A 60616-nucleotide genomic window follows, 5' to 3' on the forward strand; every position below is an offset into this window, starting at 1 on the left:
ATTTTACCCTATTTTGTTTTGTTTAATTGCTCCCTTAAATTAACGCATTTGATTAGACAGGATCTAATTATGTTTCTGTTTGCTGCTATTCACATTGCTTGTTGTTTTAAAAGGACGGAGTATAAACATGAAGTCTGCTGGCATCGTTGGAAGGAATGGGCCACAATCCAAACAGCCATTCCTAGTGTCATTCTTCAAGGCCAGTGAAGTGTTGTTGCGCTCTGTCAGGGCTGCTGGTGGAAAGAGAAAGAACCACAACCGCAACAAATCAGGTGGTCAACAGGAATCACCACGGGCACCCAAAAGTGGAGGTGGGCTTATTAAACTACACTCTCAGAAAAAAAGGTACCGACTTGTACTTAAAGGGGTACAAACGCTTGTCACTGTAGTGGTACCCTGTAAGGTATGTCCATTGTAACATTAGTTATAGGTAAATAATTGTACCCTTGCAGTTTGTACCTTAAAAGAGACAAAATGTAGCATTTGCCTTTTTAGGGTACCACCACATTCTTTTTAAGCTGCAAAAATGTACTTATTTTTTATAACAAGTCCCTCAAGTGTACATGTCTCTCCACCATCCCACTTCTGACACAATTCAGGGGGTATCCTGACCAGGACTCAAACCTGAATCCAGCGACTGTCAAGCCAACACCTTAACCATTACACCACCTTTTGACAAGGTTACTCAGTTGTGGTTAATATAAATTACAGCTCCTTTCTTGTCACATAAGTAAGCCTTTATAAAGACTTCAGAACAGGCAAAGGATATGCTCAAACTTGAATTAACATAACCATAGACCACTTAAACTGGCACATCACTTCCACTCACATGTGGCCCAAAATAACTAACTGAAAGCCACGTCCCCACTAAGCCACGCCTCCATTGATTATACTTTCATGTTCAAAATAAATAGATTATTTGCACATGTACCCTAAAAAGTACCAAATAGTACAATGTGAGGTCATATATGTACCTCTGAAGGTACATTATGCATATTTTTATATTTTGTACCCCAAGAAACAATACTGTACCCTAACTGTACCCTTTTTGTCTGAGAGTGAACCATCATTGAAATTGTTTTGGGGTTGGGTTGGCAAATTTACTTCAGATAATGAAACACCTTTTGAGGTTGATGGCAAACCTTACAGTCCCATTTGTTATTCCCTGTCAGTGCATTAAAACAGTCTGTTACACACTCCAGGATGTTATGTCTACTCAAGCAGCCTCTTGTTGCCAAGGAGCCTTGTTTTGACTGCATGCTGCTCCAATTAATGGATCAAAAGTCTAAATAATCTACTGCAGGAAAGATGGAGCTCCGGGATCGGCAACTCCAGTCCTCATGGGCCCAATTGGTGTCACACTTTTGCCACAGCCAACACACCTGACTCCAATATTCAACTTATTTAGAATACAATTAGTTTTATCAGCTGTGTTTGATAGGCATTGGGGGAATGTGTGACACCCCTTCAGCCCCTTTTTTTTAACCTTTATTTAACCAGGCAAGTCAGTTAAGAACATATTCTTATTTTCAATGACAGCCTGGGAACAGTGGGTTAACTGCCTGTTCAGGGGCAGAACAACAGATTTGTACCTTGTCAAGCTCGGGGGTTCGAACTCGCAACCTTCCGGTTACTAGTCCAACGCTCTAACCACTAGGCTACGCTGCCGCCCCAGGACTGGAGTTGCCCATCTCTGATGTAGATCAATATAAAACAGATACATGGATATGAATATGTACTAATCACCTCACAAAACTACTCTAGCTAAGCTACACAGAACGTCCACAATGACCATCTCAGTTAGTTCTTTTAATTTGGCTGTAATTCTTTGACAGCTGTTTTTAACTGATGTGGTTCAGTGCATTAGGGATACCCAGTCAACACCCCTTCAGTGGCCACATTAATGTAATAGCCATACATGAGTTGGTGCTGCCATTTGCTGTTAACAGTTTGGTAATATTTCATGAATAATTGATTTGGTGTTCATTTCCTATTGTCAAAAAATAATTGTACTGTGGGTAAACAATACACCACAGTGCTCACAGGTGCTGTATGAAAGAAAAAACTCATGTCTAGAACTACTGTATATAATAGCCTAATGATAAACTTGCAGACTTGAGGGATTAATTCATTGTTTGTTGTTTTCAGATCATAACACCAGTGAGCAAAAACAAGCCTGCAAGAAGCATGAACTTTACGTCAGCTTCCGAGACTTAGGATGGCAGGTAGGAAAGATGGAACACTATTTGAACCATACCATATCTACTCTACATAAGCATGGCCGAGCTTAATGTCACAAGTGGTCATAGCATGTGTGTTACAAATATGTGTGTGTAAAAAGCACCTCTTTTAGTTTCAACTATTGTATTAAATGCAGTAGACCAGAAACAGACACACTTAAGAAAAGACATCAAGTGTCAATAAAGTGTCTTCAATATTAAAGAGGAGGACTTTGATGCTTATTTTGTATTTTCTTTATTCTATTTGAAGGACTGGATTATTGCACCGGAAGGTTATGCTGCTTTTTACTGCGATGGGGAATGTTCCTTTCCACTCAATGCACATATGAATGCGACAAATCACGCCATTGTGCAAACCCTGGTATGTAAAAAAAAACTCAAAAGATGCTTATTTCCCATGAATTCATATTGAATTGCTTTACCAATATGGTAATAATTCATTCCACACCATATTGATTTTCTAAGCTGCTCAAACTGCAGCTTTGGGTTGTTCCACCAATTATCTGGGTCGTTCCACCAATTCAGTACAACTTTGATTTCACCTGATTGTAATATTCTGTCATAAACAGCACATGTTCAACTTAATAAAAAAAAAGTTTAACATGTTTTCTCACGAGGTAAAAAAGAAAGTAACAGGGTTGACTTTGTCAAAGCAACAAAATAGCGAAGTGTTTACAATGATGATGAAAACATGGAGATATTTGGGGGTCAAGTGGGTTAAAATCCTAGAAGTCACAGAGGGACATGTCAAAATGCAGAATGTTGTCACTTATGCAAGTCTTCATTCATGTAAAAAAAAGAAAGATTTATAGAAATATGCTATTCATTTAATATACCAGGCTTTTAAAAATCAATATTGGTGCACAATTCCTACTTAAAATATCAAACGGGATGCAAAAGGCACAATTTTCGCGGGAATGACCAATCTACTTTGTATACTCAGTCCTTTCTATTTGCTTCCACAGGTCCATCTGATGTTCCCTGACAATGTGCCAAAGCCATGCTGTGCACCGACCAAGCTGAACGCTATATCGGTGCTTTACTTTGATGACAGCTCAAATGTCATCCTCAAGAAATACAGAAACATGGTTGTTAGGTCATGTGGTTGCCATTAATGGGCAAGCAGGATTGTATTTCAGATATGTGGTATTGCTGGAAAAGTTCATATCAATATAGATAGATCTGAATGTGTGTTGTGCTGTACAGTATTATGTATATATTAGTTTTATTAACTTATTTATTTCCCCCTATTTTTGTGATAACACTCAATATTGTACAATGAGTATTAGTCCATGTATATTTGACATCTCTTAGCACCCTCTCCTATAGGCCATAGCGAACATATACAATTACATTGTAATAGTTATAGCATTTCGTTGTACATCTTAGTAAATGGAAACTTCTCTATAATATCAATATTTTGGATCTTATTGTTTATTGGATACGGTTCAACAAAGTATACCAGTCTTTCCAAAATATTGCTTTATTCAAGCACACCGATATCACTGTTTTTCAAACTGTTACATTGGATTTCATTTTCAAACCATTGTTTAAACTATTATAACCACTCAAAAAAAGGTTTACATATTGCTGCTACAGTTAAATGAGGTCATATTTTAGGACATACCAGTTGAAAATGTTTTGTGTAGCTATCTTATTTCAAATATGGTGTCAATTATTGCATCAACATTGTATTATTATGGTTTTATAAGCACATTGTAGCCTATACTAGCTTACATGTATGCAACTTGGAACACTCTCTTTGATTTCTCCTTCAGATGTGTTAAAAGCAGAATCTGTATTCATGTCATTTGAGTAACAGCCGGGCACAACATGAATCACATTAAAGGTATGATGTAAAATAGTACATTAAGTATTTCAAATAGGACTCCTTGACTAACACTCTAGGGTATTTCAAATAGGACTCCTTGACTAACACTCTAGGGTTTTTCAAATAGGACTCCTTGACTAACACTCTAGGGTTTTTCAAATAGGACTCCTTGACTAACACTCTAGGGTTTTTCCTCTGGCCTTGACGTTACTCATGTTTACACTGTACACAGGCATCAACTAGTCTATCATAAAATATATAGTTGGACTTCTGGCTATAATATATATGTATATATCATGCTTTCTATCAAATAAGTTATGCTGAAAGGTACTTCCTCTACGTCAAATATGTCATGCATTCTGTTGAATATATCTTTCCATAGCATTCACTGAAAAAACATGAGGACTGGCCTGCTATATTCTCAGACCCAGGAAATGTCATAGTTCAGTAACAGTCCATTGTAGGAATATATGAGAACTAGACAAAAGTTGTGGAGTAGCTCCCTAAAAACGTACTTTACGGCCAGTATATATTTTCATTTTACATACGCAATACATAATGAATGAAACTACTCTAAGAAAATACATTGTTTGCCCAATTGTGGTAATATCACTGTTATTTTTGTATTATTATGGATATTATATTATTGTTGTCATGTTGTTATGCTTCATAATAATTTGAGTAATATATGTTTGGGAAAAGTACACGTTATTGTATTATTAGAGTGTGGCTTATATATTATTAAATGATCTTTTTGAAAATATTGCTTTCAAATACTTTCAATGTTTTATAAACTAAACCAAAACACTTGAAAAAGTTAACAGAAAACTTACATTCCTTAAATTATTTTCCATTTTAACTTGAGAATAACTGTCTTTTTTCCACCCTCAAGGGCCCTAAAACACCAAGCCCACCTTATAGAAACTCAATTGACAAACATATCTTTATTCTATAGACTTCAATGCCTCTTTTATCATCCAGCTGCCAGCCTCCAGGTTGTCTTCGTGTATTAGTGTTTGGAATTCTATGGATGTTTTATGTTGCCGGACTACCGTCTGAGATTTATAAATGTTTGACAAGTATGATATAAACATAGGGGTCCACCCAGGGAGCCTGTAAATCTGCTGTGTTGTGAGAGAGTGCTAGTATTTAGTGGTGCTGGGAGCTCTGCTCTCTCCTGACAGGGAGGATTACAACATCCTATTTGTTGCTGTGTGTGGTGATCTACAGTCACTAGGCACGAAAGAGGCATCCCTCCTATTTTGGAGAATGTAGAATAAATATATAGTTTAGACCATACAGTGCCCAACTGTTGTACCACTACATTATTGTTTGATGCATAGTATATGTCAGTAACATCAGGGTTTGCGTTACAGTGGTGGGATATAGCAGTGCTTGTTGTTGTGCTGTGCTCATCTTTGCTAGCACTAAATCATGAAAGGTACTTGAGCCCTGCCAAGCAGCTGTTGGTAAGCCCCGTTGTGCATGGGGTTGCCATAGAGAAGTGACCGTTTTAAATCAACTAGCTAGGACATCCAAGCTATTAGGAAGATAACTGCCAAGAGGGAGAATATCTAAATGTATTCTGTTTAATCTGTTACACACAAACACTTTGGAGACACAATTCAGTTCAAGACAGTTCTGATTTTCTAACTACTGACAGTGCCCTCCTGTCTTCCGAGATCAAAAGAGAAACACCTCTTATATGAGGGCTATGATTTTTGACATAGTTGCCATTCCAGCTCCCACTTAGCTGAAATGGAAAAAAAATAACAAATAGTTAACCATTGAGGAAATAGCCCCTAATAACCACGAACACAACAAGAGCTGGATTGATTGAAACGTAGACATGTTTATGCAGTATACATAAAGTATATTTGTTCATGTATTATTTATGCAGTAGCCTAGCGGCAGGTAGCCTAGCAGTTAGAGAGGCGAGCCAGCAACCAGAGGGCTGACAGTTTGAATCCCAGGTCTGACGGGAAAAATCAGACGCAAACAACCAGAGAGTTGTTGGTATGAAATCCTAGATGGCGTTGCAGGCGGTTGTGCCCTTGAGCAAGGCACTTAAAACCCCACAACATCTGCTCCACTGGCACCATAGTAGGCTTTGGCAGCCCACTGCTGCAACCTCTCCAACATGTGTGTATGTGTGGCTTTCGGAGGGGTCGGGATAAAGCGGAAGCGAAATATCCTTTGGACCTTCTGTACAATTGGACGAATAAAGTCAGCTTAATCTACTTCTCACACACACCAATTGTATTCTGGAAGCTGGAAGCTTGCACCTGTAAAGTGAGCAGACCAGGGACAAATCAAAGAACGTTATATCAACAGGTGCATACACTCCCCTGACTAATGACAAGCTCTCACGATAGTGGCTCACTTATGAAATGAGAGCAGAGACCTGGGATGACTAGGTCTTGCATTCACCCCTGGTCTGACAAATCAGTCCAAGCAGGGCTTCCTGAAGAGTGTGAGAGAACGTGTCACTTTCAGAGAAGTCCTTTGGTTGCCCAGGGATGTTCAGTACACTTGGAAATGTAGGTAACCAAAGGGATTAGGTTAAAGATTAATATGTATTTACACAACTGTATTGACATTCACCGAACACAGGAAATGTACTTTTTCTTCCCTCACCCTCCCCTTTTTATAGCATTTTTTCTCACGTGGCAGAACATTGAGTGACTGTGTTTCACTTAATTAAAAACAGTGACCTGCCTTCCCAGATGTTATGCGCGCTCCATCGAAAAAGAGTGTTGACATTCAATGAATATAAGAGGCCACCTGCTAACTTAACTAAGGATGATTTGCATTCCTGTGGCCTGTTGTCTGGCATGATTACTTCTAGCACTTTACAATCCCATCTACTGTTTAATATCACGGATTCTTTCCAATCCAGCTACACTTCTCCCTCTCTATAACGTATGGGGCTAGGATGAATGAGCTCCTATTTTAAGGAACTCTCAGCAAGTATACAGGCTTCTTAGTGTAAACCCCCCGACCACATGAAAGGAAAGGGAAACAGTTGCCACACTGAGGGCAGATTGATACACTGCCCCCTTCCCCTTGGGAGGGCCCCAAGCTGAATCACAGCCTGCAGTGAGTCAGAGGTGCCCTGCCACCCATCACATCAACAACCCTCTACTCTGAGACACACCACAAAACGGCTGCTCTGAAAACAGACATAAAACAACCCATGACAATCCTCTAAAGTTTGTGTAGGGTGTTTTTGCCAAAGAATGTTACAATTACGAATCAACCTTCATATTCCTATGGTTTCATGGTCATGTTTAACTTAGATCGTCCTCATTTAGCATGTTATGCATTTTGAAATAACTCAGACAATGGATAACAGAATATATTGCTGTTTAATATTCTAAGTGATTCTATAATCTTATTCTGGTTTTGGGAGATGTCAATCAGTTCCTTTATATCTAATGCTTTGTAAGCCAGTAAACAGTAGCAACCCTGCACTGCACACAGTGCTGATGAAATGTCAGTTTTGTGTTTCAGCGCTCTCAGTACGGTCACTCTGTTGATTTAATATATAAAACAGACCCACCAGTACCAGCAGTTGTTCACGAACATAGTTTCATCTTGTTCAGCAAATGTGTTATACTGAGCAGAGGAAGCTGCTCCTGAGATGGCCCATCCATCACATGGGGATGGTCTGAATTGCTACGTGTTGATTGGGTGGTTCTCTCTGTAATGTTCAAAACATAAGTCACAGAAAGCATGTGGTTCTACGTCAGAACAGTATTAGAACACAGAAAACAAACACTATACAGGGGTTTTTGTAACCTTGTAAGGCGCAAGTAGGGTAGGGACATTTGATTTAATGTTTCAATTCCCATCCCTCAGTTTCAATGTTGGAATTGAAGACCATTAGGGAGAAGGTAGACTTTTTCCTGTGCATTGTGTATCGTGGAACAGCACAACACCATTACATTGTACTTGTTGAACCCGGTGAAGTGCAGTAGTAACATGACAGGTAATCTCTTGTTTGTGCAATCAGTTCTCATCATCATTTATTATTTTTGCAGATATACAGTATTTAATAACAACACAAGTGTCACCAAATGCCTCAATATGGCTGGCTGAAACATTTCTGAGGTTGCGTAATATCCCCGCTATAGACGGTTATGAAGAATAATATGTGGGAAAGGGGAAAACAACACTGTGTGAAGTTCTGATTCAAATAAAATATCCTTAACCCTAAAAACAGCAACATATTTCGACCCCTAAAAGTGCCAACAGGGGTCTTTTTTTGACCCCAAATTGGAAATTATGTAGTAATGGTTTTTATTGTTTTGTAACGTAAATAAATAGTTTACGTTCCCCAAAATAATCATATGAGACTGACAGGCTGAATTCTGTTTTATGTATCAAACTTTTTTTACATTGGATAAACGTAAAGACTCAGAGCTAAAAAAAAAAGGTATATCATACCCTACATTTGAAGAACAATGGAAAGTAATTCTGCTTTGAAAGTTAATAAACTAACCCCACTTTTGAAAAAAATGACCCTTTAATGTTTTGGTACACCTACTGGAGAGCTCTTCTGTGTCTACACCCCGCTTAGCATCTTTCCCACCCTCTTAAGCTTTAGCCCCACCCATCTCTTTAAGGATTCACATGTGATGCCATGTACTAAACAACCAAAGATTTCAAGACGAAACGCTGAATTATACTACGTCTATTGACCGTTGTTGCAGTGACATCATTAAACATATTGTTGTCCGAAATCAAACTTGTCATTATCGTTATTAAAAAGTATGAACACAAAAACTACAGGCTGCATAACATCAGCAGCCTGGTGGTCCAAATTACCATAACTGGTGTATTTTAACACCAATAACCCCACCTGTTTAAAAATGTATTAAATATATGTCAATCTAGCAAACCAGGAAACTAAAAGCAACTTTCAAAACAATGTTTTGGTTTCTTTCTAGCTTGTCAGCTAGCTAGCTAACGTTAAGTTATCTTCTTGCGGCGAGCCATCCCGGATCCGGGATCGTGAATACAGCCTCAAGCTCATTACCATAACGGAACGTTAACTATTCATGAAAATCGCAAATGAAATGAAATCAATATGCTAGCTCTCAAGCTTAGCCTTTTGTTAACAACACTGTCATCTTAGATTTAAAAAAATATGCTCCTCAACCATAGCAAAACTAGCATTTGTGTAACAGTATTGATAGCTATTGATTGCTAACATTAGCATTTAGCGTTAGCGTTCAGCAGGCAACATTTTCACAAAAACCAGAAAACCATTAAAATAAAATAATTTACCTTTGAAGAACTTTGGATGTTTTCAATGAGGAGACTCTCAGTTAGATAGCAAAAGTTCCGTTTTCCTGAAAGATTATTTGTGCAGGAGAAATCACTCCATTTTGTGCATCACGTTTAGCTACTAAAAAAACTGTATCCAGGATTGTGTAAATCTATACCCGCAAGCTCATTAGCATAACACAACGTTAACTATTCATGAAAATCGCAAATGAAATGAAATCAATATGCTAGCTCTCAAGCTTAGCCTTTTGTTAACAACACTGTCATCTCAGATTTTCAAAAATATGCTTCTCAAATATAGCAAAACTAGCATTTAGCATTTAGCATTAGCATTTAGCGTTAGCATCAGCAGGCAACATTTTCACAAAAACCAGAAAAACATTTACCTTTGAAGAACTTCGGATGTTTTCAATGAGGAGACTCTCAGTTAGATAGCAAATGTTCAGTTCTCCTGAAAGATTATTTGTGCAGGTGAAATCGGTCCGTTTGGTGCGTCACGTTTGGCTACCAAAAAACCCCGAAAATTCAGTTACCCAAACGCCAAACTTGTTTCCAAATTAACTCCATAATATCGACTGAAACATGGCAAATGTTGTTTAGAACCAATCCTCAAAGTGTTTTTCACATATCTCTTCGATGATATATGGTTCGTGGAAGTGTCCTTTCCCCTCAAAATGCATGCAGCTGAAGATTCCCCGCAAAATGCATGCAGCTGAAGATTACGCAACAATTTAGACAAAGGACACCGGGCGGACCCCTGGCAAATGTAGTCTCTTATGGCCAATCTTCCAATGATATGCCTACAAATACGTCACAATGCTGCAGACATCTTGGACGAACAGCAGAGAGCTTAGGTTCATTCATCACACATTCACAGCCATATAAGGAGACGATGGGAAACAGAGCCTCAAAAATTCTGTTCATTTCCTGTTTGAGGTTTCATCTTGGTTTTGCCTGTAGCATGAGTTCTGTGGCACTCACAGATAATATCTTTGCAGTTTTGAAAACGTCAGAGTGTTTTCTTTCCAAAGCTGCCAATTATATGCATAGTCGAGCATATTTTCGTGACAAAATATTGCGCTTAAAACGGGCACGTTTTTTAATCCAATAATGACATAGCGCCCCCATAGGTTGAAGAGGTTATAAAATAATCAAATAAAAGCAGGGCATTCTACAGGGTGAATTTTAGAACTTGGACACTGTCTCGTTGGCCTAACGTTATATTATCATTTGAGTTGGTCATGTTGTTCTTCACATTACTGTTGCTGGTAAACACATACTATATCAAATAAAATCAATGTTAATTTGTCAAATGCACAGGATACAGAAGGTGTAAACAGTACAGGGAAGTAGTTACTTGCATAGTCACTTTTTTTGTTTAGACATGTAGCTACAGTAGCTAGCTAAACAATGAACCATACTCCCAACTCATAAAGTTACTACCCTGCATTAATCTGCCTCCTGAGGTCGAGGAGGTGCTGTTGCACCTTCTTCACCACACTGTCTGTGTGTGACCATTTCAGTTTGTCCATGATGTGTACACAGAGGAACTTAAAACTTTCCACCTTCTCCGCTGCTGTCCCATCAATGTGGATAGGGGTGGTGGGGGGGGGGGGTGCTCCCTCTACTGTTTTCTGAAGTCCATGATCATATCCTTTGTTTTGTTGACGTTGAGTGAGAGGTTGTTTTCCTGACACCACCCTCCGAGTTCCCTTACCTCCTCCCTGTAGGATGTTTCATCGTTGGTAATCAAGCCCACTACTGTTGTGTCGTCTGCAAATTTGATAATTGAGTTGGAGGCATGCAAGGTCACGCAGTCATGGGTGAACAGGGAGTACAGGAGGGGGCTAAGCACACACCCTTGTGGGGCCCCAGTGTTGAGGATCAGCGAAGTGGAAATTAGGTTTTCCTACCTTCACCACCTGGGGGGCGGCCCGTCAGGAATTCCAAAACCCAAATGCACAGGGTGGGCTAGAGACCAAGGGCCTCAAGCTTAATGATGAGCTTGGAGGGTACTATGGTGTTGAATGCTGAGCTGTAGTCAATGAACAGCATTCTTACATAGGTTTTCCTCTTGTCCAGATGGGATAGGGCAGTGTGCAGTATGATGGCAATTCCATCGTCTATGGACCTGTTGGGGAGGTATGCATATTTAAGTGGGTCTAGGGTGGCAGGTAAGGTGGAGGTGATATGATCCTTGACTAGTCTCTCAAAACACTTCTTCAGTTACCTTTGCCTTCTTGGGTACAGAAACTATGGTGGCCATCTTGAAGCATGTGGGTATAGGGAGAGATTGAATATGACCGTAAACACACCAGCCAGCTGGTCTGCGGATGCTCTGAGTAAGCCGTCTGTGCTGGCAGTCTTGTGAGGATTAACACGTTTGAACGTCTTACTCAGGTCAGCCACAGAGAAGGAGAGCCCACAGTCCTTGGTAGCAGGCCACGTCAGTGGCACTGTATTATCCTCAAAGCAGGCAAAGAAGGTGTATAGTTTGTCTGGAAGCAAGACATCGGTGTCCGTGACGTGGCTGGTTTTCTTTTTGTAGTCCGTGATTGCCTGTAGACCCTGCCACATACGTCTCGTGTCTGAGCCATTGAACTGCGACTCCACTTTGTCCCTATACCAACATTTCGCTTGTTTGATTGCCTTTGGAGGGAATTACTACAATGTTTGTATTTAGTCATATTCCCAGTCATCTTTCCATGGTTAAATGCAATGGTTCGCGCTTTCAGTTTTGCATGGATGCCGCTATCTATCCACGGTTTCTGGTTAGGGTAGGTTTTAATAGTCACAGTGGGTACAACATCTTCAATGCATTTCCTTATAAAGTCACTCACCGAATGAGCGTGTAAATCGATATTATTCTCTGAGGCTGCCCGGAAAATTTCCCAGTATGCGTGATCAAAACAATATGGAAGCGTGGATTCCGATTGGTTAGACCAGCCATGAATAGTTCTCGTCACGGGCACATCCTGTTTGATTTTCTGCCTATAGGACGGGAGGAGCAAAATGGAGTCGTGGTCAGATTTGCCGAAGGGAGGGCGGGGGAGGGCCTTGTAGGCATCGGGGAAGTTAGAGTAGCTGTGATCCAGTGTATTGACTGCACAAGTGATACAATCAGTATGCTGATAGAATTTAGGTAGGCATGTTCTCAAATTTGCTTAGTTAAATCCCCAACTACAACAAATACAGCCTCAGGATATATGGTTTCCAGTTTGCATAGAGTCCAGTGAAGTTTCTTGAGGGCCGTCATGGCTTAAGGGGGGATATACACGGCTGTGACAATAATGGACGAGAATTCTCTTGGTAGGTAATATGGTTGGCATTTGATTGTGAGGAATTATAGGTCAGGTGAACAAAAGGACTTGAGTTCCTGTATGTTGTTACGATTACACCATGAGTTGTTAATCATGAAGCATACAACCCCGCCCTTCTTCTTCCCTGAGAGATGTTTATTTCTGTCGGCGCGATGCATAATGAATCCCGGGGCTGTACCGACTCTGACAATATATCCTTAGAGAGCCATGTTTCTGTGAAACAGAGTATGTTACAATCCCTGATGTCTCTCTGGAAAGCAAGCCTTGCCCTAATTTTGTCTACCTTGTTATCTAGAGACTGCACATTGGCGAGTAATATACTCGAAGGCAGTGTGTGGTCTGCACGCCTCCGATGTCTGATCAGGAGGATACTCCGTCTACCTCTTCTGCGGCAACATTGTTTTTTGATCCCCTTTGGGAAATTCATGGTCGTAATGTTGGTAAGTTTACGTTGCTCTGATATCCAATAGCACTTCTGTACGTAATAACACTTAAGATTTTCTGTGCTGACAATGTAAGTAATAATACATAAAAAACAAAATACTGCACCGTTTCTTAAGGACTAGAAGCGAGGCGACCCACTCTGTCGGTGCCATCTTGATATCTTTCAAAAAAGCTGCGTTAGAAAGGGTTACCTACACATACTGACCAGCTCATATTATAGACGGAAGTGTGGTACATGACAGACCAATCTGAATTCATATCTCGGCATGTCCAGCCCATCCATTATCTCATCCAATCATGGCTAGTGGGAAGGTTCCAGTCTTTTCCCATGGCTAAACCAACTTGGGTCGTATTTGTATTTACATATGGCATACAAGTTTGTTATTAAGACATATGAAGGTTCACATGTTCCAGAAGGAATTTCTGCCACAAAACACATTTTATTTTGTCATTTTTAAGTTCAAATGCCTCTCCAGTGAAGTAGTGACGTTCAACATACGCATAGTTTCCTGAAACGAGTCACACTAGTCAAAAGTTTCAACACACCTACTATTGTCTACATTATAGAATAATAGTGAAGACATCAAAACTATGAAATAACACATATGGAATTATTCAGCAACCAAAAAAGTGTTAAACAAATCTATATATATTTTACATTCTTCAAAGTAAACACCATTTACCTTGATGACAGCTTTCCACACTCTTGGCATTCTCTAAACCAGCTTCACCTGGAATGCTTTTCCAACAGTCTTGAAGGATTTCCCACATCTGCTGTTTTCCTTCACTCTGCGGTCCAACTCATCCCTAACCATCTCAATTGAATTGTGGTTGGGTGATTGTAGAGGCCAGGTCATCTGATGCATCACTCCATCACTCTCCTTCTTGGTCAAATAGCCTTTACACAGCCTGGAGGTGTGTGTTGGGTCATTGTCCTGTTGAAAAACAAATGGTAATCCCACTAAGCACAAACCAGATGGGATGGCGTATCGCTGCAGAATGCTGTGGTAGCCATGCTGGTAAAGTGTGCCTTGAATTCTAAATAAATCACTGACAGTGTCACTAGCAAAGCACCCGCACACCATCAGACCTCCTCCTCCCATGCATCACGGTGGGAACCACACATGCGGAGATCATCTGTTCACCCACTCTGCATCTCACAAAGACACAGCGGTTGGAACCAAAAATCTCTGATTTGGACTCATCAGACCAAAGGACAGATTTCCACCGGTCTAATGTCCATTGCTCGGTTTCTTGTCCCAAGCAAGTCTCTTTGTCTTATTGGTGTCCTTTAGTAGTGGTTTCTTTGCAGAAATTTGACCATGAAGGCCTGATTCCCAAAGTCTCCTCTGAACAGTTGATGTTTAGATGTGTCTGTTACTGGTAACTCCAATTAATTTATTCTCTGCAGCAGAGGTAACTCTGGGTCTTCCTTTCCTGTGGTGGTCCTCGTGAGAGCCAGTTTCATCAAAGCGCTTGATGTTTTTTGCGACTGCGCTTGCGACTGCACAAATTTTCCGGATTGACTGACCTTCATGTCTAATAGTAATTATGGACTGTCATTTCTCTTTGCTTGGTCTTTTACCAAATTGGACTATCATCTGTATACCAACCCTACCTTGTCACAACACAACTGATTGGCTCAAACGCATTAAGAAGGAACGAAATTCCACAATTGATCTTTTAAGAAGACAGGCATACCTGTTAATTGAAATGCATTTGAGTTGACTACATCATGAAGGTGGTTGAGAGAATGCCAAGTGTGTGCAAAGCTGTCCTTTAGGCAAAGGGTGGGTACTTTGAATAATCCCATATATAAAACATATTTAGATTTTTTTTTTTAAATCTACATGATTCCGTGTGTGTTATCTCATAGTTTTGATGTCTTCAATATTATTCTAGAAATAGTAAAAATCAAGAAGAATCATTGAATGAGTAAACTTTTGACTGGTACTGTACATGCTGTATATATAAAAAAAAGTGCACATTTATAGTCACATATTATGCATTTCTGTGATACTCAGAAGCTGAGAAATTGACGTTTAAACTAATCTGACATGGTGGCCACAAATATGGAAGATATTGGCGATATGGTCACAGGTTCCATTAGACTTTTAGCTCTAACTTTGGAACCCAGTGGACTATCAATTCAGTTCCAATTGCATCTGAAGGACAATACTCTCTACTTGGTCAAAATACATTGGCTGGGGCCTCCTGGGTGGCGCAGTGGTTAAGGGCGCTGTACTGCAGTGCCAGCTGTGCCGTCAGAGTCCCTGGGTTTGCGCCCAGGCTCTGTTGTAACCTGCTGCGACCGGGAGGTCCATGGGGCGATGCACAATTGGCCTAGCGTCGTCTGGGTTAGGGAGGGATTGTTTGGTAGGGATGTCCTTGTCTCATTGCACACCAGCGACTCCTGTGGCGGGCTGGGCGCAGTACGCGCTAACCAAGGTTGCCAGGTGCACGGCGTTTCCTCTGACACATTGGTGGGTTGTCGGAGGACGCATGACTTTCAACCTTTGTCTCTCCCGAGCCGGTACGGGAGATGTAGCGATGGGACATTATAGTAGCTACTACAACAATTGGATACCATGAAAAAGGGGTAAAAAAATCAAAAACAACAACAACAAAAAATACATTGGCTGGAGTCTAAATAAGTATTTACATTTTTGTGTAATTTTTGTGTTGTAGTGGCAAAAATGTAAATACTTATAGCCAATATATTTTTTTGTTGTTGTTGTTTAAAAAAAAATTACCCCCAGAGGCAAATCTTGGATGGCTCCAAGAGGGCGTCTTGTATATATCTTTATATATATCTTTTTATATATCTTTTTTCTTCGCATATCTTTTTTCATATTTTTCTTAACCCCAACTTTAACATAACTCTCCTGCAACTCTCCAGCAACCCGCCTCACCCAGCAACTAGAACCGGAGCCACCAACAGAAGCTAGTCAGCTAACTAGCTTTTAGCTAGGAATCAGCTAGCCACTGATTGCGGTCATCAGCTAACCTTTAGCCAGGACAACTCCTCCCAGTCTGTACAGCGTGTTTCAATCCAGAGTTTATTCAGGTTCAGAGCTTAATCCAGAGATGAATTTTTCTCCATATCACCGGATTTCTACCGCAAGCTCTGAACCTCTTCACCTGGACCATCGCAGCTAGCTAGCTGCTATCCGATTGGCTTCTCCTGGTTAACGTCTCTGTCCCGAAGCAATCACCAATTAGCCTGGAGCTAGCCTATGCTAGGCCCATCTCCCTGCTAGCTGAAGAGGTCCATCAGCCACTCCTTAGGCTACAATACCTATTTTGCCAATTGGCCTGGACCCCTTTTATTGCTGATACAGAGCCCCGCCGATCCATCATGACTGGACTACTGACGTAATCCGCCCGAGGGGGTTATTCTGCAAGCTCCTTCGTCGTGACGTCCCTTGAATGCCCATTTGCTAGGCTGCTAGCCGTGGCCCGCTAGCTGTCTAGAGCATACCAGACTGTTAGCTGAAATGGTCCATCAGTCATTTCTTGAGCTACTATACCTATTTTGCCAATTGGCCTTGACCCTTTAACTACACGGACCCCTGCTGATCCAGCACGACTGGTCTGCCGACATAACCGCACGAGGGGGCTACAACAACAGACTTCTTCCATTGCGACGTCCCTCTAAGGCCCTTCTGTGAGCCTGCTAGCCCCTGCCCGCTAGCTGTCTGAATCGCCATGTCTCCAGCCCTTCCAGCTACTAATTGGACCCTATGATCACACGGCTACACATGCCACTCCCTAATGTCAATATGCCCTGTCCGTTGCCGTTTTGGTTAGTGATTATTGTCTTATTTCACTGTAGAGCCTCCAGCCCTGCTCTCTTGTCCCACCTCCCACACATGCGGTGACATCACCTGGTATAATTGATGTCTCTAGAGAGAAAACTTCTCTCATCGTCACTCAATGCCTAGGTTTACCTCAACTGTATTCACATCCTACCATACCTTTGTCTGTACATTATGCATTGAATCTATTCTACAGCGACCTGAAACCTGCTCATTTTACTCTCTGTTCCGAACGTACTAGACAAGCAGTTCTTATAGCCCTTAGCCGTACCCTTATCCTACTCCTCCTCTGCTCCTCTGGTGATGTAGAGGTTAAACCAGGACCTGCAGTGCCTTGCAGCTGAGGCATACAACATTAGCATCAAATAGCCACCACGATATGCAACTTTTCAGGGAAGTTAGGAACAAATATACACAGGCAGTTAGGAAAGCAAAGGCTAGCTTTTTCAAACAGAAATTTGCATCCTGCAGCACAAACTCCAAAACGTTCTGGGACACTGTAAAGTCCATGGAGAATAAGAGCACCTCCTCCTAGCTGCCCACTGCACTGAGGCTAGGAAACACTGTCACCACAGATAAATCTACGGTGATCGAGAATTTCAATAAGCATTTTTCTACGGCTGGCCATGCTTACCACTTGGCCACCCCTACTCTGGTCAACAGCCCTGCACCCCCATTTCTCCTTCACCCAAATCCAGACAACTGATGTTCTGAAAGAGCTGCAAAATCTGGACCCCTACAAATCAGCAGGGCTAGACACTCTGGACCCTCTCTTTTTAAAAGTATCAGTCGAAATTGTTGCAAACCCTATTACTCTGGACCCCTACAAATCAGCAGGGCTAGACACTCTGGACCCTCTCTTTTTAAAAGTATCAGTCGAAATTGTTGCAAACCCTATTACTAGCCTGTTCAACCTCTCTTTCGTATCATCTGAGATCCCCAGAAATTGGAAAGCTGCCGTGGTCTTCCCCCTATTTAAAAGGGGAGAAACTCTTGACCCAAACTGCTACAGACCTATATCTATCCTACCCTGCCGTTCTAAGGTCTTCGAAAGCCAAGTTAACAAACAGATCACTGACCATTTCGAATCCCACCGTACCTTCTCCACTATGCAATCTGGTTTCCAAGCTGGTCATGGGTGCACCTCAGCCACGCTCAAAGTCCTAAACGATATCATAACCACCATCGATAAGAGACAATACTGTGCAGCTGTATTCATCGACTTGGCCAAGGCTTTTGGCATGGTCAATCACTACATTCTTATCGGCAGACTCAACTGCCTTGGTTTCTCAAATGACTGCCTCGCCTGGTTCACCAACTACTTCTCAGACAGAGTTCAGTGTGGCAAATCGGAGGGCCTGTTGTCCGGACCTTTGGCAGTCTCTATGGGGGTGCCACAGGATTCAATTCTCGGGCCAACTCTTTTCTCTGTATACATCAATGATGTCACTCTTGCTGCTGGTGATACTCTGATCCACCTCTACACAGACGACGCCATTCTGTATACTTCTGGCCATTCTTTGGACACTGTGTTAACTAACCTCCAGATGAGCTTCAATGCCATGCAACTCTCCTTCCGTGGCCTCCAACTGCTCTTACATACAAGTAAAACTAAATGCATGCTCTTCAACCGATCGCTGCCCGCACCTGCCCTCACGTCCAGCATCACTACTCTGGACGGTTCTGACTTAGAAAATGTGGACAACTACAAATACCTAGGTGTCTGGTTAGACTGTAAACTCTCCTTCCAGACTCACATTAAAAATCTCTTTGAGCTGGGGGCAGTATTGGGAAGTTTGGATGACTGACGTGCCCAAAGTAAACTGCCTGTTACTCAGGCCCAGAAATTTGGTTAGCCAGGAGACATTGGATAGAAAACACTCTGAAGTTTCTAAAACTGTTACAATAATGTCTGTGAGAGTAACAGAACTGAACGTCCATTTTCTGTGTAGCTAGGACCCTTGGGATTGCAAACAGAGGAAGATCTTCAAATGTGAGTGATTTATTTTAGCGCTATTTCTGATTTTTGTGACGCCTCTGCATTTTTGAAAAATGTTTTTAATGCTGGTGTATGCGGGACATTGTCCTCAGACAATCAAATGCTATGCTTTCGCCGTAAAGCCTATTGTAAATCAAACAAAGTGGTTTGATTACCAAGATTCTAAGCTAAAGACTGATGTATGACACTTTCATGAATGATTAATTTGACTATTTTTGTATTTTGAATTTCGTGCTCTGCAATTTCACAGGATGTTGTTGTTGTAGAACGCTAGCGGGACACCTAGCCCAAATCACTGAAGCTGGAGACCCATATCTCCCTCTCTAACTTTAAGCACCAGCTGTCGGAGCAGCTCACAGATCACTGCTCCTGTACATAGCCCATCTGTAAATAGCCCATCCAACAACCTCATCCACATACGTTTATTTATTTTTTTGGCTCCTTTTCACCCCATTATCTCTACTTGCACATTCATCTTCTGCACATCTATCACTAAATTGTAATTATTTTGCCACTATGGCCTATTTATTGCTTTACCTTCCTTATCTTACCTCATTTGCACACACTGTTTATTCCGTGTGTATCTCTGTTTCGTTGTTTGTGTTGCACTGCTTTGCTTTATCATGACCAGGTCGCAGTTGTAAATGAGAACTTGTTCTCAACTAGCCTACCTGGTTAAATAAAGGTGAAATCAAATATATAGATATATATTTTCAGGTTATGTACATCTACCTCTGTGCCAAATGTGGTGCTTTTATCACAAAGCCTACTATTGAGTCTACATTTTCAGCTTAGCTACACACTAGAAAACATATTTGTTAATTCCTCCATATTAACACAGGAATCATAGTAAATTGTATTTTCTTGTCAGTAACTAGTTGCTTGACAAAGTCCCAAAATTACTGAGGGATAAATAAAGGTTAAAAAATTATGACATTTTTGACCATTTGGGTTCAAAATGTACCCCTGTTGGCGCTTTTAGGGTTAACATTGGTTTCTCAGTGATCTAATGAATACATGTAAATGAATTGCCACAAAACAACAGCCATTGTACATTATGTTGGGTAATTCCCACTTCTGTTTCCCTTCGGTAAACTACAGGATTTTTTTATATTTTTCTTTGCCTCACAGTTTATTTTCAAAGTGTCAGCTTGCACTCTGTCCACAAGGCTGGTGAAATTGTATCTAATAACAATGTTTTGCAGTTTACTTTAGTCATCGTTCCACATATGGTTCTCCATATTTGTCTTCTGTGGGTGGGCTGGAACTTCCATTATAGCTCAATCAGTGTCTCTTGAAAAGCACGTACATCTGGGTCAGATTTTTTACATGTTGTTGGGTATGACAAGGCAAGAAATACAAGGAATGTCTCCTAATATGTCTAGATGTATGTGTGCTTGTGTGCACATTTGTTTCCTGAACTATAAAAATGGGGTGTTGTTGCAAAAAACTGCATGTGACCTGAAATGTCTTCTGCAATCATTATAAAATGAAGCACCTGTGCCTTGGTAATGTTTGCCCTGTGACTTTGACTTTCATCTTCAGCCATCCTTTCATGAGAAGCAAGCTTTTCCCCAATGTAAACCTGTGTCTTGTTGCAAATTTAGGACAAATTCAAGGTTCCCTTCTATCGCTACAAACATAAATTGAGGATTACATTAACCCTATGTGAATTTCCTTCTTTCATATCAATCAGCCTATACTGTTTAAAGATCAGTGGATAACATCTCGCTATCAGTCTTAAACAACAGTTTTCCAGTCATTTATTCTTTAGACTTGCTTACCATGCTTATCATGCCATATTTCCCCATTTTATATTTTCCTGTCACATTTTATGTTGACTTTTTTTTGTAATGATAGGAGATTTCGCGATTTACTTTCAGTTATGGAATGCTGTGTTTTGTTATGGTTTTCATCAAAATCAAAATCAACTATTGTTGAGACAAATACAGGAAGCATGCCATGAAAATGTATGTACAATGCTGTAAAGATGTTAAAGACTGCTGTTTCATTTAAAGTGTGACTGGTTTAATAAAATCATTTTCTTGAATAAATACATTCTCGTAAACCTGTCCTTCAAATGAAAGTCCGACATTGAGTCTTTTAACGGGAACATCGAATGCTTCGAAATATAAAAATGCTACTCTCAATCTATGTTATCAGAGGCAGGGTGGTCAGTGCATGTCTCAAGTCAAACTGGCTAGCTTCTGGATCCTCTCACTTGTTCCTGTATTCCAACATGAATCAGTCAGAGCTTCTGACCACATCATGGGCACTTGGGAAGAGAATGCGTGCTTTCTTCTTACTGTACAAGGATATAGTTCTGCTACTGTACCTCACAATCAGCCATGGTCATAAGGCTGCAGTCAAGAGGGCTTTTAAACAGTATGCATGTTCTCCAATACTACCCCAGGACAGAACAACATGACCATTAGCTATGTGTTTTGCAGTGGAGAATTCCCTAGAAAGAAAAAGATAGTAAGGGGGGAAAAGGCTAAATCTGCTATACAGTATATTAACCATCTTCTTCTGAAATGGTTCAAAACGAGGTCAGACATCGAAACCCTGTATCAATCAAACTGATTTATCATCAAGACTCAAAAGCGGAAGTTGGATCTCCTTCCAGAGTCCATCAGAAGTCAAACACACCTGGCTTTAGGACCCAAGTGAAATACAAAAAAAACACTATTGCAATGACGGTAGGATGCCATTTTAAATAAGAATTTGTTCTTAACTGACTTGCCTAGTTAAATAAAAGTACAATTTAAAAAAGTACAACAAATTAAAATATCCAGAATTAACTTCCTTGACAACAGAAACCTGATGACCAAGACTATCCCAAAATGATGTGTATTGTAACATAATTTGTTGTTCCAGTCTTTGGTTAAAATAAGAAAATATAATTTCCTTAGTCAATCTTCATCACTGTTGCGGTAGCCAAGACACATATTTCATCAAAATGTGTTGAGTTGTGTAAGACAGATAGGTGGAGTAAAATGAATTTACCATGCAAGGGAATGATAGCAGGAGTTCTAGCTTCTGTCTGTTGTTCTAGGCACAAGGAATAATACTGTTGCATTGGATACAAAATGCGTTGTGCATTGGGGTCCTCATCAATCAGATCATTTTCTTGTGAAGTTCTGAAGGTCAGTAAAATGCATTAAACCTCACCAGAAGAGATGAGTTATGCTCTCCACTGTCTTTTCATCCTCTCACAACACCCGAGGAAGATATGTTTGCTTTGGAAAAAGATATTCAAGTCATTTAGAAAGTAAATAGAGATATCAACAGCTGTCATTTAACTCTATTCATTTTTGTTCAGCTTCTTGTCAAGAATGCTATGAAATATCATTTTTTCCATCACAGAGATGGGACAGTTTGAGAGATCATCATTTATAACCCAAGTGGACCCTCTACTGTACAATTAACCAATCTGCACAATACAGCCTAAACTGCATTAAAACATCTGCCCAGTTACATCAATGTCAAACCTGTTGTTGCCTACAGTAGTGTTATATTTAATAGCCAGCCAGCAGTCTTCTCAGGAATCAAATCGACCATGATGTAGAACCCTTACAGCCAATCCATAATTGTTTTAGCAAAAAATGTACTTTTCATCGTGATTCCAAGCTTTAATGATGCAAGGCACGGTAAGCTATTCTGCATTCCCACCTGCTGAACAGTACTGTAACAATCAACATTTTGCTGCTTTGTAAATAGAGCTGTCATAGAGGCCATGTCAAGCGGTCGAGGGGCCTTGAAGCCAACTACGGCTTAGTGGAATGAGCATCCAAATCTGTTGAGAAATTACTTTGTAAAGTTGAATGTCCTACGTGACCCTCTTAGCCCTGCACTTGATGGTCATTTGGGGACAGTGGCCCTAATGCACAGGTCAGTGGCTTTTGTAACCAAAAACCAAGGGGTGCTAGGCAATGTGACTACTGCAAAGTAATCTTTAACACACATGCTGTCTCTGAGGGAAGCTGTGGAAAGTTGGCCCCGGCCAGTCGACCTTCCTGAAGGAACTGTATAAGGTAACCCGCTGTTTTTATAAAGGCTTTTACGTTTGCAAAAAAATAATATTTCCCTGAGGTCATTTTTTTCTCTCTTTTACATACAGTTGAGTTGGGTAGAATGTGAAATAGTTAAGAACCATTCTGTTTTTTTAATGCTTTCTCAAGTGTTCTGACAAATGTATCACAGATCTATTTCTTTTTATCACATTGTATCTATTCAGCATATCTGATGCCGACTACATACACATCTCAATCCATCCATTCTGACCAGATTTAGCTGACACAGACCTTTGCAACCAGATAATCACTGGGAAGCTAATTTAGTGCTAACTTTCCATGGTTGAACAGTACATTTATAAAGCTTTCCTGCTGCCCATAAATAACGGACATTGTTGAAACTTATTCTAGCATTCACCGTTGAAGAATGAACAAGGCTCTTCTGTTGCAACCAGTGTTTTTAAGCAATTCAATCAAATCCGAGGTTTAGAATTGAAGACGGGTGGAGGGATGAAAATTGATTTAATCTGGATCCTGTTTTCTTTCTTCCATTTTGTTTTCAGTATACTGAGAGCTCAAAACCCTTTCATGCCATGTGAAAAACCTGCTCCCTATAAAGTGTGTTTTTCCACATCTGTTTCTTTCTGAAGATAAAAAGATATACTCTCAATTTCTCATAAGCAACATTTTCCAGATAAGATGGGTATTTAACAGGATAACTGTTGGCATTTGCCATTGAGTTTTTATTTTTGATATCTAAATTTGTTCATCATCTGTTTGTTCTCCAAGAGTTTAATGCTTAACATATATTGTGCATAAGAGATACACAAAGGAATGCAGATGCATATTTTTCCTGTTAGGATATTGTGTTATAGTTGTTAGCCCATGCTATGCTGAGTGGTTGCATAAGTGTAGGCCTACCACTTGTTAATTAAGAAAAGTCATCACGTTTTGTGAGATTCATTTATTTAGTTTTGTGTACACTTCTTGGCAGTAAATTATCTTTATTTTGGCACCCAAGTTGAGAAACATTGATCAATTAAAGCATTAGGAAAGGAGGAGTCCTTTAAGACCATACATATGCCTGAATATTCAAGATGTGCATTAGTTGTATCATCAATTACTCTTCAGTGTGTGAGGTGATAAAAATATATATAATTTAGCCCTAATAGATGACTACTGTGCCTTATCTTTTACGGTAAGAGGTGTATTGGGATTTCTGTATAGGACTTGTATTTAAACTGGAGATTGATCCTCTACACACAAGGGAATTACCAGTAAAACAGTGCAGAAATGTTTTGACATACTGCCAATGTGCTTCTGTGCTCAGACATATCCATTGATTCATTTATATATATATACTTGCTATGAAACCATTGTTGAAACATGTGTAATTAGATTTAGATTTAAATTAACTTTCCAATAGATCTGAAGAATGTCTCATTTTCCTTCTTAACATGAATCATTAAAAGCTGCTTAAAAAAGAAGAAAAAAGCTATCTTAATATCCTTTTGATATGCATCTTGAACATAAAACATCCTCACTCACCTGCACTGCATTGCTTTCAATAAGCAGGGATTCCCCTAAGGGGCCTTTCCCCCCTTTAAAAGTTACCCTTAGCAGCTGGCATTTGTCAAGATGAGCCTACATTTTTGTTCTTTTAGCTGCATAGCTCTCATGTAAGGGAAACATTAAATGCCCAGTTAGGGACATTGAACTTAAGTAGTTTACTCCAGCTGTCAGAGATTCAGCTCCAGCCTTTTGAAATTGTACCCTGTAGAGGCAATTCTTATTCGTCCAAGCCCCAGATAATAACATTGTACTATAGAGTAGAATTTAAAACTTGCTTTGGCAATAACACATTGCTGTGGGAATTCTTTACAATTTAATGCATTTATCTCAAATGGAGTGGTAATGCAGGTATTATAATGATACTGTACCTACATCAAAAGTATTGTATGTTACAAAGTGGGATTAAGCTGGATTTAATTGTCTTTTTTTGTCAGAAATCTACACAAAATACTCTCTTATGTCAAAATGGAAAAATTTGCCAATTTTTTTTAAATAGAAAATTAAACAATGTATCTGTATCTTGATTACATAAGTATTCAAATCCCTGAGTCAATACATGTTAGAATCACATTTGGCAGTGATTACAGCTGTGAGTCTTTCTGGGTAAATCTCTAAGAGCTTTGCACACCTGGATTGTACAATATCGGCCCATTATTATTTTAAAAATCCTTCAAGCTCTGTCATGTTTGTTGTTGATCAAATCAAATCAAATCAAAGCAAATTTTATTTGTCACATACACATGGTTAGCAGATGTTAATGCGAGTGTAGCGAAATGCTTGTGCTTCTAGTTGCAAGACAACCATTTTAAAGTCTTGCCATATATTTCCAAGCTGATTTAAGGCAAAACTGCAGCTAGGTTATTCCGGAACATTCACTGTCATCTTGGTAAGCAACTCCTTGTGTTTAAAGTCATTGTCCTGTTGAAAGGTGAATTTGTCTTCCAATGTCTGTTGGAAAGCAGACTGAACCAGGTTTTCCTCTAGGATTTTACCTGTGCTTACAACCTGATCTCAGAGCATTTCATATTATTCGGTACCTAAATCGTTTGTGTTTCATATTATATGATATGTTCGTTTTGTATTGTATGTATTAATGTGTGGATGTCCATCACCCATTTCGTATGATATGTTACGAATTTGCAAAATGTGCAAATGTTATGAATTTATGAAACGCACAATATGTTATGAATTTGCAAAATGTATGATATGTTATGAATTCTAGTTAGGTGGCTAGGTGGCCAACGTTAGCTAGCTGGCTAAAATTAGCTAGGTTAGGGGTTAGGGTTAGGGGTTAGGGTTATGTTTAGGATTAGGTTAAAGGGTTAAGGTTAGGGTTAGGGGAAGGCTTAGCTAAAAGGGTTCATGTTAGGGTTAGGGGAAGGGTTAGCTAAAAGTGTTAAGGTTAGGGTTAGGGGAAGGCTTAGCTAAAAGGGTTAATGTTAGGGTTAGGGGAAGGGTTATCTAAAAGTGTTAAGTTTAGGGTTAGGGGAAGGCTTAGCTAAAAGGGTTACGGTTAGGGTAAGGGGAAGGGTTAGCTAACATGCTAAGTAGTTGCAAAGTAGCTAAAAAGTAGTAAGTATTTGAAAAGTTGCTAATTAGCTAAAATGCTAAAGTGGTCCATGATGAGATTCAAACTCGCAACCTTTGGGTTGCTAGACGTTTGTGTTAAGCGCCCACCCATCGACACAGACCAACAACCCTATTTTCATTTTTGCCTTAAGTAACCATCTGTCTTACCTAACCATACCAAACATAACATATCATAATCATTTCTGTTTCCCGGATTTACATTGAAGTCTAGTCTATGAGACCAGGCTGGTGCTTAGCTCTCTTCCGCTTCTTTTTATCCACAAAAACTCCTTGCCAATCACAAGCATACCCATGACATGATGCAGCCACCACCATTCTTGAAAATATGAAGAGTGATGTGTTGTATTGGATTTGCCCCAAACGTAATGCTTTGTATTCAAGACAAAAAGTTAATTTCTTTGCTACATTATTTGCAGTATTACTGTAGTGCTTTATTGCACACAGGATGCATGTTTTGGTCTATTTTATTCTGTACAGTCTTCCTTCTTTTCAGTCTATCATTTATGTTAGTATTGTGGAGTAACTACAATGTTGTTCATCCGTCGTCAGTTATTTCCTATCAGAGCCATTAAACTCTGTAACTGCTAGGAAAACCTCCCTGGTCTTTGTGGTTGAATCTGTGTTTGAAATTCACTGCTCGATGTTACAGGTGTCAAGCTTATGGGCATGTGGCAGCAGTGTGTAGGAGGGAGGGTCCAAGGTGCGAGAAATGTGTAAAAGGGCATGAGACAAATGAATGTGTAGAATTGGGGAAGTAGTGGAATGTGTTAATTGTAGGGGTGCCCATAGAGCTGGGGATCAAAATGTCCCGTGCGAGAGAGGCAGGTTGAGGTTTCCAGGGTTAGAGTAGAGCAGAAGTTGTCATATGCAGAGGCAATGAAGAAAGTAGAGGAAAATGGGTTAAAGGGGAGGAGTGGTGAGAGTAGTAGAGGTATACCAGTACAGAGGGAGAGGGCAAAAAGTTAAATAAGTTTCAGTAAGATTGGGGCCTTACAGATAATTGTATGTCTGGGGTACAGAGATGAGGTAGTTATTCAGAAATCATGTTAAACACTATTATTGCACACAAGTTTAGCACATTTTTACTCGTGAACTTATTTAGGCTTGCCATAACAAAAGGATTGAATACTCAAGACATTTCAGCTTTTCACTTTTAATTCATTTCTTTACATTTCTAAAAACATAATTCCATTTTGACATTATGGGGTATTGTGTGTAGATCAGTGATGCAAAATCTCAAGTAAAAACATTTAAAATTCAAGCTGTAACACAACAAAATTTGGAAAAAGCAAAAGTGGTGTGAGTTTTTAAAGGAAATGTACGTGTCCTCATTCTTGCCACAGAAACTCCACAGAATAGTAAACCTACAGCCAAACTGTTTTGATTGAGTTGACTAAAATGACAATAGTAACCTTTCAATTGAATTTCAACTCTTACTTCCTATTTAACAGTGATTTATGCACCTATCATGGAAACCATCTGCGAACATGGCAGGGTTGGCATTCCCTTCTGAAACCTTTTCCTATTTTCAGTGGCCTGGAAGAAGGTTGTGGGCGGGATTCTAAATGATCTGCCATGAGGGAGTTTTCAAATTTAGGGAGGTGACAAGTGATGGACATAAACCTGGGAGCCCAGTGACACAAAGAGACCTGGAGACCTTTCATAGGACGGTCATACAAGTTCCCTCTCTCCCCCTGAGTGGGGGGTAGGGGTCTCTCATCGCAGGGCAGCTTATTGTGGTGAAAGGGTTCAGTTCTAGGACTTCATTAAGCCTCTCTATTGTTAACATCTGGGTGAGGAAGAATGGGTCTTTCTCTGGTAAATTGTGCCCCGGCTTTACAAGGGGATTTTATTACGCTACGACGTTGACATTGGCAGCTACTGGCACGCCTGGCAATGGAAAACCTTCAGCTGTTTCAGTCACAGGAGATCAATCAAAGCAGCCTGTTTCCCTGAAGCCTTAGATTTCATCCTGAAACGGGGAAGTGAGGGACCTAGAATAAGCAGTGTGTGACTGTTCTTATTCTAAAGCCCAGAGACTCTGCAAGCAAGTACTTCCCCCTTTGAGCGCTTTCTGACTGCTCAGCTCACACACAGTCGGTTGTAACACTGTCAGGCTAGTCCAGACAAAACACTTGCTCACACTTCAGTCCCCAGTGAACTACCTAGCCACTGACCCTCCCATTCCATCCATGTGCCACTCTGTCTCACCCCCTCTTTTAGTATCTCTCCCTCTCTCTCGTTGACTCTCTCTCTCTCTCCTCTCGCTCCTCTCTCTCAGTCTCCATCCATTCCCTGCTAGGGATGCGGCTGCCATAGCAACTGCTGAGTCACTCCCGGCTCTCTGCTCTCAGCTGCCGTCCTCAAATGTGATTGTTTTAGTGAGGGTGGCAACCAGGCCCTCAGTCATCCATCCCGCCTGCATGCGTGAGCATATTGATCAGAGTACTCCAACACGTATATTTGTTTCAGTCGATTCAGTCGAACGTAAAGATCCATCACTGCGGGTGTCGGCGCTAGATGACCCTGGGGGAGCTCTACAGGTCGAACGGGAGCCTTTCAGATGGGTAACTTTCCCACCACGGTGAAGCACTGCCTGAGCTACGAGGAACTAATCCAGGATTATCCATGGCTAGCACGCTGGCTGCAGGAGGAGAAGGTGGGGGTTGTTGTCTTGCTTTTGCTGCTCTGCGCACATGACTCACTCATGACATAAAGGGAGGGTGCAGGGCGGGGACATGTGAAAGGACAGAGCGGGGAAATCAGCCAGGGACGTAGAAACAGGTACTATATTTGATGACATCACATTGTGCAAATGCTCTATTTCGGAATAAATTCCATTGTCGTGATAAGAGCATATAAAATAATTAGTGTGCCTATTAAGTAATAACCAATCTGTTTAGTATTGTGCCACTGTTGACTTGAGGCCTAAAAGCAGGATCCTGTTCCTCCCGCATTGTCTGTTTGAAGTATTTTTATTGTCAGATAGAGAGAGTGCATCAAGTGAGAACCCTTTTACTTCCGCTCGTCCGCACATCTGTTCCCTCTACTATAGTTAGATGAGTTACTAGTCAGGTATAACATCCCAAACGCTGTAATATTGCTGTTGGTAGACTGGTTTTGTTGTCAACTGTCAAATTGACCAGATACATTTAGATAGAAAATATTTCATGCATTATTAAAGCGCCAGCAGTGACCTGAAGCTCAATTGTTCTGGCGTAAGGGATTAAGGTTGTAACACACATTATGGGTGAAGAGAAACAGAGTTGAAGGTACAAATAATCATGTGTTAGTGCTACAGCAAGAAGAGACTGCCAGAAGAGGACTGGCTGTACCTCAGAGCTTGGTTCCTCTCTAGGTTATTTCTTAGTTTCCTGCCTTCTAGGTAGTATTTCCTAGCCACCGTGCCTCTGCATCTGCATTGCTTGCTCTTTGGGGTTTAGGGCTGCGTATCTGTAAAGCACTTTGTGACATCTGCTGATGTACAAAGGACTTCATCAAATACATTTTTGATTGATTGATTGATTATTGTTTGTGACAACAGATCTAAAAATGATATGTTCAACATCTAACATTACTCTTTATTTTCATTTTTCCGTTTTAAGCGAGCTTTAACACAAGAATACCCAGAGTATGTTAAAATTGTTGAAGTCGGGCCAAGAGACGGACTTCAAAATGAAAAGGTAAATCTTTTAGTCACAGTCACCGATCTGACAATACACAGAACCCCCACCACCCATGAACACCCAAATAATTAATGTTCATTTAGGGGAGACTGGGGTTGGTTGTCTCACCATGGCCGTTTTTTTTAATTATTCGCTGTTTGATCCAGGTACTATATATATATATATATATATATATATATATATATATATATATATATATATATATATATATATACAGTTGAAGTCGGAAGTATACAGACACTTGGGTTGGAGTCATTAAAACTAGTTTTTCAACCACTCCACAAATGTCTTGTTAACAAACTATAGTTTTGACAAGTCAGTTAGGACATCTACTTTGTGCTTGACACAAGTCATTTTTTCAACAATTGTTTACAGACTGATTATTTCACTTAAAATTCACTGTATCACAATTCCAGTGGGTCAGAAGTGTACATACACTAAGTTGACTGTGCCTTTAAACAGCCTGGAAAATCCAGAAAATGATGTCATGGCTTTAGAAGCTTCTGATAGGCTAATTGACATGGCCATCACAGAAGTGCAGAAGTGCAGAAGTGAAAAAGTGTGTGCGAGCAAGGAGGCCTACATATCTGACTCAGTTACACCAGCTCTGTCAGGAGGAATGGTCCAAAATTCACTCAACTTATTGTGGGAAGCTTGTGGAAGGCTACCCGAAATGTTTGACCCAAGTTAAACAATTTAAAGGCAATGCTACCAAATACTAATTGTATGTTAACATCTGACCCACTGGGAATGTGATGAAAGAAATCAAAACTGAAATAAATAATTCTCTCTGCTATTTTTCTGACATTTCACATTCTTAAAATAAAGTGGTGATCCTAACTGACCTAGGTCAGAGACTTTTTACGAGGATTAAATGTCAGGAATTGTGAAAAACTGAGTTTGAATGTATTTGGCTAAGGTGTATGTAAACTTCTGACTTCTGAAGACATCTCATTTTTGCTCCAGCGTTGATCAAAGGGCAGATTTTTTATACTCTTGATCTGACTGAGATCTAATCGTGTCTGCCTCTTTCCAAACGAGTGGAATCATTAAACATTGGTTTGTTCGTTATGTTCGCCTGCGTCCCCTGGATTTGCCTCCCAGATTTGCCTTTTTAGCAGCACATTCACCACTCTCTCAAGCGTCTAACTAAGCCCTCTCGCTGCACAGGTCGAGGGTGACCTGAAATAAACTACCCCATTTCTCAGTCAGCTCAATAGGCAACTAGTCTAGAGATGCTGCTGACAGTGTGTTTGCGGGATGTCGGACGAAAGGCAATTTGAAAGCCGTCCCGTGACTCCTGACGTGTCTATAGACATCCCTACAGACTCTCAGAAAGTGCCCAACTGGTAAATAGTCACTTATAGATATATCAGTCAGGTGGCTATCTGCCAGCAGATACTTCTATTGCAGTAACATTGAAGGTCTCTGGTTAGTATTTCTTATCTAGCTAGAAGAATGAAATAAGAAGCTAACGTTAAACGGAGCCTACCTCAGCAGGAGCAAAAAATACACTACTAAGTTCTAATAATAACATTGCTTTAAAGAGAGTAGGCTCCTGAGACAGACAGTGATGTGACGCTCAGTGGTGAGGCTGAGACAGTCCCCCCCTTCTGGACCTCACTAAAACAAAAATCCTAGTTATGGCCCTGTGTCTCAACGGGATGGTTGTCACCTGGAATATGGGGTTGATTGTCACTATCAACATAGTGCTGCCAGTATACAATAAATTCCAAACTTTTTTTGTGCTTGTGCTATAAAGAGCTCCCTTCATTGCCTCTCTTTCAAACACATATTTCTTCTGTTACAAAACCACACACACACATGCGCACGCGCACAGACACACATGCGCACGCACACAGACATGCACGTGTATGCACACACACACACACACACACACACACACACACACACACACACACACACACACACACACACACACACACACACACGCACGCACGCACGCACGCACGCACGCACACACACACACACACACACACACACACACACACACACACACACACATGCATAAAAGCTGAACATGCATACACAAATTTACTCAAAATGTCATGTTATTCTTAAGGCATAAATGCTACATTTTGTTAGGAATATCGTTCAATCAAAGAAAGGCTATTTCTAAGGCTCTGTTTATTGCTTTATTTCCTGTTGCAAAATGAATAAGCTACTAGCAAACATTGTGACGGCCAACCCCATAGTGTGCCATTCAACCCAGCAATGGGTCTACATTTCAGAAAGTGACAGAGTGTGTTTGATGGCAAATAACTCCAAGTTGGTATAAGATATGAGGATAAAAATGTTCCCATTTCAACCCAAGACCTTGGTCTTTCTAATATTGAAAAGGGTATTGTAAGATATATTGGTCCTGAGAAATACACATGAGAGTAAAACGTGTGAAAACAACCCCGGTCTCCCCTACAAATGATTTATATTCACTACACACTACACCATTACAAACTCAATATGACATCTGAAAGCTGAAAGCTTACTTCCTTTGTGGCAAGCCCACATTTAGTTTTGTATTATGTAACAATCCTTTTGATTGATTCCGGGTTGATTTGATGATCCCCTTAAACATATGGATTATTTTTCTATGATTACCCAAGGCATGTGTTTCACATTATCTTCTCAAAAAAGTGATTGATCAAATGAACACCAACTGCCCTTGAAATCTATGGGAAACATGATAAAATTTTACCAGATGGCTCATATGTTGAATGTTTAGTATGAGTATAGTATGTCACAAATGTATCATTCCCATATTCAAGTCTGCTGTGGCTGTACAGATTGACATGAGGACAAAGTGAAACTCTGGGGGTAGTACACGCTGTAATTGTAGGAAATATGTTTGGAATAAGTACAAGTAGCAGGTGAGTGCTGTAAATTACTCTGATTGCAAAGACATTGCAGCTGAATTGCCCAGATGTCCACTCCACGTATACCTCCAATCTTGAGAGGGGATCAGAATCAGATCCTGAAAGAGCTGGTCTCCATGTCATTGTTTTCCAGGAAATGGTTCCAACAGGAGTCAAAATCCAGCTGATAGACATGCTCTCAGAAACAGGCCTGCCTGTGATCGAGGCCACCAGTTTTGTGTCTTCAAAGTGGGTACCGCAGGTAATAACTCTTCTTTGTGTGCCCAGAAAGTGTGCTGAGTGATTTTATTAGGCTCTTATTGTTCTCCCCAGGACTACGGAGGGGAAACCTGCTTCTCCATCATCACAGTTATTCCCTAGACCCGCAGATGTTTTGGGGGGGAAATCCTTCTTATTTATATTTTATTTCAACTCAATTTAACCAGGTAGGCTAGTTGAGAACAAGTTCTCATTTACAACTGTGACCGAGCCAAGATAAAGCAAAGCAGTGTGACACTGAGATATAGGCCTATTCCAAGCAGCTTTATTTTGTTCGCACATGTAAAATATAAGACATCTCACCTCATTAAATAAACTACAGATGACTGTGTTAGTATTGAGTATTGAGACATATGATGTGGAACAGCTAGCTCTAGTTCTATATGAGCTTCTGGTAAATATAAGTTTTACATACTAGTCTCACTTGCCAGTTGCAGGGCGCTTCACCAGCAGCTATGGGAAGAGACTATACTTTGTTGATATGTTTTGTAAACATGCTTATGCTTTTGTCTGTTGTCCAGATGGCGGACCACACTGAAGTACTTCAAGCCATCCACAGATCTTCTCATGTTCGTTATCCAGTTCTGACACCCAACATGCATGGCTTTCAGGATGCTGTAAGCATTTCATTATTCATGCAAGAAATCACACTCTTCAAAATGAACAGATATCTCCCCAGGCTCCCCCGATATGACTACCGTTAATATATATAGTGCTACATCAAAGCTGAGTACACTTTATGCCTGAGATTAATGGAAACGTTTTACAGTGATTGTGTGTTGCATAATATTATATCTAAAGAATTGATATCCGTTGCAACTTCCTTCTGTCCTGTTGAAGGTTGCAGCTGGTGCTACTGAAGTGGCCGTGTTTGGGTCTGCATCTGAGACCTTCAGTAGGAAAAACATCAACTGCTCTATAGATGAGAGCATTCTGAGGTTCGAGGAAGTCATTTGCACTGCCAAACAACGACAGATTCCAGTCCGTGGGTTTGTATCGTTCCTCACTTGCTTCTTCACCAGAGTAAAACGATTTGACTTTAACATCTTGCATTCATTCCATAGGCTCTATAGCTGATATCAACCATGAACAATGCAAAATGCAACTTCCTTACTCAAATTACAATCAAGTTATCAGTGCAAGAGTTGATGTTGACGATAAACACAATAGTTAGTTAAACATGTGTGTTCACTTCGCAGGTGTGTTGTGAAATAGTGTATGTTTACATTAACAATTTGAGACATTGAAAACACTACAGTGAAATGTTTCAGAGGCCTATTGTTACTCTCTCTATTAGCAAAGGAACACAGCGTTAAATGACTCCAGAAATAATAGGTTAATAAGCGAAGTTCCAGATGCGCACTGCATCGCTCTACGTGTTACTACAACTACAAGTCCAGATGTAGAGTACAGAACCGCTGACATGAAGCATGTTTAAATTCAGTGGTACAGTACCACCCCTTTCACCCAAACAACTGCCAATTGACATGACAACGCATCAGTTTGACACAGGAGTTCTGGCAAATGTCATTTAATGGCGGCTGTTGGAGATGGTTCGGGCAGCACTCCCTTCCCTGGAGTCCAGCTAGAACTTGCTGGAAATTCCGGTTATAAACTGAAGTATCGTCTCACGACCGAGAGCCCAAGAGAAACATTTTCTACTTTTCACATGTTGTCCACTATTTCAAGCGGTGAACATTTCCTACACATATGGAATAGACATATAGTTTGACTTCATCCCCCTGCATCATTTCTCATTACTACTGTCAACAACATAAGGAACATATAACAAGATATTCAACACCAATTCGATATAAAATGTGAAGTCTATATTGCTCTGGCAGTTAGCGGCTAGTGAATCGAGAAAAAAAGAGCTGTTCATTTTATGCTCTACCATAATTCTAATGACAGACAGAATAAATGATATGAGTTTTTGACAAGAGAGAGATTACATTTTAGTACAATTCACTTTGTGACATTTGCCAAAGTTGACATGTTTATGACCTATGTATTAATATATGCCATGTGTGTTTATGACCCATGTATTAATATATGCCATGTGTGTTTATGACCCATGTATTAATATATGCCATGTGTGTTTATGACCCATGTATTAAAATATGCCATGTGTGTTTATGACCCATGTATAATATATAATATAATATACTGTATAATATATGTCCGACTGGCTGCTCACTGCCCTGTTGACTGGCCTGGTTCAGTATGCCATGTGTGTTTATGACCCATGTATTAATATATGCCATGTGTGTTTATGACCCATGTATTAATATATGCCATGTGTGTTTATGACCCATGTATTAATATATGCCATGTGTGTTTATGACCCATGTATTAATATATGCCATGTGTGTTTATGACCCATGTATTAATATATGCCATGTGTGTTTATGACCCATGTATTAATATATGCCATGTGTGTTTATGACCCATGTATTAATATATGCCATGTGTGTTTATGACCCATGTATTAATATATGCCATGTGTGTTTATGACCCATGTATTAATATATGCCATGTGTGTTTATGACCCATGTATTAATATATGCCATGTGTGTTTATGACCCATGTATTAATATATGCCATGTGTGTTTATGACCCATGTATTAATATATGCCATGTGTGTTTATGACCCATGTATTAATATATGCCATGTGTGTTTATGACCCATGTATTAATATATGCCATGTGTGTTTATGACCCATGTATTAATATATGCCATGTGTGTTTATGACCCATGTATTAATATATGCCATGTGTGTTTATGACCCATGTATTAATATATGCCATGTGTGTTTATGTGTATTTATGACCCATGTATTAATATATGCCATGTGTGTTTATGACCCATGTATTAATATATGCCATGTGTGTTTATGACCCATGTATTAATATATGCCATGTGTGTTTATGACCCATGTATTAATATATGCCATGTGTGTTTATGACCCATGTATTAAAATATGCCATGTGTGTTTATGACCCATGTATTAATATATGCCATGTGTGTTTATGACCCATGTATTAATATATGCCATGTGTGTTTATGACCCATGTATTATATGCCATGTGTGTTTATGTGTGTTTATGACCCATGTATTAATATATGCCATGTGTGTTTATGACCCATGTATTAAAATATGCCATGTGTGTTTATGACCCATGTATTAATATATGCCATGTGTGTTTATGACCCATGTATTAATATATGCCATGTGTGTTTATGACCCATGTATTAAAATATGCCATGTGTGTTTATGACCCATGTATTAAAATATGCCATGTGTGTTTATGACCCATGTATTAATATATGCCATGTGTGTTTATGACCCATGTATTAATATATGCCATGTGTGTTTATGACCCATGTATTAATATATGCCATGTGTGTTTATGACCCATGTATGTTTTCTTTTAGATATGTTTCTTGTGCACTAGGATGTCCATATGAGGGACCCATTGAATCCACTAAAGTTGCAGAGGTAAGACACAATTTCTGCATTGCCTACTTTATATGTGTACATGTAATCTAAACAATGTCAAATCCCCATAAGGACCCATTTGCATTTTGTAATGCTGTAGCTATGAGCTCCTGTCTGTTTCTCCTGTATGTCCAAGGGACTTGTTTTGTTAAGTTGCTCTATTCTTGGCTATAGGTGGTGAAGAGGTTATATGAACTGGGCTGCTACGAGGTGTCTCTGGGGGATACTATCGGCGTGGGCACCCCAGGCTCCATGGCCAAGATGTTACACAGCGTCAAGAAGGAGGTACCCAGCAGCGCTCTGGCCGTTCACTGCCATGACACTTACGGCCAGGCCCTGGCCAACATCCTAACCGCACTGCAGGTATGTCAATCATGTTATTTTTAGAGACCCTGATAAAGTGGGGTTTTACTCAAATCTTGCAACATTTTTGAGAAAGGCTGCATGGTAAGTAACAATGTGGTTGTGTGACATTATCAAGTGGTCGGTCATAGATGGTATCCTATTTTGTGTGCCAAACTTATGTGCTCAGTTTTATGTGAGAATTGAGGAAGCATTGTTTGCGTGACGGAAAATATATTCATAAATAACAAAAACAAAGGTATCTATTACAATACGACATATGAAAATAGGAGAGACAAATCACTCAATTTGGAATTGGGAACATGATCTGGGAGTCCCCAACAAAGGAAAATAATACAAAAACTGCCCACCCCAAAAAATCCCAGAATCATAATGAACATAAGATAGGTCCACTGGCTCTCTTATTACCAGCACCTACATTAAAGAGAATAAAAGAGTCTTTCACGGATCATTAATAAAGCTTCATCCTTTCCTTAGACCACAACATCTAATTAAGTTGTACAAAAGCTTCCTGTAATAGCCCTCTTTCTATGGTGTTTTTCACCACCTCTCTGGAGTGAACCTATAACTTGAGATTCAGTCGGGACATAAACTAGCGGTAATGTAGACATGGCTGTATCAGTTCTCTGGGGCACCCATTGTGCTCTGTCTCTCAGTTTGTCATCCTCGGCAGTGGAGGGATGCTCTTTGGGGGCTGGGTGGGTCAGCAGATGTGAGGGGGTTCACACAAAGGCTCACCTATTCGGTGTCTGTTTCACATGACAGTGCCCTGGCCTTGACAAAGGTACTGAGTGCGAGGGGGAGACGGGCCAGCCCTGAGGGGCTCCCAACTCATCTGTCGCTTGGTGGTTGAACTATCTGACAATGCTGCACTTAAAGGGCACAGGGAAAATGATCCTTTCATTGGCCTGCTAAGAAACACATGGCAAATGGAGAATGCGAAAGAAACCCGTCCTCAGCAGCAACTATGTAACTGAGCCAGGGAGGTTGCAGTGACTATCGCTGGATTCATTGAGAAATGTGAGTCACGGTCAAGTGTATAAGACATTTCAAAAAGAGAAAAATCTAAATGTCAAGAAAAAGGAATTATCCACTTAAAGGGGAAATCTGTGATTGCTACATCCATTTGGGGAATTTTAAATGGATGATATATAGCTATTCATTCTTGAAGAATATAACTTATAAATGCATAATGAGCTTAGTTCAATTAACTTACCTCATCAGAACACGAAATATAAGCTTGTTTTACTAATTTATTTGTAAAGAAAGTCATTGTAAACACCCACTCTATAGCCTCAAAAGATGGTTAAAACTATAATTTTGATTTCATGGATGGTCAGTTCTTGCTTCCATAACTCCATCTATGAATTTGAACATTTCGCCAGCCCCGTCCCTCAGCTATTTACAAAATCAGTGGCTTTGTTATTGTTTAAACCGCAGATTTCTCCTTTAAGAAAATCTATGACCATTTTCAATGCTGTGTTGCAATCCCTCTTACCCTAAGTAACCCAACGTCTGCATAACTTTTAGCACTTGTTCATGGCTTTACTTATTAATTTATCTACTTCCATGTTCAAAGAATTGTGCATGTTCACCAAACAGCATTCTGGTTTGTATTTAAAAATTGTGTTACAACAGATCCTAATGTTGGGCACTTTTGACAAGGGGTGAGAAGAACCAGAGGGTGGGTGAAATTCCTTTCTGTGGATCACATTGAAATTGATTTATCACAGCTGCCCCGTGACCACTGAAAATAATAACAGGCATGGATATTTAGACAACCATTTGTCCTCCTCCCATCTCAACAACCTCAGTGGAAATGAAAGATGTTATCATAGACTTTTCATTACTGAGTGCCAGTTGTCCACACCACCAACTGGGAGAGAAATGAATTCCACCATCCCCTGTCAGAACCGTGTTACCTCTGCTTTTGTTCATGATAAAGACATTCCATGCTCTTTGTACCTTTTGGGGGGAAAGTTCTGGGGGGCTTTGTTACGAACCCACCTTTGGTGGGTCACACAATGAGAAAGTATGTACTTTATTTTTCAGACTTTGCTGGGAAATAGATTTGATCCGGCCCAACGTTTCCATGTAAACTGCAGCTGACTGCTGGGCTATTGATAGAACTCAGTGTAGCCAGACGCTCTTGGCTGAGAATTCAGACCTGTTCTTACGGATGTAGGATCTTGCTGAGAATTTTCCTGCACCTCAGGAAATGCGGATGAGCTTTGTGATTTACATAAATTCACTGAAAACCCACACTAACACATGGTTATATTACCAGTATTTCACTTTTCATGTAGACTACTTTTGGCCACCTAATAGCCTAACCACCGATCAAGCAACATTATGGACTAAACATTCTGTTTCTGCAGGATTACTTTTGCTGTGACAATATAGATCAAATTAAGATCCTACATCTGTACTCATGGTTAGCTCCTCTATACTAAGCAAAACAAGTCTGAGCCAAAGCTCATTGACAGGGTTTTAATCTTGTGACTCTCTCTAAATATTTAGTGGCAAGTATGGATGCTATTCTGATAATGGGTGTAAGTGGATCAGTAAGGGACACTATTCCATCTTGTCCAATACATCTAAATACTCTAGATGAGTGTTTTACAAATGGTGACTTGAGAGACCCACTAATGGGTTGTAGCTAATTCCTGCTTGGTAGTGATTTTTGCCGGGGTCCTGGATAGAGATGTTTATGTTCACTTGTGGTTTACAAGAAACCTCCCAAATGGTCCCAGAACCAAAGTGTTTTGGAACCACTAGTGACAGAGACAAAATTGAAATTAGAATGATAATGTTTCATAACCGTGGTCATGACAAATCAAACAGGCACGTTGTCCAATAAAACCTATGGTTTTGAGTTAACCCATACAACCCAGAGGACATTACATTTGAGCTGTGTAGGTCTAATGTTGAGCGTCATGAAAGTGAAGTGAGATGGGTGTAAAGACCTGTCAGTGGTAAACAATTCAGCCAATATTCAACAAAGTGACTAAACATTTAGACAGGTCCATTCATGTGGTTTCATGGTTGATTACGGAAGCCTTACTCATAGGTCAAGGAGCAAAGACCCCTGGAATAATGAGTGTTAACATTAGGTGAATGTTAATGACTCTTCAAACAAGAATTTGGAACTGTCTTGGCGATGTTCATAAGCATGTTTAGTGCTATAGCTAGCTAGCCAACAGCACGTCATATGACAATACTTTAACCTTTCCCTAAAAATGGCTTGTGATCTGGCAACATTGCCAACATGACGGACTACAAGGAACTCCCATTTAATTGCCTGCTGAGGATATTAGCTTATTAGAATAGGCTTGTGGTGCAGGAGTCAGTGTATGTGCCAGGTGACCACAATGAGGAAAGCCAGTAACTTGGTGGAAAATATTCCTCTCCGTGTGCGCTTAGCATCAAGGGCTGGATTCAATCCGTATCACAGAAGTATCAAGGAAGATCCACTTAATTGATTTAATGGCAATGTTCCAGCGTTCCCGAAGAATGCATTTACGCTAAACACTGACTGCATTCATGCTAAACGCTGACTGCATTTACGCTAAACGCTGACTGCATTCATGCTAAACGCTGACTGCATTTACGCTAAACGCTGACTGCATTCATGCTAAACGCTGACTGCATTCATGTTAAACGCTGACTGCATTCATGCTAAACGCTGACTGCATTCACGCTAAACGCTGACTGCATTCATGCTAAACGCTGACTTCATTCATGCTAAACGCTGACTGCATTCATGCTAAACGCTGACTGCATTCATGCTAAACGCTGACTGCATTTACGCTAAACGCTGACTGTATTCATGCTAAACGCTGACTGCATTTACGCTAAACGCTGCATACAGTATGGCTGCTCAATCGGAATTTATCTTTACATTTTAATGCGGATCTTCCATGATACTTCCGCGATACGTATTGAATCCAGGCCCAAGAAAACGTTCCCCTTTGCATGGTCTCTTTAGAGCACGAACACACAAATAAATGGTGCCTTATTAAAGAGTAATCTTATGTTAACATGAAGTACTTGCTACATCCCAAGGTGGAAAATGTGTATTTTAATATTTAAAAAACCACGCATTTAAGAGCGCGGTCTCTACTTGGCCAATGACCTCCATAGTCAAACAAGACAATAGATGGTTTTCATGCTTTAAGGTCTTCAGAGTAATCCATTTATGTTTTTGTCTACCTCCCTATTAGCCACAAATATCAAGGAAGAGGTTGTGGCTTTACAGTGGCAGGATTTATTTATTGCTGGAAAGGGCTGCCCCAGGTTAGAAATGTGTCAGCCTTGCAAGCTACCATTGAATACAATCTCCTTCAGTTCCACAGTTTATGTAGAGAAATGTCAAGGCTGAGTTGGCGAAACCTTGCTGCCTCAAACCCTTCAATGAACATACCCATTCTGCCCCAACTGACGCACGGCCACACTTAAAACAAACAATACTGGGTAAGAGTGTGGCCATCTCTCAAGTTGTTCACTTACAGTATATAAGCCGCCTTCCATAATCCCATATCATGTGATGTGAACAGCCAGAGCACACCATAAAGTTGATTTTGTCAGGAATGCATTGTTTTTATACCTCCACGGCTCACTGAATGTGGCTCTTTAACAGCCAGTTCACATCTGGTTTCTGAGCTGTGAGAGGCTAATTGAATGCTGGCAATTTGGACCTTCTGACCACCAGTCCCTGTGCGTATTTCGTCCCATATAGCAGCAGGAATCAGACGTACTGTCGAAAGTGATTGCTGTGCTCTTGGTGTGCCCTGGTCCACCGGAGACCATCTGGCACTCTCGTAGTTAGCGGCAGAATGCGAGAGGTTTGGCACGGTAAATTACAACTCTGTGTTTACACAACAAAAAAGTCTGCCCAATACAATATCCTGCCCTGGAGTTAACTAAGGTCTGGAAATCTCTTGCGCAGTGCACACCGGAGTGGATCACTTTAGCCAACACAAACAGCAATTACAGGCGGCTGAGACAGCCCCTGGATAAAATAGACCCTTTTCTCTGAGAAAAGGCACCAATTATGACCGTTAGTCAGAGAACGAACGGTGCTTCCATTATTTTTGTTTGTTTGGGTCTGTCCCTCAAGGACAGAAGTCCTTCATGGTTTCAGTCTGATGTGTCCCCGTGCCACAGCGGGGTCAGTGGGAGGATAAGCAAGTTAATTTTGTCTCATCATGGGATCCTCTGACATCTGGTTCTGCCAAGGAAGCAGGAAAACGTCTTTAATATTCTCCTGACGGTTGCTGTTATGTGGAAAACCTTGCGGATATCTTAATCTGCGATGCTTCTGAAAAATAGATGCTTGGCTTCATAATTTGTCCCGATGAAGACGCAAGGATCCGAGGCTGTTGTAAATAACCTGATAGCTTTGAGGCCCGAGGTCCTCAGAGGCATATCATATAGTCGTTTTCCCCCATCCTGAAAGTAACAAGTGAAGCTGTGTAGGCAGGCCTACAACGTTTTATCACGTGGCTGTTGATAACTGTATAAAACTCAGGTTCTCTATTGGATCATATAAATCATGTTTAAAAGCCAACCTAAAAACAACAGCATATCCTGTGATATGAGAATAAACATCTGGTAAAACTTCTCTATGGTTCATAATGTCTTAATGAAACGTAAAGGTATTCGACAAGAATAATTAAACTTATCTACCAGACTGAAGATGTTTTTATGACATCAACATTTTGGATGAAGCAAGCTCACAATCTTTTTCTGAATGACAAGGTTAACGTTTAATGGAAGACGAATTAGCAAAGTGGGTTGAAGGCAAATCCCACTGGGCACACCACGTCATTTAAATGTGGAAATTGGGGTAATATTTGGTTGAGCCATTGGTCAGCCAGAAGTTGGTTGAATTCCCAATGTGTTATCACTATGCTTTCAACCATCTAAAAGCAAAGCCAAATTCCAATGAAAAACAATGTCATCCACCTCTGGCCTGCTCGCCTCCCTACCACTGAGGAAGTACAGTTCCCGCTCAGCCCAGTCAAAACTGTTCGCTGCTCTGGACCCCAATGGTGGAACAAACTCCCTCACGACGCCAGGACAGCGGAGTCAATCACCACCTTCCGGAGACACCTGAAACCCCATCTCTTTAAGGAATACCTAGGATAGGATAAAGTAATCCTTCTTACCCCCCCCTTTAAAAGATTTAGATGCACTATTGTAAAGTGGCTGCTCCACTGGATGTCATAAGGTGAATGCACCAATTTGTAAGTCACTCTGGATAAGAGCGTCTGCTAAATGACTTAAATGTAATGTAATGTTATCACTGTGCATTCAACTATTTAAAACCACAACAAATTTCAAATGGGAATACAATGTCAGATATTTTGTATTTACAGTATACAACAATGTAATGTGTTATCACTGTGCTTCATCTAATAGCACAATCAAATACATGACCTGGATTGCAGTTGAGATTATATTAAAAGTAGCCTACATATAGTGCCAATGGTCAATTCTGATTCTGCACAAAATGTTATAGCAATTGTAAAGATCTCCACAGAACTGCGACCTTTGCGTGCTATCTTGAACATACACTATGATTACGTAAGACATTTATAGTTACAGTAGGCTAACTTCAAAATGTGGTCATAGATGTTACTCACTTTAAGGTTGAATAAATACGGTTGGCATCATAACCAAATATCAACATTTCTAATGCTTGGATAGTTTCATCTGGGTCACTAGCTTAATCCTATTCTATAACTGTATTTTTGGTTTAGCTCGAGAGGTGAATCCAACATATGCTTTGTTAACATGTTGACAACTCAATAGACTATTTACTGTATTGCAAAAGTTATATTGAATTGTGTTTAGTTGTCAACGCAACCAAGTATCAACAATTGAAGGAGGTATTTATTTTGTGCCACTGACAAGTCTGGCTTTAATTCCAGTTTGTCTACATATTAAGAATTGAAATGTTAAATGTCCCTTTAAGAGTGTGCTCCTAATCTCAGCTCGTTACCTGTATAAAAGACACCTGGGAGCCAGAAATCTTTCTGATTGAGAGGGGGTCAAATAATTATTTCCAACATCAAAATGCAAATCAATTTATAACATTTTTGACATGCTGGATATTTTTGTTGTTATTCTGTCTATCACTGTTCAAATAAACCTACCATTAAAATTATAGACGGATAATTTCTTTGTCAGTGAGCAAACGTACAAAATCAGCAGGGGATCAAATACTTTTTTCCCTCAACGTAGTGTGTGTGTGTGTGTGTGCATCTATCAGTTACTCATACTTGTCAGTACATACAAACAACAAGTAGGTCACATGGGGCAGTAATGGTTGCTGGGGGGAAGGCTGCCATCTTCTCATAATGTTGCTGCTACCATCTCTTATGACTGAAAAGGGCTTCTGGACATCAACTGCTCACCTCAAACTGTTGGACAGGATGGATATAATCCAGACACCCGACCAAACCCAGATTTTGCAGAAAGAAATCAAGGTGCCTTGTGAGGATCAGGTGACGAGTGGCTAATCTGCCCATGGCTTCCATTCTGCTAGCTAACGTTCAATCGCTGGAAAATAATTGGGACGAACTGAAAGCACGTTTATCATACCAACGGGACATTAAAAACTGTAATATCTTACGTTTCACTGAGTAGTGGCTGAGCTACAACATAAAGAACATACAGCTGTCGGGTTATAAACTCTATCGGCAGGACAGAACAGCAGCCCCGTAAGACACAGGGCGGGGGCCTATGCATTTATGTAAGCAACAGCTGGTGCACGATATCTAAGGAAGTCTCACGGTTTTGCTCGCCTGATGTAGAGTTTCTCATGATAAGCTGTAGACCACACTATCTACCGAGAGAGTTTTCATCTGTATTTTTCGTAGCTGTCTACATACCACCACAGACCGATGCTGGCACTAAAACCGCACTCAAGAAGCTGTATACCGCCATAAGCAAACAGGAAAACGTTCATTCAAAGGCGGCGCTCCTAGTGGCCGGGGACTTCAATGTACCTAATTTCTATCAGTGTGTTTAATGGGCAACCAGAGGGAAAAAATTCTAGACAACCTTTACTCCACACACAGAGACGCGTACAAAGCTCTCCCTCACCCTCCATTTGGAAAATCTGACTAGATTTATATCCTCCTGATTCCTGCTTACAGGAAAAAAAATTAAGCAGGAAGCATCAGTGACTCGGTCTATAAAAAAGTGGTCAGATGAAGCAGATGCTAAACTACAGGACTGTTCTGCTATCACAGACTGGAATATGTTCCGGGATTCTTCCGAATGCATTGAGGAGTATACCACCACAGTCACTGGCTTTATCAATAAGTGCATTGAGGACTTCGTCCCCACAGTGACTGTAAATACATACCCCAACCAGGAGCCATGGATTACAGGCAACATTCGCACTGAGCTAAAAGGGTAGAGCTGCCGCTTTCAAGGAGTGGGACTCTAACCCGGAAGCTTATAAGAAATCCTGCTATGCCCTCCGGTGAACCATCAAACAGGAAAACCGGCAATTCAGGACTAAGATCGAATCGTACCGCATCGGCTCCGATGCTCGTCTGATGTGGCAGGGCCTGCAAACTATTAAAGACTACAAAGGGAAGCACAGCCGAGAGCTGCCCAGTAACACAAGCCTACCAGACGAGCTAAATAACTTCTATGCTTGCTTCGAGGCAAGTAGTGCTGAAACATGCATGAGATCATCAGCTGTTTCGGACGACTGTGTGATCACGCTCTCCGCAGCCGATGTGAGTAAGATTACCAGGAAGTGCACTCCGAGCATGCGCTGACCAACTGGCAAGTGTCTTCCCTGACATTTTCAACCTCTCCCTGTTTGAGTCTGTAATACCAACATGTTTCAAGCAGGTCACCATAGTCCCTGTGCCCAAGAACACTAAGGTAACCTGTCTAAATGACTCCCGAATAGTAGAACTCACATCAACACCATTATCCCAGAAACCCTAGACCCACTCCAATTTGCATACTGCACAGATGACGCAATCTCTATTGCACACCACACTGCCCTTTCACACCTGGACAAAAGGAACACCTATTTGAGAATGCTATTCATTCACTACAGCTCAGCGTTCAACAACATAGTGCCCTCAAAGCTCATCACTAAGCTAAGGACTCTGGGACTAAACACATCCCTCTGCAACTGGATCCCGGACATCCTGATGGGGCGCCCCCAGGTGGTAAGGGTAGGTAACATCACATCCGCCACGCTGATCCTCAACATGGGAACCCCTCAGGGGTATGTGCTCAGTCCCCTCCTGTATTCCTTGTTCATTCATGACTGCACGGCCAGGCACGACTCCAACACCATAAGTTTGCTGATGACAGTGGTAGGCCTGATCACCGACAACGATGAGACAGCCTATAGGAGGAGGTCAGAGACCTGACAGTGTTGTGCAAGGACAACAACCTCTCCCTCAATGTGATCAAGACAAAGGAGATGCTTGTAGACTACAGAAAAAGGAGGACTGAGCATGCCCCCATTCTCATCGACGGGGCTGTAGTGGAGCAGGTTGAGAGCTTCAAGTTCCTTGTCGTCCACATCACCAACAAACTAACATGGTCCAAGCACACCAAGACAATCATGTAGTGGGCACAACAAAACCTATTCCCCCTCAGGAGACTGAAAAGATTTGGCACTGGTCCTCAGATCCTCAAAAGGTTCTATAGCTGCACCATCGAGAGCATCCTGACGGGTTGCATCACTGCCTGGTATGGCAACTGCTCAGCCTCTGACTGCAAGGCACTACAGAGAGTAGTGCGTACGGCCCAGTACATCACCGGGAACAAGCTTTCTGCCATCCAGGACCTCTATACCAGGCGGTGTCAAAATTGTCAAAGACTCCAGCCACCCTAGTCATAGACTGTTCTCACTGTTACCGCAAGGCAAGCGGTACCGGAGTGCCAAGTCCAGGTCCAAGAGGCTCCTAAATAGCTTCTACCCCCAAGCCATAAGACTCCTGAACATCTAATCAAATGGCTACTCAGACTCTGCATTGCCCCCCCTTCTACGCTGTTGCTACTCTCTGTAATTATCTATGCATAGTCACTTTAATAACTCTACCTACATGTACATATTACCTCACTTACCTTGACACCGGTACTCCCTGTATATAGCCCCGCTTTTGTTATTTACTACTGTTCTTTAATAATTTGTTATTCTTATCTCTTACTTTTTTGGGGGTATTTTCTTAAAACTGCATTGTTGTTTAAGGGCTTGAAAGTAAGAATTTCACTGTAAGGTCTACTACACCTGTTGTATTTGCCACATGTAACAAATACAATTTGATTTGATTTGAAATGGGGAAAGGCGTTATGCTATGAGGTGCTGCTTTATTCGTTTTTTGAAACCAGGTTTGCTGTTCACTTGCACTATATAAGATGGAAGGGAGTTCCATGCACTCATGACTCTGTATAATACTGTGCGCTTCCTTGAATTTGTTCTGAACCTGGAGACTGTGAAAAGACCCCTGGTGGCATGTCTGGTGGGGTAAGTGTGTGTATCAGTGCTGTGTGTAAGTTGACTGTGTAAGCAATTTTGAATTTCCAAAACATTAATGTTTCTTATAAAAACAGGAAGTGACGCAGTCAGTCTTTCCTCAACTCTTAGCCAAGAGACTGGCATGCATCGTATTAATATTAGCCCTCTGATTACAATGAAAAGCAAGCTGTGCTCCATCTCTCTGCTGGAGATGGAGATGTGAATCCAACATATTAATGATTAATTTGAAAATTAAATGTGAAATCAACCAAGGTTTGAAACCTTAGGCCTATATGTATTGTCTATTTGTAGTTGAACCCTGGGTTGAACTGAAACAATAGCTGTTGATTTCTTTTCAAATGCTATATAGGCCTAAATGGTATCATTGATTATATATGACTTATAAATTATTTTGACATTTCATTTGCACTGTTGAACCTGCCGTTTGGAATGACTTAGATAGCAACAGTGAATATATTTAGTCATTGAGAGATCTCTCAATAACCATTCTCACGATAGCACATTGGTAGTAGTCATTGACAAATATCAAAGCTAACTTGGGCTGTGTTAAATCTTTGGATGGGAGACCAAATGAATAGCTGTAGACATGTCAACTCTCCAGTAGGAAGTGCTGCCAAGCCTATTTTGTTCTGATAGTGGATGTAACTTTGGAGATCTGATGTTGTTTCAAAAGTACTAATTCAACATTTTATACAAGGGTTGTCTATGTTGAACATTGGTTACAATGTTGACATAATCCTGTGGTTGAAATTTCACCCTCAAAACATTTTTCAAATCCAATGTATTTTCCATGTAGATTGCATGTCACAATGCATTGATAAATTATGCTGAATCAACATTGATTCAACTATTTTGTAGTCTACATAACTTGGAAATGAATAACTGTCTCTCTCAGAGGCCTACTGTCTTCTTTGCTTATCTCTGAAGGGACAACATGTCGCTATGCCTTTTTGTGCTCTTTATACGGATTCTTCTCCCCAGGACCACATGAGGTGGATGTTTTGGGAATGTTTTACAACGATAAAGCTTTTTTTCCCCTGCAACACTGAAGTTCAACCATAAAACAGTAAGCCTATCCCTTGCTAAGCAAAATGTTCTGGCTGTTTGGTGCTGTGGTCCAACAAAAGCGCAGACATGCAGGAGAACAACCCACAACGCATCATTAATTCTCATATGGAGGCCAGACACTTGGTAGCCAGGCTGTAAAAAGCATTTCCCCACAGAAAGTTGAACTCTCTATGACAATTACTTTTATTGTGGACATTGTGCATGAACAAAATTGAAGTCGGAGACGTTAAACAAAACAAGAAATACATTTTAGAAGTGATTATTTTTACATATGGGTGTGCTCTATTTATTCAGGACATGGAAAAGACTGAGACATTGTATTCAAGGACATCAGAGGGTGTCATTGAAATTGAGTTATAGCCTTGAATTTAAACAACCCCTTTTCCAAAGCTTAGTAACACACACCTTTGGAATTACCCATTTAGAAACGTACCATAGGGAGAAGGCTAATTATCCAGTGAATGGATTGTAACAAGAGTAGTGTAGTTACAACTGAGTAACACTTGATGTATATGAAGATCGCTGTGCCTAGTAACAAAAATGTATGTACACAAATGTATATTTTGTGAGGTGTGCAGAAAAAAAGGATCAGAAAACATGACACAACAATACGGAACTTTGTGCATTTACAAAGTCTGCTATTACCAAAAACATGCCGCAAATGATGTGTCACTGCTTTAGTATGGCAAAGAGGATGAGTAAGCTGAACTGTGGGGGGACACTAGGCTGTTGCGCCCGCTCACCTCAAAGAAACGAAGACCACATTTCTACTAACTGCCCATAAAAAAACGCAACCCTGGCAGGGCACACTATACCAACACATTACAATACAGGGGAACAGGGGACATTGTTCTGCATGGGATTTTACCTTCTGCGTGCCCTGTGCATGTGGTTGCTGAATGTCTCTCCTGTGTGTATGTGTCTACCTCAGATGGGGATTTGTACAGTGGACTCGTCTGTAGCAGGTTTGGGAGGGTGCCCATATGCCCAGGGGGGCCTCTGGCAACGTGTCAACAGAAGATGTTCTCTATATGCTCCATGGGATGGGCATTAAAACCGTGAGTGTTGCTTCACATTACCTGAAAATAGCCTTGCAATCGGCTTTGCAATCCCTAGTGAACCTCCCCTCCCCCTTCATCTGAGAAAGCTTCATTCATAGGATAGATTTCTTGTTCAAATGTGTTGTACATAAAGTGGTTTCTGCATAACTTTCATGTGTTTGTGTAGGCCTGCTGTTTCCATTTCCACAACTGTTTCTTTTGCAATTGCTCCCCCTGCTGGCAGGGTGCCATTTTTTCTTCTTTGATACCTTGTTTCTTTCATTCCAGGGAGTGGATCTCTCCAAAGTAATCGAGGCAGGTGACTTCATCTGCAAAGCCTTAAACCGCAAGACCAACTCCAAGGTAGCCCAAGCAAGAGGCGATTACTCTGTGCATTGCCGCATGAAGAAGATAAATACTTGACACCTTGTCCCTTTGAACATTGTTCCTTTTCATGCTGCATATAGATAGCAAATTATACAATACAAAGTGCACTATACTTCATTTTTTGTTTCATTGTGTATCCATTTAGCAGAGGCACTTTATTAAAGTGTTAATGGATAAGGCCTACTTAAATTCAAGAAATAACTGTAAACTTTTCAAACCGAATAACTTGTATCACTGTCTGATAGGAGGTAAAAGAGATGACTCCTCACTAAGTTGTGAAAGTTATTCATGATGTTTCTGTTTGGGGACTCTTCCCATTCATTTCCAGCTCAATGTGGTTACAATTAGACAAGGGGACCTTAGAGGGTTAAGGGAGTCCTGCTGGGTTTAAAACCAGTGTGGGTCGATCATTATCTCCCTCAAAATGTATTTTCATTTCCTAAGTCGCTTGCTCTGTCAAGATGGAAGTATGTCTGCCTTCACATGTGAAATATGTATTTGTTTTCTCTCTCTTCATCCTTCTCACCAGTGCATGACCCCATTCCATAAGTTGGATAAGGTCATTCATTAATTGTATTTTTTAGAGTTAAATGGACAGTAGTTGGCAGCTTTATGTTGAACTATTGTATTTGCAATAGTCAGAAGGGACACAGGTATTTTAGCTGGTGAAGCATCTCATCTGCTACTTTTGGTAGAAGTAGGCCTGACAATATCTATAAGAATACTGAACAATATCAAATATTGGTAAATTAAATCCCGACATGAACTTTGTTGTATAACAAAGCATTTAACCTCCCTTCCACAGACAGTCCTCCTTTTTAAACACCTTACTCTCGCAGAAAAGTTGAGCAAATGTCAATATCCATGAGTAAAGTATTTTATTAATTTGCTTTTTAATAGTAATGAATGTACTGTAGTATTATGTATTGTGTGAGTATTATGTATTGAGTGACAAAGTGCTATAATAATAAGTAATATATTGAATGTATGTAGTGCCTTTATTCTATGGGTTCAAGAAGAGTGACATATATATGATAAATTAAATGAAGAGTTAATAGTTAATAGCTAATAAATAGTTAGAAAAGTAATTTTGTTTTTGCAAACCAAGGTAACTTGGTGAATCCAACATGCTTATTACATAAAGATAATAAAGGTTGATTAAACAAAGTTGTTTACAGAGCAGGATTACTGTAGATTTCGGATCACACATGACCTTCTAAACTCTGTGTTTGCCTAAAGTGCTGCCTGCATATTGGCCCCTTCAGTCCAACCTTTCACCAACATGAAAGTATTGTTATTGTAATTTTGCGACAATATTGTATTACTTTAATGATTATTTTACTTGAGACAAGTAATACATTTGGTACCCTGTACATATGTTCCTGTAAGGTTATATCCTTGATCACAGGATAAAACATACAATCATCATTTAATACGCTTTACCAAAATGTTTTATGAAAGTTAGAATATAATGTTCTATCCCCATTGCTTAAAAGGAGCTTAAAGAGGCACATCATACATTTTGTAGACATCTGGATTAAGGTGTTGTGGTTCAATGAAACGGGGGACATGACAAAGCAATGCATCTTATCAGACATGAGACAGGGCAAAGACATGACCTTAAACATAAACATCTGCTACATACCAACATCAACCCTCATATATCAACCTAATTATGCAATTCTCCAACACAGTCTGTATACATGTAGCCAGCTAGCATATTGCAAATAGAATTAACTAATGGTGATACATTACACATATTGTATAATACCACAAATATCTTGCTGTCTTTGCTCCCTTGGGAAAATGAGATGGTTATTCATTTATTTTACACTCTGCTACTTACAAGGTTTTTTATTTTCTTTGAAAGACGAAACATAACACTTTATTTCTCTTTGAAATAAGTAGCAATGCAAGCTACAAGGTACTTGTTACTTCATAAAATACCAGGTAAAAAAACAGCTGAAACAGGGCTGTAAGGATTCTTAATTATTTTTCTTATAATTAGGCTGAATCAGCTCTACAGTATTGGAGTGACAATGGAGGCAAGGGAAAAAAACATCACTCAATAGGGAAGAGTCACTATTTGACCATCATTACCATCATTGACCATCATTGAATTAACCAGTTGTATGTCACTTCCACTCCACTTACGAGAGTGCTATCAGCTTTTTCCAAGAGTAATCGTGTAAACCATGCCACTGTGTTATACACTCACAGAAGCAAGCATGCTAGGCTTATGACCGTTCATTTGTTTTAATTGCACAAAATTATCTTAAAACTGAGTCATGTTTTGGCATTTTAGAATACTAAGTAAAAAAAACATTAGATACCAACTAATTTCAATTAGACAAGATTTGCATTATCGTAAAACGTATACCGTAAGCGCCACTGGTGTAGTGGCATCATGGAAGATTCCCATTCTTTCGACCCGGCTTCGATTCCCGGTCAGGGCACAGATTGTTTTGCTCCAGTGGTGCAGCGTTCTAAGGCACTGCTTCTCAGTGCTAGAGGCGTCACTACAGACCCTGGTTCGATTTCAGTCAGCATAGCAACCGGCCATTAATGGGAGTCCCATAGGGCGGCGCACAATTGGCCCAGCATCGTCCGGATCAGGGTTTGGTCAGGGTAGGCCGTCATTGTAAATAACAATGTGTTCTTAACTGACTTAGTTAAATAAAGGTTGAACAAAATAAAATAAAATAAAAATACCACTGCATACTGTACCATCATCATACACACAATATATACACAGATACAAGCGTGTTTGCGTGTCAACAGGGTCAGAAAGTTACAACCCAATTCTTATCAGGGGGTTCCCTCTCTGCATTCGAAATATTCTGCACTGTATTCTATTATTTATATATTGCACTACCGTCTGTGAAAAACAATAACGACTGCCAACAGCACTACTACAACAAGTAGTACATATGCAAAATTATAAACTGGATGGTTCGAGCCCCGAATGCTGATTGGCTGACAGCCGTGGTATATTAGACTGTATACCACGGATATGACAAAACATGTATTTTAACTGCTCTAATTACGTTGGTAATCAGTTTATAATAGCAATAAGGCACCTCGGGGGCTGTGGTATATGACCAATATAGCACGGCTAAGGTCTGTATCCAGGCACTCCGCGTTGCATTGTGCGTAAGAACAGCCCTTAGCTGCGGTATATTGGCCATATAGAGTTGAAGTTGGAAGTTTACATACACTTAGGTTGGAGTCATTCAAACTAATTTTTCAACCACTCCACAAATTTCTTGTTAACAAACTATAGTTTTGGCAAGTTGGTTAGGACATCTACTTTTGCATGACACAAGTAATTTTTAAACAATTGTTTACAGACAGATTATTTAACTTATAATTCACTGCATCACAATTCCAGTGGATCAGAAGTTTACATACACTAAGTTGACTGTGTCTTTAAACAGCTTGGAAAATTCCAGAAAATTATGTTTATGGCTTTAGAAGCTTCTGATAGGCTAATTGACATCATTTGAGTCCATTACAGTTGTACCTGTGGATGTATTTCAAGGCCTACCTTCAAACGCAGTGCCTCTTTGCTTTACATCATGGGAAAATCAAAAGAAATCAGCCAAGACCTCAGCAAAAGAATTGTAGACCTCCAAAAGTCTGGTTCTTCCTTGGGAGCAATTTCCAAACGCCTGAAGGCACCACATTCATCTGTACAAACAATAGTATGCAAGTATAAACACCATGGGACCACACAGCTGTCATACCGCTCAGGATTGAGTGTAAACTTCTGACCCACTGGGAATGTGATGTAATAAATAAAAGTTTAAATAAGTCATTTGCTCTACCATTATTCTCATTTTTTTCTGTGAATTTAAAAAGTAAATACTGTAGACATAACAAGTCACACAAAAAAAAACACCCAGGCTGGTACTACAATGTCTACATGGAAACATCAGAGAAATCACCTGCAGCCTTATAGAAATGTTTTATCATGATTGTCCAATACAGACCTGCAGAGCGCTTCCCCCAGGCAGTTGTCAAAGATTTCCAGACAGATCTTGGTCCTGACCTCCTCCAAATGTTCTCCACATATGCCACTGTGCAGACCCCCCTTAATATGCATACCATCCTGATCCTCTGGGTCGCATTCATAGAGGACAACCATCTCTGCAATGTTATATGGCAGACCAGCTGAACACGCTTGCACAAAAGGAACCACGTGCCCTTTGCAGACCTCATTGTGGAGGCAGATTGTCTTCTGTTGCAGACAGGGCCCTCCACTGTCATGAATTGAAAAATAAGGGTTCGAGTAAGTGCTACGTTTATAGTTATAATCGTCAAATGTTGTAACTTCACCACTTGTGCTAATCTTCAGTAGGAAGTAGTCGTTTCTGCTATCAAGAAAAGCTTGTCCCTTATTCACCCATTTGAGGCTCAGTGAAAAGAAGCAAAAAATATCTCAAACCACAGTCGTACTTTAAATGCTCACAAATTACCACCGTGGTTTTCACACCTGTCGTTCGCTGCATGGTAACACTATCCCTTCCCTTTCAGTTAGGACCTCTTCAAGTGGACAGCTCCGATCTCTGCAGCTGCGATTTCTCCTGTTGCGTGCCAATCGCTATTAAGTCAGTTGAAAGGCAGTCTGACTTGCAGGAGGGCTCTAGGATAAGTACTTATACCTCTGAGGTTATGGGTAATTACACAGATTAGTGAATTAGAGTTTCAGGTGCAGCTGTTTGGACCTAGGGTTAAATGTAAAATAGTAAATGTGAGTCTGAGACACTACAATTAGTATGATACGTTATGTTTCGTATAAGCTGAGCAAAAAAATTAACTTCCTCTCACTGTCAACTGCGTTTATTTTCAGCAATCTAAACATAACAAGATTTAAAAACTGAGACGTAAAACTGAACAAGTTCCGCAGACATGTGACTAACAGAATTGGAATAATGTGTCCCTGAACAAAGTGGGGGTAAAAATCAAAAGTGACAGTCAGTATCTGGTGTGGCCACCAGCTGCATTAAGTACTGCTGTGCATCTCCTCCTCATGGACTGCACCAGATTTGCCAGTTCTTGCTGGGATATGTTACCCCACTCTTCCACCAAGGCACCTGCAAGTTCCCGAACATTTCTGGGGGGAATGGCCCTAGCCCTCACCCTCCGATCCAACAGGTCCCAGACGTGCTTAATGGGATTGAGATCCGGGCTCTTCGCTGGCCATGGCAGAACACTGATGGCAGTATAGCAGTATGGCTGGTGGCATTGTCATGTTGGAGGGTCATGAGGGAGAAAGATGTCTTCCCTGTGACACACAGTGTTGAGATTGCCTGCAATGACAACAAGCTCAGTCCGATGATGCTGTGACACACCACCCCAGACCATGACGGACCCTCCAAAGTACAGGCCTCGGTGTAACGCTCATTCCATCGACAATAAACGCAAATCCGACCATCGCCCCTGGTGAGACAAAACCGCGACTCGTCAGTGAAGAACACTTTGTGCCAGTCCTGTCTGGTTCAGCGACGGTGGGTTTGTGCCCATAGGCAACGTTGTTGCCAGTGATGTCTGGTGATGACCTGCCTTACAACAGGCCTACAAGTCTTCAGTCCAGCCTCTCACAGCCTATTGCAGACAGACTGAGCACTGATGGAAGGATTGTGCGGTGTTGTGATACGTGGTCTGCCACGGCGAGGACGATCAGCTGTCCATCCTGTCTCCCTGTAGCGCTGTCTTAGGCGTCTCACAGTACAGACATTGCAATTTATTGCCCTGGCCACATCAGCAGTCATCATGCCTCCTTCCTTATGATCTATTACGAATTTTCAAAAAACATGACATGTTACAAATTCCAATTTGATGTGGCTAACGTTAGCTAGGTGGCTAACGTTTATGGCTTAAAGTTAGGGTTAGGAGTTAGGTTGATGGGTTAAGGTTAGGGGAAGGGTTAGCTAATATGCTAGGTAGTGGCAAAGTAGCTAAAAACTAGTAAAGTGCAAAGTTCTAATTAGCTAAATGCATCCACCCTACTTTCACTGTTGCGTTAAATAACCTTCGGTCTTATGTAACCATACCAAACATAACATATCATACAAATTTGAGGGTCCTGAATTTAAATTGACTATGTTATGTCTAGTCTATGTCTAGTCTTGAGCAGGCTGAGTAAAAATTTCATGCCCTGTGTTATTAAAGGAAATCACTTGGTAACTTTTACTTGGAATATTCTGAGAGAAATGTAAGTTAATTCTAATGTAAGATGTTGAAAGTTGTCAAACTCATGGTTACTGACATGACAAATATGTTTAAGACAGGGTGAAATACAAACATCACTAATAAATGAGTAGTATAAGAAAACGCAGCATTGTCTCCACTTTGATTTTCTCAACGTTAGCGGATAATGATGTAAGAGATGGGTATATTCAGTCTGTCAGGAATGCGTAAATGGTTGTAAGGGAGTCAGGTGCAGGAGAGCAGATATGGTGTAGCCAACAGAGCCTTTTATTTAGGCGAACCAAAAACACAGGGCAAAGAGAACACGAAATAACAATACGGGTTAACATAACCCAGCGCAACAGACTAACGTGTGCATAACATGAAACAGAATAAACAATACCACACAAAGATATGGGGGAAACAGAGGGTTAAATACACAACACATAATGAGGGAAATGAGAACCAGGTGTGTGGGAAAACAAGACAAGACAAATGGAAAATAAAAAATGGATCGGCGATGGCTAGAAGACCGGCGACGTCGACCGCCGAGCACCGCCCGAACAAGGAGAGGCATCGACTTCGGCAGAAGTCGTGACACCGTCATTGAAATAATAGCCCAGACAACCTGGTTAGTCAATAATGGTGAAGTTAATGCTTCCCCGAAAAATGCTGCTTTGAATTCCACTCTAAGTTACCCTGTGGAAAAGCAAAGACTTATAGATGACCTGGAGCCAGTGGGTTTGGCGACGAACATGTTGCGAGGACCAGCCAACAAGAGCATACAGGTCACAGTGGTGGGTAGTATATGGGGCTTTGGTGACAAAACGGATGGCCCTCTGATAGACTGCATCCATCGCCAAGGTCAAGGATCAGTAGGATAGTCAGTTTTACGAGGGTATGTTTGGCAGCATAAGTGAAAGATGCTTTGTTGCAGAATAGAAAGCCAATTCAAGATTTCATTTTGGATTGGAGATGCTTAATATGAGTCTGGAAGGAGAGTTTACAGCCAAGGCAGACACCTAGGTATTTATAGTTGTCCACATATTCTAAGTCAGAACCGTCCAGAGTAGTGATGCTAGTCGGGCGGGTGCGGGCAGCGATCGGTTGAAGAGTATACATTTACTTTTACTAGCATTGAAGCTCGTTATGATCCTAATTAGATTTCTATGTGAGTGCGGACATAGACTCTAGGGGATTCTACAGTACAGTTGACAGTACGTACAGTTTTCCTTTATTTGCAATTATTATATTGAGGCCTAAGTTTAGTTATTATTCACATTTTAATTGAAATAATGGATTTTAAATCATTTAATTCAAATCTAAAGTATGTGAAGAGCAATAAATGTTAATCCATAATGGCACTTTGTTAATGAATTCAAATCAGGCAATTCTGTTAATTCTACCACTACAGTACTAGGTTTTTAACCATTACAATAGATTGAGCAATTTATGCTGGAACGTCAAAGCCTACTTCCAAAGCTCCCCTCTAAGTTTGTGATATGTTGTACTGTCCAGCAGATGGGGCAATAAAATCATGAAGTACACTGTGTACAAAACATTAGGAACACCTTCCTAATATTTAGTTGCACCCCCCTCTTGCCCCTTGAATAGCCTCAATTCGTCAGGGCATGGACTCTAGTGTTCCACAAGGACGCTGGTCCATGTTGACTCCAATGCTTCCCACAGTTGTGTCAGATAGGCTGAATGTCATTTGGGAGGTGGACAATTCTTGATACACATGGGAAACTGCTGAGTGTGACAAACCCAGCAACGTTGCAGTTCTTGACACACTCAAACTGGTGTGCCTGGCACCTACAAACCATACCCTGTTTAAGTAATCTTGCTTTGATTTGTCATCCTGAGGGTCCCAGAGATAAAATGTAGCATAGTTTTGGTTGATAAAATCTATTTTTATATTCAAATGTAGGAACTGGGTTCTTAAGTTTGAAACCCTGCTGTTTCTGAACCCCTGCTGTGTTTTGTACACTCAGTGTATATTGAGATGAGCCAGAAACTCACCACGTAAAAAGTTATAGATGATTGGATTTGCAGCACTGTTGGCATATATCAGCCAATGTGAGAACATGAACCAGGCCTACACAGTCTATCTGCTGTTTGTGTTCTTAAACATCCCAAGCACTCTGCAATGACAAGGTAACATCAGTGAGACCTCATAAATAATGACACCAGGCTGTTAAATGAAGTGTGTTGAAACTGTAAATAGAATTATAGCTTATTGACAGGTGTTTGCAAGTGTACATATTTACTAGATGGAGGGGGGTAACAAATATTAGAGTTCAGCCAACTTTAAATTCTACCTCATTCTTTGAATAACTAGCAAGTAATATGCATCCTGAGTGTCAGACATCAAACATATGTTTGCTTATCGTGTTGATATAGATTAGAACATATCTGATCTATGCTAATTTAATGTTTACAGATGAGTTCTCAGTATGTGATAACCTTTTTCTGTAAACACAATGTTTACCAGGGACTACTGGGAACCGAACCTGTTCGATCTCAGCGGACACTATGTTGGTCCGGACCCTGACTGACTCCCCAGGTCCTGGAGGATAACTGGAACCCTGGAGAGACTTTTGCTTCCTCTGCGGCACAGATGACATCCCAGGAATCTGTTTACAGAACACACAACCCACAGAACATCAGACTGTTGTCTTTTGGTTGACAGACTCATTAAAACAGAAAACTTTTAAAACACTCAATGGGATGGATCTGAACAGTGGGGTGCATGATCTGAGAGTGCATTGTCAAATAATTACAAGCATAATTGACACTGATAACTTGGTGACTGCATGATCAAGAAATATATTTGGAGAATCAGCAAACAAGTAGCCATATTGCCAATAAACAGTGCAAATGTATGTTATTGTTCACAAACATGAATTTACATAGATACCTGTTGACACCACAGCGTATAACATATTTGTATGTATGCCAGAACCATAAGACAGAGTGGCGCAAAGTATGTGGCAATGAAGAAACAGATGTGATACACCTTGGGGTAGACATCAGCTGTTGAGAGAATGAAATTTTACTTGTAAATAAATGTGACATAGATCTTGATAGGGCGGTGCTAAGGTAGGAATCATAGTGATAATTTGTAAAATGCCAAGGGGAAACAAACATCGAAACAAATCAAGCTTGATTTATATTTACATTTCAGACATGAATGCAGCGCAATGTGATGCACAGAAGAAAAATGTTTAAATAAATATTTACTACACAATATGTTAAATGTAAACATATTGTGTAACTACAAGCTCATGTGTTTATGAAGCCTTTTTCTATGTACATATATATCAGTAACATGCATGAGCTTGTAGTTACTGTGCATGAAGCTAAAATTAGTGGCAAGACAGAACTGTCAGAGACAAAGCATGTCAAAGGGAATGAGATTGTGTTGAAATATGGTTCCCATTACAGAAAGGTTCAGCGGAACAAAGAATACATTCTACACTTTAAGAAATAACAATTGAATCATTGACAGGAATGAACTGCAAAGAAGGCATACTGTAACTTTAGACCACAGGTGTCAAACTCATTCCACGGAGGTCCGAGTGTCTGCAAGGTCACTCCTCCCTTGTACCTGATTGATCAGTACAGCTCACTGATTAGTTGGGAACTCTCCTCACCTGGTTATGTAGGTCTTAACAAAACCATTTGAAAACTTGAAACTATACTGCAACTATCTTTGACACCCAAGGCCAGCTCCAGGCCTAAGCGACATAAGCAGTCGCTTTGGAAGTCTGGGTCTGGGTCTTAACTTACTATTGAGAGTAAGAATAGTAAAATACACCAGGTGCAATTTCGAAATTTGGTTTTGCATCAGCAGTTTCTCTTGTTATGTCAGTCACTCAATTACCTGACAATGAGCCATGTACATTTTTAGATTGGTAGTTAGTCTAGCCAGCTATCTAAACTTGTAGTAATCATGACCGAATACTAACCGGGCACGTGCCCAGGGACCCTGACCTTCAGGTGGCCCCCATAGATTTTGTTAGTCATTCTCATTCAGATATGATAATAACATGGCATAAGTCATGGCAAAATGTGTAGAATTGTAGGAATTTAGCTTTAAAGGCCCCACCAGAGGGCAATGCTGCCCCTATTTCTATGTAATTCCTGACCTATTGTGGAAATTCTCGTTTAGGTTCCACCTCCGAAGAATGACACAGGCTGCTAATAGATATTCATGAATTGGGGGTGGGAACATTGTGGTGATTTCCAAGTGGAGTGAAGAAATAACAAGTAGAGCACTGACAGCTGTCAGTGTAGCTAGTTAGCATGCTAACCTTATCTAGCTAGTTAATGTTATCTGTTGTTGCTATAATGTATTCAAAGATTAGCCAGCTGGCTAGACTATGGCTGGTTCTGGAGATGTATTTGTCATAAGCATTAGGGAACACTTTGCAACAGATGAATATGGGAAGTTAGTATATATTTGACTTTGTCATCTATTGTTATCTCCAATGTTTTGGCATGTTCTATAAATTGTGGCCTGGAATCCGCCATAGAAATAGAAAGAATAAGATGAAGCTTCAGTATTTACATTTACAT

The 60616-nt window shown here is 40.4% G+C and overlaps 2 protein-coding genes across 2 annotated transcripts in view; both read left to right on the forward strand.

The window, feature by feature from the left end:
• Positions 1–4826, forward strand: part of LOC124038403 (bone morphogenetic protein 5-like) — a 15398-nt gene extending 10572 nt beyond the window's left edge. Inside the window, exons 4-7 of the mRNA XM_046354251.1 lie at positions 114–311; positions 2149–2225; positions 2491–2601; positions 3206–4826. Of these exons, the coding sequence (XP_046210207.1) occupies positions 114–311; positions 2149–2225; positions 2491–2601; positions 3206–3355 (536 nt within the window). The 3' untranslated portion in view covers positions 3356–4826. The remainder of the gene's footprint in view (positions 1–113; positions 312–2148; positions 2226–2490; positions 2602–3205) is intronic.
• Positions 4827–27315: 22489 nt separating this feature from the next.
• LOC124038404 (3-hydroxy-3-methylglutaryl-CoA lyase, cytoplasmic-like) lies at positions 27316–51010 on the forward strand. Its single transcript, XM_046354253.1, is given in 10 exon segments — positions 27316–28778; positions 29725–29802; positions 32833–32940; positions 33479–33574; positions 33798–33946; positions 36394–36457; positions 36632–36820; positions 49348–49407; positions 49409–49474; positions 49745–51010. Coding segments are annotated over 10 exon segments (1041 nt in total). The 5' UTR covers positions 27316–28682; the 3' UTR covers positions 49880–51010.
• Positions 51011–60616: the final 9606 nt, after the last annotated feature.

This window comes from Oncorhynchus gorbuscha, linkage group LG06 (assembly GCF_021184085.1).
Source record: "Oncorhynchus gorbuscha isolate QuinsamMale2020 ecotype Even-year linkage group LG06, OgorEven_v1.0, whole genome shotgun sequence".
Lineage (NCBI taxonomy): Eukaryota > Metazoa > Chordata > Actinopteri > Salmoniformes > Salmonidae > Oncorhynchus > Oncorhynchus gorbuscha.